At 52.1% G+C, this 59,506-nt stretch overlaps 3 protein-coding genes across 4 annotated transcripts in view; 2 read left to right on the plus strand and 1 right to left on the minus strand.

Annotated features, from left to right (window-relative positions):
* Nucleotides 1-290, plus strand: part of ARL2 (ARF like GTPase 2) — a gene marked incomplete at both ends in the record, with an annotated part of 5,687 nt that extends 5,397 nt beyond the window's left edge. For both annotated transcript variants that reach the window (XM_080710659.1, XM_080710660.1), the window contains one exon: nt 156-290. In XM_080710659.1, the coding sequence (XP_080566785.1) occupies nt 156-290 (135 nt within the window). The remainder of the gene's footprint in view (nt 1-155) is intronic.
* A 7,685-nt stretch (nt 291-7,975) lies between these two features.
* SNX15 (sorting nexin 15) lies at nt 7,976-21,303 on the plus strand (the record flags this gene model as incomplete). Its single annotated transcript, XM_080692290.1, has 8 exons — nt 7,976-8,074; nt 11,994-12,029; nt 12,172-12,292; nt 12,672-12,787; nt 12,860-13,007; nt 14,215-14,358; nt 19,699-19,944; nt 21,197-21,303. The coding sequence occupies 8 exons, from the start codon at nt 7,976-7,978 to the stop codon at nt 21,301-21,303; spliced, it is 1,017 nt and encodes a 338-aa protein (XP_080548416.1).
* A 3,914-nt stretch (nt 21,304-25,217) lies between these two features.
* LOC308260778 (aminopeptidase NAALADL1-like) lies at nt 25,218-35,019 on the minus strand (the record flags this gene model as incomplete). Its single annotated transcript, XM_080692303.1, has 18 exons — nt 25,218-25,404; nt 25,691-25,783; nt 25,863-25,950; nt 26,025-26,198; nt 26,276-26,357; nt 27,227-27,317; nt 27,402-27,493; nt 27,611-27,678; nt 27,766-27,829; nt 27,927-28,012; nt 29,303-29,422; nt 29,508-29,593; nt 30,500-30,604; nt 30,693-30,976; nt 33,535-33,657; nt 34,367-34,488; nt 34,568-34,740; nt 34,820-35,019. 18 exons carry the CDS (start codon nt 35,017-35,019, stop codon nt 25,218-25,220), a joined length of 2,238 nt encoding a protein of 745 aa, XP_080548429.1.
* Between the last annotated feature and the right edge of the window lie 24,487 nt (nt 35,020-59,506).

The following is a 59,506-nucleotide window of genomic DNA, read 5'->3' on the forward strand; positions in this document are numbered from 1 at the left end:
CAGGGGGTCACAAAGCTCATGGGAGTCCGGGGTGGCTGCCCAGGTGGGTGGGCCTTGGCAAGGGCTCTGAGGGAGCACAGGCCCCCGGGCCAGGAGAGGGACAGGCGGCAGGTGGCAGGCGGTGTCGCCGGCCCCAGCAGCACCTCCCGCCCCAGGCCCTGGAGCTGGACTCCATCCGCAGCCACCACTGGACCATCCAGGGCTGCAGCGCCGTCACCGGGGAGAACCTGCTGTCCGGCATCGACTGGCTCCTGGATGACATTTCCAGCCGCATCTTTACGGCCGACTGAACCACTCCGGGGTCCCCACCTCGCAGGCCAGGCTCCCGACCTCGGGTCACCGCCCTCGGGGGCAGAGCCAGCCCGCCGGACTAACACTTCCACCCCGTCACCTGCTGCTGCTACCATGCCCAGCGCTGTCTCCCAGGGCAGGGGGCCGCACTCGCTGTCCCCTGGGGCCTGAGCGGCCTGTGGCTGCCACACCCAGGAGGGCTGGGCAGGAGGCCCCGCTGCTACCCAGGCCCTGGGGGCCCACCGCCAGCTGTACAATAAAGCGCTCCTTGCCCATGTGCTGGTGCCGTTTGTGCTCACCTGCTTCAGAAACACCTGGGGTCCCCAGTCCAGCAGGGATGGGAGGGGGCGGGGGGCCAGTCGTGTGACGCGCTGCTGGAGCTCAGGACGGGGCTGCACCTGATGCCCTGCGGAAGAGCCCACCAGAGCTGGGCACGGTGGCACATGCCTGTAACCTTAGCACTTGAACCTGAGACAGGAGGATCGCAGGTTCGAGGGCAATCTCAACAACTTAGCAAAACTCAACAACCTAGCAAAACTGATTCAAAACAAAACCCATACAATATAGGAGGCTGATCGTCCTGTATCAGCCTCCCTGGTTCTGGGATTACAGGCGTAGGCCAGGCCCAGCAATTCCGGGGCACTGTGAAGTGGGTCATATTAGGACCTCAGTCTAAGCAACAACACTGACTTAGACCTTCGTGGTCTTGCCAGGGGCCTGCCAGCTGCTTGCTCTGCAGAGCCCGGGTTCCGTTCTAAGCCCTACTCTCCACTCCCAGTGCAGTTAAGGACATGATTAGGATCTCAGTACTTGGGAGGCTGAGACAGGAGGATTGCAGGTTCAAAGCCAGCCTCAGCAACCCAGGCCACCTGCAACTTAGTGAGACCCTGTTTTTAATCAAAAGGATAATAGGTCAGAGGTAGACTATCCCAGGGTTCCATCCCCAATACCACCAAAAAAATAAGAGCTAGATGTGGTGGTGCACATTTGTAATCCCAGTGCCTGGGAGGCTGAGCAGGAGGGTCACAGGTTTGTGGCCAGCCTCAGCAATCTGTGAGGCCCTCTGAAACTTAGACCCTGTTTCAAATAAAGAATAAAAAATGGGGTGAGGTTGGAGCTCAGAGATAGAATGCTCCTGGATCCAATTTCCAGTACCACAAAAATTGATAAATAATATGGCTGGGGTTTAGTTAAAACACACACACACACACACACACACACACACACACACACACACCCACAAAAACAACCATAACCAGGCGCGGTGGTGCACATTTGTAATCCCAGTACTTGGGAGGACCGCAGGTTCGCGGCCAGCCTCAACTATTTAGTGAAGCTCTCCACAACTTAGTGAGATCTATTTTAAAATAAAGAATACGCTGGCTAGCCGGGGGTGGTGGCACATGCTTGTAATCCCCATGTTTGGGAGGCAGAGACAGGAGAATCGCGCAGGTTCGAAGCCAGCTCCATGCGCTGGCTTAGGAGACCCTGTTTCAAAATAAAAAAATGTAAAAATAGGTCTGGAAGTGTAGCCCAGAGGTAGAAGGGCTTCCAGGAACCCCAGTACCACCAAATACCACCAAACACATACACACACACACACACACCCCACACACCCTGAGCTTGCTGGGTATGGTGGCGCACGCTTGTAATCCCCTTGCTTGGGAGGTGGAGACAGGAGGATCGCACAGGTTTGAAGCCAGACGTGCTGGCTTAAGAGACCCTGTTTCCAAATAAAAATATAAAATAGGTCTGGGAGTGTAGCCTGGAGGTAGAACCCCAGGAACCCCAGGACCACCAAAAAAATAAATAAGGCCGGGTGTGGTGATGCACGCTTGTAATCCCCGCGCTTGGGAGGCTGAGACAGGAGGACTGCGTAGGTTCGAAGCCAGCCTCAGCTACTTAGTGAGGCTCTCAGCAACTCAGTGAGACTCTGTTTCCAAATAAAATATAAAAATGGGTCTGGGAGTATAGCCTGGAGATAGAAAGTCTCTGGGTTCCACCCCCAGTACTACCCCCCAAAAATAAAATAAGGAATAAAAAATAGGGCTGGGGGTATAGGTTGGATTGAAGCCGCAGTAACGTGTGCGTGCACACACATTAAACACACACATATATGAACAGTCAGCACTGCAGTGTACAAAATTATGATACCCATCTCCTCTTCCCTTTGCAGGGTCTGCGTGCTCTCAACCCACAGCAGAGCCAAGCATGGGTGTACGTGCTTGTAATCCTAGTTCTTGAGAGGCTGAGACAGGATTGCAGGTTCGAAGTCAGCCTTAACAACTTAAGTGAGACCCTGTTTCCAAAGAATAAAACAGGTCTCGGGGGTATAGCCTGGAGGTAGAGGGTCTCTGAGCTCCAGTCCCAGTACCAAAAATAAGCCCTGCAGCAGGCCCACACACTGGCCCCAGGGCCAAACCCAGTTCTGCCAGGGGCTGGTGAATGCTGAGCAATTTGCCTAATCTGTCTGTGCCTTGGTTTCCCCATCTGAGGACAGATAATGGCATCTACCTCCTAGGGTCAGATTGATAATGAAATGGGTCAGCATCTCATGTCTCAAAAACACCGTCTACAGGCCCGGCGTGGTGGCGCATGCTAGTGATCCCCACGCTTGGGAGGCTGAGACAGGAGGATCGCACAGGTTCGAAGCCAGCCTCAGCTACTTAGTGAGGCTCTCAGCAACTTAGTGAGACCCTGTTTCCAATAAAATATAAAAATAGATCTGGGAGTATAGCCCAGAGGTAGAAAGCCTCTGGGTTCCACCCCAGTACCACCAAAAAAAAGGTTAATGGACAACCTCAGCTACTTAGTGAGGCCCTTTTGCAACTTAATGAGGCTTCCTTGTTTCAAAATAATGAATAAATCTAGGGCTGGGGGTATAGCTTGGAGGTAGAATGCCCCTGGGTACCCTCCCCAGTACCACAAAAATAATAAATAAATAAATAAATAAATAAATAAAATTTTAAAATAAAAATAAACGAATACGCTTGTAACCCCAGTACTTAGGAGGCTGAGGCAAGTGGATCCAGGTTCGCAGCCAGCCTCAGCTACTTAGCCAGGCCCTCTGCATCTTAGTGAGACCCTGTTTTCAAAATAAAGAATAAAAAATTGGGGCTGGGGTGTACCTCGGAGGTAGAATGCACCTGGGTTACATCCCCAGTACCGCAAAAAAAAAAAAAAAAAAAAAAGGAAAAGAAAAGAAAAGAAAAAGAAGTACCATTTATAATGGTACTCCACCACTGAGCTACATTTTTTTTTTTTTTTTTTTTGGTGGTACTGGGGTTCCTGGAAGCCCTTCTTCCTCTGGGCTACACTCCCAGACCTATTTTTTTAATATATATTTTTGAAACAGGGTCTCTTACGCCAGCACAGCTGGCTTCGAACCTGCGCGATCCTCCTGTCTCCGCCTCCCAAGCGTGGGGATTACAAGCGTGCGCCACCACGCCTGGCACACTGAGCTACATTTTACCCAGCTATGTATTTTTAAGTTTTTATTTTATTTATTTTATTATTTTTAAATTTTTTTATTTTTATTTTTTGGTGGTACTGGGGTTCCTGGAAGCCCTTCTACCTCCGGGCTACACTCCCAGACCTATTTTTACATTTTTATTTGGAAACAGGGTCTCCCAAGCCAGCGCGCATGGCTGGCTTCGAACCTGCGCGATCCTCCTGTCTCTGCCTCCCAAGCGTGGGGATTAACAAGCCGGCTAAATTTTTATTCTGAAAGAGGGTCTCACTAAGTTGTTAAGGTTGGCCTTGAACCTGTGATCCTTCTGCCTCAGTCTCCCAAGTACTTACAGATTACAGGAATGCGTCCAGTTTCTCCTCCTCCATCATCATCATCATCATCATCATCATCATCATCATCATCATCATCATTTTGCAGCACTGAGGATGGAACCCGGGGCATTCTACCTCCGAGCTACACCCCAGCCCTAGTTTTTATTCCTTATTTTGAAACAGGGTCTCACTAAGTTGCAGAGGGCCTCACCAAAATAGCTGAAGCTGTCCTGTTCAATGTTCCTGTCTCAGCCTCCCAAATGCTGGGATTACAAGCATGTACCACCGTACCCAGCTTATTTTTTGTTTTTGAAACAGGGTCTCACTAGGTAGCCTAGAGTCTTGCTAAACTGCTGAGGCTGGTCTCAAACCTGCAGTCCTGTCTTGGCCTCCCAAGTACTGGGATTACAGGCGTGCATCACCACTCCTGGATTCTTCATTTTTTATTTTATTTACTTTTTTTGGTGGGGTGTACCAGGGATTACAGGGGTATTACATCTCCAAGCTATACCTCTAGCCTATTTGTGTGTGTGTGTGTGTGTGTGTGTGTGTGTGTGTGTGTGTGTTACTGGGGATGGAACCCAGGGGCATTCTACCCCTGAGTTACACCTCCAGGCCTATTTTTTAATCCTCTATTTTGAAGCAGGGTCTCACTAAGTCCCAGAGGGTTTCACGAAGCTGAGGCTGGCCACGAACCTGCAGTCATGCCTGTCTCAGCCTCCCAAGTACTGGGATTACAAGTGTGCGTCGCCACCACCTGCTCACATTTAGCCTTGTAATTTTTTTTTTTTTTTTTTTTTTTTTTTTTTTTTTTTTGCGGTACTAGGGATGGAACCCAGGGCCATTCTACCTCCGAGCTATACTCCCTAGCCCTATTTTTATTTATTCTTTATTTTGAAACAGGGTCTCGCTGAGTTGCAGAGGACCTCACTAAGTAGCTGAGGCTGGCTGTGAACTATGTGTGATCCTCCTGTCTCGGCCTCCCTAATGCTGCTGGAATTATAACTTTTTTTTTTTTTTCAGTACTGGAAATGGAACACAGGGGCATTCTACCTCCAAGCTATACCCCCAGCCCTATTTTTTATTCTTTTTTCGAAACAGGTTCTCACTGAGTTGCAAAGGGCCTTACTAAGTAGCAACTGAGACTGGTGGCGAATCGCTATCCTCTGGTCTCAGCCTCCAGGATGCTGGGATTACAAGCGTGCACCACCCTGTCCAGAATTATAACTTTTAAAATTTTGAAAAAGTCTTGCTAAATTGCTGAGGTTGACCTTGAAGCCCTGATCCTCCTGACTCAGCCCCCCAGGTACGAGGATTATGACTGTGCTGGGCATCTGTGCTTCTTGCTGGAGCCTGGGGTCGGCACTCACACCCTGAGTTCCGGGAGGAGCCACTGTATGACCAGCGCTTATTTTGACTTCAGTGCCAGCTGCTGGAGCCATGTGACCACCTTGTCAGGTCTGACACCAGTTTGTCTCTGATGAGCCCACGAAGACAATAGTACCAATACCACCAACCCAGGAGCTGCCCCTTTCCAGAGCGCCACGGAGGGGGCTCCTCCGGCAAGGCCACCTGTGTAGGTGGCTTTCTGTCCTTTGAGCCAAGGTGTGGTGGCACTCCACTTATCAGCATCCCAACCTGAAGTGGACAGCAATGCTGCTGTGTCTGGCGGAGGCCAACTTTCCTGATGTAGGCACTGACTGCCTCACAGTTCCCTCCTACTTCTTTTCTGTACGGTGGCTCAGAGGAATCCATTGTTAAAACCAACCATTAAGCCGGGCGTGGTGGCGCACGCTTGTAATCCCCGCGCTTGGGAGGCTGACACAGGAGGATCGCACAGGTTCGAAGCCAGCCTCGGCTACTTAGTGAGGCTCTCAGCAACTTAGTGAGACCCTGTTTCTAAATAAAATATAAAATAGGTCTGGGAGTACAGCCTGGAGGTAGAAAGCCTCTAGGTTCCACCCCCAGTACCATCAAAAAATTTTTTTTTAAATTGAAAAAACATAAAACCAACCATTAGTTATGTCATAAACCCAGTGGGTATGATACTAGTTTTCAAATTCACCAACACCACAGCAAAAAGTCAGGACAGCCCAGTCAGCCTGAGATCTGAACTACAATCAGGCTGGGGATTTTTGTTTTCTTGGTACTGGGGATGGAACCCAGGGGTATTGTACCTCTGAACTACACCCCCAACATTATTTTTTAGTCTTTTTAGTTTTTTTTTTTTTTTTTTTTTTTTTTTTTGTGTGTGTGTGTGTGTGTGTGTGTGTGTGTGTGTGTGATACTGGGGGTGGAACTCAAGGGCTTTCTACATTCGGGCTATACCCCAGACTTATTTTTTTTTATATTTTATTTGGAAACAGGGTCTCACTAAGTTGCTGAGAGCCTCACTAAGTAGCTGAGGCTGGCTTTGAACCAGTGCAATCCTCCTGTCTCAGCCTCCCAAGCACGGGGAATACAAGTGTGTGCCACCACGCCCGGCTGGCTCTAGTCTTATTAGTTTTTGAAATAGGGTCTCACTGAGTTGTGAAGGGCATCGCTAAGTAGCTGAGGCTGTCCGCGAACTGTGATCCTTTGGTCTCCGCATCACGAATGCTTGGTTAACAAGTGTGTGCCGCCACATCCAGCTTTAATTAATTAATTAAAAATAAAAACAAATAGGGATAGTTGGTGTAGCTCAGAGGTAAAGGTAGAATGCCCGAGTTCAATCTCCAGTAATACTACTACTACTATTACCACTAGTAATAATAATAATAATAATAATAATAAATCCCCATTCTAGAGATGAGTAATAGAGGCTCAAACAGTTAATAGAAATGCAAACTGGGTGTGGTGGCCCACACTTGTAATCCCAGCCTTAGGGAGGCTGAGACAGGAAGATCAAGGTTTGCAGCCAGCCTCAGCTACTAAGTGAGGCCCTCTGCAACTCAGTGAGAGCCTGTTTACAAATAAAGAATAAAAACTAGGGCTGGAGGTGTAGTTCGTAAGTAGAATGCCCCTGGGTTTCATCCCCAGTAAGTACCACAGAGAGAGAGAGAGAGAGAGAGGGGGGGGGGGGAGAGTGTGTGCGCGCGCGCAGTGCAAACAGCTGGATGTGACTTGTGACTTCAGGGACCCGACACCATTCTGCTTCTCAACATTCTTTCCACTTCTCCCATACTTCCAAAACCACTAATTAATAAATCCTTCAAAGGGAGATAGGACAATAACTTGGTTATGAGTGGCACATACTAGACACAATAAAATTGGGTGGATGAACTGGGCATGGTGGCATCTGCCTGTAGCCCCAGCCACCAGAGAGGCTGAAAAAGACGGATCGCAGGTCAAGGACAGCCTCAGCAAGTAGTGAGCCTCACCAACCTAGCGAGACCCTGTTCCAAAATAAAATTAAAAAATAGGGCTGGGATGAAAGCTCAGCGGTAGAATTTCCTGGGTTCAATCTCCCTTACCACTAAATAATAAATAAATAAGGCTGCAATTGTAGCTCAATGTTAGAGGGCCCCTGGATTTTATTCCTAATACTAAAAAAAAAAAAAATCATATGCCGTATGTATTCTTTATCTATGTACAGGTGTAGTCAGGTGGATGGATGGAAGAGGGGGAGAAGTCGCTTGGAGGCCTATGAGGAGGGCTTCCTCTCCCATAGGACGGGCTTCAGTTCCTAGGAAGGATGAGACCAGAGGCCAGAACCTCCCCAACCAATCATCTTTGCTCTAGATGACCGAGGTGGCGCTTGGCCAACAGTGAACTTTTCCGACGCTCCCTGGGCGGCGCCCCAGGCCGAACACAGGCTGTCACACGCTACCAGCTCCCTGGGCCGCCAGAAGAAGGCGCAGGCCCGGCGAGGCGGCGGCGGGGCGGGTGGAGGCCGCGTCGGCTGGGCTCGAGCCCCACTGTCATGTCCCGCCAGGCGAAGGACGACTTCCTGCGGCGCTACACGGTCTCGGACCCCAGGACCCACCCCAAGGGCTACACGGAGTACAAAGTAACCGCGCAGGTGAGGTGGGGCCCAGCGGCGACCTTACCCTTTTAAGTCACTGGGCGGCCTGGCGTGGCCTTAAGGCCGGGCGCTGCGGGAAGCGCCTGTTTTGGACGACGAAAATGGGCTTCCCCTTTAAGGCGAGCGGGTGGGCGGCGCCTTCGCGGGCGGCTTCCGCGTGGGGGCGGGGCCGCGGGCGCCGGGTCCCGGTTAAAAGGGCGTGGACGGCGGCCCGACCCGCGCGTGTGCGCCACGCCCGACGCGGGGCCGCCGAGTCCGTCTGCCAGATTCCCTTGTGAACACCGGCTTAGCCCTAATGCCTGTTTTCCAATCTTTGGGGCGTTCCTTTATTGATGTTAAGACCGTTTCAAGAGTTTTTAATGATTTCTACTTTAAAATATAATATGGCTCTGTGGATTAAGAAACTCACACAGTTCGTCTTCATCGCAGGAACTCAACAGATAGAGGTTTAGGTGATGTTTGTAACAGTAATTTTCTGAGCACATTGTAGAGAGAATACATGAACAAATAAACAGTATAAAAGACTGTAGAATGATAGGCAAGAACTCCTAGCCACATTGGCCTCCAGGAGAGGAGCCAGGACCCTGGGGACAGGAGTTGGGGCAGGCTGTGTGTGTGTGTGTGTGTGTGTGTGTGTGTGTGTGAGAGAGAGAGAGAGAGAGAGAGAGAGAGAGAGAGAGACAGACAGACAGACAGACAGACAGACAGACACACTGGGGGCTGAACGCAGGGGCATGATACCACTGAGCTATACTCCCATTCCTTTGTATGATTTTGTTTTATTTATTTTGCGGTACTGGGGACAGAACCCAGGGGCATTCTACCTCCGAGCTACACTCCAGCCCTATTTTTTAATTTTTTTATCTTGAAACAGGGTCTCACTGAGTTGCAAGGGACCTCACTAAGTAGTGAGTAGAGTGTCTCCGCCCCCAAAGTACTGGGATTAAAAGCATGGACTACCATGGCTGTTACGGTTTGAAATGGTGGGGTTCTGTTTCTTATTCAACTAAGGCTGTTTGAATAGAAAAATTAACAGGCGGCTCAGTGCAGCTTTAACAAATCTTTATTACAAAATTAGTAGAAAATAGAGAAGAGAAAAAGCAGCATGCTGAGCCGCATGCTGGGGAGCCCGAAAATGGAACTCCGGCCCCTTTTGGGGACCTCAACCCTTAGACAGATTTTGTATTGGTATCTTTCTCATCAGCGTTACCAAGGCAATGGGCTAGTTCCTTAGCCAGGTGGTGCCTCTTTGTCTCCGGGCAGTGCACGTACTAAGTGCAAGGGTCAAGAATCTACCTGGCCCTCGGGTCTATTGTATTGGGCAGTATTGGTTGCTCATCAACTAGGGTGCTTTGAAGCCCCACACAAAGTTTACCTTTCCTATGCCCAAGCCAGATCCCAGAGGAGGTAAACTGAGGCACCGATTGCTTCTATTGTAGTTTTAGGGCTAATGGCTTCAGCTGACTCTAAGGCTTTTACTATAGGTTAATGATTAGAATGAAGGGCAAAGACAGAGAGGAACTCTGTATCGTAATCGCTGCAGCCCCCTCCCTGCCTGAGTGCCTGCACAGCACCTAAGCTCTGACTATATTTTACACTTTGGAAATTATCAAAGCAATTTTCCAATACTAGCACATTAATACATTTTGATGCCTCTTCCCAATACTGGCACAATGCCCAGCTAATTTTTTTTTTTCAGGTCTGAGGATGGAACCCAGGGGCATTCTACCTCTTAGCTACGCCCCCTGACCTATTTTTTATTCTTTAATTTGAAACAGGGTCTCACTAAGTTGCAGACGGCTTCACTAACTCACTAAATAGCTGAGGATGTCCGCAAACCGTGATCCTCCGGTCTCAGTCTCCAGAGTGCTGGGATTACAAGCATGAGCCACCACACTCGGCTTAAATTTTTTTTTTTTTTTTTTTTTTTTAGTTGAGACAACTTATGCAAGTGTGCCCAGATCTTCACTGTAAACTTGATCAAATTTCACATAAATCTGCCTGTGCATACTCCACCACGCAGCTCAAGGACGAGACAATCCTGCCAGCCCAGGTTTCTGGGCATCGTTCTAACCCTTAGTCACACTCCCCCAGGGGTCACCACTCTTGTGGCTTCTGTCACCACAGATTAGTTTTATCTGTTCTTGAACCTTGTATGAATGGAATTCTACAACAAGCACTCTTTTGTGTTTGACTTTTTAAACCCAATATATTTTTGGAATTTGCCCAGGGCTTCTCACATGCTAAGCAAACGCTCTACTGCATGCTATATCCCTAGCCCTTAAAATTTTTTTTTTTTTTTTTTACTTTGAGACAGGGTCTCACAAAGTTGCCCAGTCTGAACTTGAACTTTTTTTTTTTTTTTTTTTTGTGGTACTGTGAATGGAACCCAGGGGCATTCTACCTCCTAGCCACATCCTCAGACCTATTTTTTATATTTTACTTGGAAACAGGGTTTCACTAAGTTGCTGCGACCTCACTAATCTGCTGAGGCTGGCTTTGAACCTGCGATGCTCCTGTCTCAGTTTCCCAAGTATTGGAATTACAAGCCAGCCCTTTGTGTGTGTGTGTGTGTGTGTGTGTGTGTGTGTGTGTGTGTGTGTGTGTGTTACTGGACATGGAACCTAGGGGCATTCTACCTCTGAGCTGCACCCCCAGCCCTATGTTGAAATAGGGTCTCCCTGAGTTGCAAAGGGCCTCACTAAGTAGCTGAGGCTGTCTGCGAACCACGATCCTCCTGCCTCAGCCTCCAGAATGCTGAGATTACAAGCGTGTGCCACGATGCCTGGCTTGACCTCTAATTTTTAATCCTTCTACCTCAGCCTCCAAGTGGCTGGGGTTACTGGAGTGTGCCACAGCCCCCAGCACAACCTGATTTCTTTTTCTCCTAAGGAGATGTAGGGATTTGGCCCTTTGAAGGAAGTAGGAAGAACAGAGTGGAGGAGGCACCAGTGTGGGGTTTTAGGGACCATCCCACTTGACAGATGAAGATGTGAAGGTACACAGTAGAAACTGCTCAGAACAGCCGGGCGTGGTGGCGCACGCTTGTAATCCCAGGATTTGCGAGGCTGAGACCGGAGGATTGTGGTTTGTGGACAGCCTCAGGTACGTAGTGAGGCCCTCTGCAACTCAGGGAGACCTGTTTCAAAATAAAGAATTAAAAAAAAAATAAGGCTGCCGGGCGTGGTGGCGCACGCTTGTAATCCCCGCGCTTGGGAGGCAGAGACAGGAGGATCGGGCAGGTTCGAAGCAGGCCACGGGCGCTGGCTTAGGAGACCCTGTTTCCAAAATAAAAATGTAAAAATAGATCTGGGAGTGTAGCCTGGAGGTAGAAGGGCTTCCAGGAACCCCAGTACCACCAAAATAAATAAATAAATAAATAAATAAATAAATAAATAAATAAGGCTGGGTGTGTTGCTTGGAGGTAGAATGTTCCTGGGTTCTATCCCCAGTACTGGAATAAATATATAATAAAATAAAAATTGGGCAGGGGATAATAGCTCAGAGGTCAAATGCCTCTGGGTACCAAAGAAAGAAAGAAAAGAAAAGAAACTGCTGAAAAGTCGAGCCTGGTGGCTGGCACTTGTAATCCCAGCATTTGGGAGGCTAAGACCAGAGGATCGTGGTTCACGGACAGCCTCAGCTACTTAGGCCCTTTGCAACTTAGTGAGACCTGTTTCAAAATAAAGAATTTAAAATAGGGCTGGGGGTGTCGCTCGGAGGTCGAATGCCCCTGGGTTCCATCCCCAGTGCCACAAAAGAAAAGAAAAGTGCTCAGAGTTCCCGTGAGAGCCTTGAAGGCGGCCCCAGGATGCACAGGGCTCCATCCCTTTGAGGGGACTGAGAGGTCCCAGGGGCCTCCTCGGCTTTTCCAGCTGTCTCTAGCCTCATCTGGTTCTCGCCTTTTCTTTCTCAGTTCATCTCAAAGAAGGACCCAGAAGATGTGCAGGAGGTGAGAGTCCCAGGAGGGAGGGGCCCATTCCCCAAAGTCAGAAGTGGAGCCGGTGAGGGCCCCCGGCCCCGGCCCGCTGCGCCCTCTGCTCCACTCCCGCCCCGCCCGCCGGCCCAGATGGAGGCTCGACCTTCCCTCGCAGGTGGTGGTGTGGAAACGGTACAGCGATTTCCGCAAGCTGCACGGGGACCTGGCCTACACCCACCGCAACCTCTTCCGCCGCCTCGAGGAGTTCCCGGCCTTCCCCCGCGCCCAGGTGTTCGGTAAGGTCAGACCTGAGCCCTCGGGCCCCAGATGGAGAGCTGGGCAGAGGCACAACCCAGAGGAGTGGTGGGCGGGTGGGGGGCCTGATACCCGTGGGGAGCCGGGCAGACCCTCACGGATGGCCTCATTGCACAGGGGGAGCCAGCTGTGATGGTGTGCCTGGAGGCCTAGTCTGGGGAGACTGAGGCTCAGGGAAACACACACACACTAAAGAAGGGCCGGGGCGCAGCCAGGAGGTGAAGCCTTGCAGGAGGCCGGGTTCTAGCCCCAGCTGCAAACAAACAAGAGCGGGGAACCGGGAGGCCGATGGGAGGCCGCCCGCCGTGCTCGGGAGCCCTGGGTCACGCGGTCCTCCCGCCCGCCCGGCCCGGGCTCCAGGCCGCTTCGAGGCCTCGGTGATCGAGGAGCGGCGGAAGGGTGCGGAAGACCTGCTTCGCTTCACCGTGCACATCCCCGCGCTCAACAACAGCCCCCAGCTCAAGGAGTTCTTCCGGGTACGTGGCCCCCACGCCCAGCCCCCTGCCGCAGCCGCCCCCACCCCTGACCCCCGGGCCGCCCTCCCGCAGGGTGGGGAGGTGACCCGGCCGGCCGAGGTGTCCGGAGACCTGCGCGTCCTGCCGCCCCCTCTGATCCCCGCACCGCCCCTGGACCAGCCGCGGCCGCCCCAGCCGCTCCCCGCGGAAAGGAGGGGCCTGGAGGAGTCGGAGGTGCCAGGTACTTGTGAGTGCGGGGAGGGCGCACCCTGGGGCCCGGGTGGGAGGCCGGGCCCACGCCCTCCAGAGTGCCCTCCAGGGACAAACCTGGCCTTGTCCCGCTCGGCACTCACCTGCAGAGGGACTTTTCTTTTCCTTTTTTCCTTTTTCCTTTTTTTTTTTTTTTTTTTGCGGGTCTGGGGGTGGAATCCGGGGGCATTCGACCCCTGAGCTACATCTGCCCTATTTTTTATTCTTTACTTTGAAACAGGTCCTTGCAGAGTTGCAAAGGGCCTCACTAAGTAGCTGAGGCTGGCTGCGAACCGCGATCCTCCTGTCTCAGCCTCCCAAATGCTGGATTACAAGCATTCGCCACGACGCTGGCTTCTTTCTTTCTTTTTGTGTGTACTCGGGATTGAACCCAGGGACATTCTATCTCCAAGATGATATCCCCAAGCTGGGCGTGGTGGCCCACGCTTGTAATCCCAGCATTTGGGAGGCTGAGACAGGAGGATTTTGAAGGTTTGAAGCCAGCCTCAGCTCTTTAGAGAGGCCCTTTGCAACTCAGTGAGACCCTGTTTCAAAATAAAGAATAAAAAATAAAGCTGGGGTGTAGCTCGGAGGTAGAATGCCCCTGGGTTCCATCCCCATTACCGTAAAAAAAAAAAAAAAAAAAAAAAAGGAAAGAACAAAAGATATTCCCCAGCCCTTTTAAATTTTTTTCTTTGTTCTGAAACAGGGTCTTGTTAGATTGTTGAGTGTCTTACCATGTTTCCGAGGCTGGCCTCAAACCCTTGATCCTCCTGTTTCAGCCTCCCAAGGACTGGAATTACAGCTGTGCGCACCGCGCCTGCCTGCGCTTCACTTTATTTTTTGAAATGGGCATGATGCTGTTGATGAACTTGTCTGCGCCCATGGTTGCTGCAAGGATGTAGTCAGAAAGCATTTCCACCCTGAAAGCGGGGCAGTGGAAAGTACAGGCATTAATATCCTCAGTGGGCAAATGTGGCACCTGCCTATAATCCCAATACTTAGGAGGCTGAGACAGGAGGATCCCAGGTCCAAAGCCAGCCTCAGCAACTTAGCGAGGTCCTCAGCAACCTAATGAGCCCTTGTTTCACAATGAAAACTACTAAAATGACGAGGGTGCAGCTCAGAGGTAGAATGCCCCTGGGTTCAATCCCCCAGTGCCACCAAAAAACAAGAAACCCCCAATGGTCTGTCCTCAGCCGACCCACCGCCGTCCAGCCCCGCGCAGGAGGCCCTGGATCTTCTCTTCAACTGTGGCAGCGCGGAGGCGGCGTCTGGCTCGCCTGCCCGAGGCCCCCTCTCTGAGGCCGAGCTCGCGCTCTTCGATCCCTTCTCCAAGACAGGTCAGGAGCTCAGGAGGACTGAGCTGGGGCTGCAGCAGGAGGTCTTTAGGGGCAGAGAAGGAGGCAGGGCCTCTGGCCACCCTTGTGCGCCTGCCTGCGTAACCTGAGAGCGCTGCCCCCTTGCCAACACTGCCCTGCAGCCAAAAGGCAGCCTCCGTGAGCACTAGTAGCGGGTAGCAAGCGGGGCTGGGAGGCATTTTCTTGGCCCGCAGGAAAACTCCCAGGGCCTTGCCGCCCTGCTGCTAGGAACACAAGTGTGCACAGATGTGCCCTGGAGCCAGTGTCCTGACTGTGCTCACCTGTCCCCCAGGCTCAGAGCTGAGGTCGCTGGGTGCCCACGGGCTCCTCTGCGCTCTGCTCCCTGGCAGCACAGGGAGGGCTGTGGGCCCACTGGGAGGAGACCGTCTTGCCTGCTTCTTCACGGATCTCTCCAGTCCCTGCTTAGACGGGGCTGGAGAGAGGCTCCCTCCTTCCCTCTGGGAACAGGGCTGCTCCTGCACCCTCCTGTTGGAGGCCCCTTCATCTGAGGCTCCCTGATCTCTAGCCACCTCGTGTGAAAGCTACAGGAGTGAAGTCTGACTGCCTCTGGGACAGTCCTGGGGCTGGAACGAGCCTCTTTCCTGGAAGGGAAAAACGCCTTGAAAGGTTGAACTGGGGGTGTTTTGGTTTGGGGAGACCACAGAGGAGGCAAAGCACCCACTGAGGTAACAAATCTGCTTTAATCTGAAAGAACTTGGCAGGTTCGGGTTTCGGGGCGAGGTCAGCGGGTTGGGAAAGGGACCAACGAGCCCTCTGCCTGGAGAGTTGGGAGTAGTCTGGATTGGCCTGCTGAGTCACCCACGTGGCAGGCCAGAAATGATCTTGCTTTTAAGCCGGTATTTTGGGAGGTGGGACTAGCGTAGGAACACCGATTCTCTTGTGACATCTGTAGTCTTGCAGTCTCAAGCATGTCTCATGAAGTTTGGAGTCTCAAGGCACCTGGAATCTCATGATACCTCCACTTCCAGGATTCCGCCTCCTCTCCCAGCCGCGAGATCTGTGGGGGAATGGAGGGACCCAATTTACCATCCTGGCCTTTTGGTGATAATAGGCAGAGACCGAGTCTAAGCTGCTTCCTGCTGTCAGGGGGTTTTGTAGTGGGCCCTTTGGCCGGGAGAGGTCGGGTCCTCTGGAAGTGGGCAGGTGGGAGTATGGCTTCAGCGGGATTTGGAGTTTACCCAGGACAGCTTGGTAATGTGTGTTCGAGGAGACTTTAACATATGAGGAGCTATTAAAAGAAAGGGAAAAGCCAGGCGTGGTGGTGCACACTTATAACCCCAGCATTCGGGAGGCTGAGACCAGAGGATAATGGTTTACAGACAGGCTCAGCTACTTAGGCCCTCTGCAACTCATTGAGACCCTGTTTTAAAATAAAGAATAAAAATAGGGAAAGGGGTGTCACTTGGAGGTCAAATGCCTTTGGGTTCTATCCCCAGACACACACACACACACACGAAAGAAAGAAAAGGCAAATCGTGAGAGTGGGTCGTGGGAAAGACAAGAGCCCATCAGCTACTGGCCCTTGCCTGGAAGGGAAGGAGCCCAGCAGCTGATGGCCCTTGGAGCCCTTTGAGATATGAGGTAGATTGTCACTAGATTTATTAATATATAGTGGAATTTTTCTGAGAAAGACATATATCACCTTTTTAGCAGTTTTCTTTATTAGACCAGAATAATTAATAGCAGCATTTTCCTTGAGAGAGACACACGCCACTCTGGGTTTGGGTCAGTCTGGTCAAAAGAAAACGTGCTATTGGGTCAGAATCATCAGTAACGGATTTTAGAGAGTTTAATACTTCTGGCTGTCTGGCATCCACAGAGGGAGGAGCACCATACTATGCAAACAAGTGGACCTGCTAAAAAAAAGCATTAAAAAGAATTATGTCAAGAAAAATGAAGCTTAGTGGGCCCCAACACCGCACAAGAGAATTTGTCATGAGGCTTTTGTAGCGGAGCCCTTTTCAGCCGAGTAAGATGATGCCAGTTGGGGTCCCCCAGCATTTGGCTTCAGTAGGCGTGAGGATCACTGTAAAAGGCCCAGTCCACCAAGGTGAGCAATCTTGTCCTGTAAAGAGGGCCTGTAGTGCATGGGCAGGAAAGCTTGCTGTCAATCCCCTGTACCCAGATTGGAAAAGGAAAACTAGGACCTGAAAGGATGAAAGCACTGAGCAGGCAACCAAAAACGAGATTGGCTTACCCGCTACCTGGAGCGTTACCCTGGGCTGGCAAGGAGGTTGGAGATTGAGGAATCCAGAAGCCATCAGTCTTTGGCTAGGCTGAGTAGGGCCAGCAGTAGGGCCTCGTCTGAAAAGGTGGTCTCTCTGTATTGAGGCACCTGGGGCTCACCACTTTTCCGAGGGCATTCACTTTTCCAGTGTCCCTCCTGGCCACACGCCGGGCACAGTCTGGTTGGTGGACGCGGCAGAGGTCAGCTACAGACCCAGTAACCATTGAGTCCACATTTACAACAGGCATCCAGAGGTAGTTGTCATTGCTCTCTTCTACCCCTAGGTGGCGCTCGTTGCCCTGAGGGCTGAGCCTACTCTGCTGGCCACAGGGCAGCTACCAGGGTTCGGGCTTGCAACTCTGCCTTTTGACAAAGTCGGAGTGTATGTTCTACCTCCGCCTGCTCCTCTCTGGAATTAAAAACCTTAAATGTCATGTTCACCAAATCTCAGATAGGGGTTTGAGGACTGACCTCAGCTTTTTAAAATTTTCTCTGAATATCAGGGGCTGATTTCCCAATAAAATGAGTTGCCAGTACCACAGATCCTACCCTCAGTAGATGGATCTAAGAGGGTAAAAGCCTCCCGAGTTGGTTTTTTAAGGAAGGATGGTGGCGGGGGGAGTGGGTTAGAGTGGAAGTCTGGCCTGGAATAGGATGGAGGCTGCAGTGGTGAGGAGAGATCTTGTGGATCAGGGTCCTCAGAAAATGGGGCCCGTAACTCGGCTGGGTCAGACTCCGGCATCCGCGTGTCGCTAAAAAATGGCGGCTATGGCTGGGCGTGGTGGCGCACGCTTGTAATCCCTGCGCTTGGGAGGTGGAGACAGGAGGATTGCGCATGTTCGAAGCCAGCCGCGTTGGCTTAAGAGACCCTGTTTCCAAATTTAAAAAAAGTATAAAATAGGTCTGAGAGGAGTGTAGCCCGGAGATAGAAGGGCTTCCAGAAACCCCAGTAACAACCACCAAAAAAAGAAACAAAAAAAAAAGTGACTATGAGTCAACAAAATTACAGGCCTGTAACCCAGAAAGACCACCAGGTGGTGCCTGTGAGCTGCCATGTGGCGGCAAAGATGGCAACTCAACTGGCGGGAATCTCCGGCCTGCATGACTTGGGCAGTAGAGGGGGGATAGTGGGAAGGGAAAGCGCATACAAAGAAAAGCCTGCACATAGAGCACTTCCGACCATTTACTGAACCATTTACAAAAGTTACTGAGATCGGTCAAGATCTTATAATCTAGACTACCATACTCAGGCCACAACAACCCATTACCTAACTTGTAAATAGGCCAGACCTTTGTATAAAAAAGTAGCCACTCTGGACACAATTGCCCAGCCACACCCAGAGTTTGGAGATGAACAAGAACACAACCTAGTGGGGATGGAAATCTATTTTGCAGGATTGGCTCCCCATAACTGATTCGCGGGCAAGAACGAAAAACAGAAACAGGCATCCCCAGTAATCCTGCATAACGTCCGGAAATGGGGGTCGTGGTCTTCGAGAAGGATGTGTCCACTCTCGTTACACGACCGAAGGGCGACCTGGTCACCCCGGGGACAATGGACACCAAACATTTGGATTTTACCTGCAGTAGGACCAAGTTCAGGAGAGGCAAGCCAGAACCCGCTAAAGGGAAGGGGAGGAGGCTTACCAGAGTGAAGTGCTGCCAGCCAGTGCCGGCTGTGGCAGAAATATTGAGAAGCTGTGGAGCCGGGGGTGTGGTGTAGCCGGGGCGCACGGCAGAGGTGCCTGTTGTGGGTGGCACTGGTGGCTGGTACGTAGGTGGAATCAAAGGGCTGGCACGCGGAGCAGGCGCCAGCAGTGCCTGTGGGGGTGGTGGCCGCAGGGTGTGCCTGGATTGGGGCAGGTGGAACGGAGGAGCGGCAGTGGGTGGAGCTGCTCCTGCAAGCCAAGTCTGGAGTAAGACATGGGGAGGTGCCTGTGGCGGGCAGCACTAGTAGCTGGTGGCCAGGCAGCTGGTGGCACCTGTTGCTGCACGGAGCCTGCAAATGGCAGCAGGAACAGAGCCTGCAAACAGCGGTGGCAGAGCCGCGCCTGCAAGCAGAGGACCTGTGCGGGACCTTGCGGTAGAGCCGCTGGTGGATCAGAGTCCGGAGCTCAAAAAGAGAGAAAAAAGAAGAAAATGGAAAAAAACCCCAAAACTCCTCCCGGGGTTGGCACCAGTTGAAGGGTTGAACTGGGGGTGTTGGGTCTTGGGGAGACTGCGAAGGAGGCAAAGCACCACCAAGGTAACAAAAATCTACTTTACTCTGAAAGAACTCGGCACCTTCGGGATTTGGGGTGAGGTCAACGGGTCCGGGAAGGGAACGACGAGCCATCTGCCCGGAGATTTGCATGTAGTCTGGATTGGCCCGCTGAGTCACGTGGCAGAGCGGAAGTACCGATGTTTTATAGACATGCCGATTCTCTCGTGAAGTCTGTAGTCTCCGGACCTCTGGAGTACGTCTTGAGATGTTTAGAGTCTCGAGGCACCTGGATTCTTGCATATGTACACTACTGGCTTCCAGGGTTCTGCCTCCTGTCTCCGCTACAGGGAAGGGAGGGACCTGACCTGTCACGCCTGTTATCTGCTATGTTCACATTTGTGGTCTGCAGCTGAAATCCCAAGACCTCAGAAAAGCTTGCAGGGTTTGAGGTTGTGTCTCAGTGATGAAGTATTGGCCTAGACTGAGCGCTTCAGCCGAGCTTGTGGCGCACACTTGTAATCCCAACATTCGGGAGGCTGAGATAGGAAGACCACAGTTTGCAGACAGCCTCAGCAACTACTTAGTGAGGCCCTTTCCAACTCAGTGAGTCCCTGGTTCAAAATAAAGAATAAAAACTGAGCTGGGAGTGGAGCTCAGAAGTAGAATGTCTCTGGGTTATATCTCCAATACTGAGAGAAAAAAAAAAAGAAGGATGTGCAGGGCACTAGCTTCCATCCCCAGCAGCATGTGTACATGTGCGTGTGCTTTAGACCAACCCTTGCACAGGGCTTACACCTGTAGCCCAGTACTTGGGAGACTGAGGCAGGAGGACCGCAGGTTCAGGGCTTGAGTGTTCCTTTTCTGATTGCAGAAGGCTCAGGCCCCAGCCCCAACCACACAGGTGAGCTGGCAGCCATGGACGTAGAGGCCACAAAGCCAGACTGGGAGCCAGGAGGGCCAGAGGAAGAGGACGGCGAGGGCGGCCCCCGCCCGGCCTATCTGTGCCAGGCTACGGAGCTCATCACCCAGGCCCTGCGGGACGAGAAGGCAGGTGCCTACCCTGCCGCACTCCAGGGCTACCGAGACGGCGTGCGCATCCTGCTGCAGGGAGTACCCAGTGAGTAGGGACCGGAGCGCCAGGGGCAGGCCTGGGGTCTTCCTGAAGCAGCGAGGAAGGGCAGAAACAATTAGCCAGGCACAGTGGCGTGTGTCTATCACCCCAGTGCTTGGGAGGCTGAGACAGGAGGATCATCGGGTCAAGGCCAGCCTCAGCAACTTAATAAGACCGTTTTAAAATGAAAAGTAGCCAGGTGTGATGGTGCATGCCTTTGCCCTTAATTTCAGTGCTTGGGAGGTTAAGACAGGAGGATCTTGGGTTTGAGGACAGCCTCAGTAATTTATAAGACCCTGTTTTAAGATTTTTTTAAAAAAAAGGTAAAAAGAGCTGGGGTGTAGGTCAGAGGTAGACTGCCCCTGCATTCAATCCCCAGTACCAAAACAAAGCAAAAAACAAGGCTGGAGGCAGGCATGGTGCAAATGCTTATAATCCAGTACTTGAGAAGCTGAGACAGGAGGATGGCAGGTTTGAGGCCAGTCTCAGCAATTTAGCTCCTCCATGGCCCCCAATAACTTAGACTCTATTTCCAAATAATAAAAGGCTGGAGTGTAGCTGGGAAGTAAACTGGTCCACGCTCAATCTCCAGTGACACACACAGACATACACACACATACACGCACACCAAAGGCTGGGCATGACTGTACATGCCTGTAGTCCCAACACTTGGGAGACTGAGACAGGAGGATCACAGGTTTGAAGCCAGCCTCAGCTACTTAGCAAGACTCAGCAATTTAGTGAGACCCTTTTTCAAAATAAAAAGGGCTAAAGGTAAAGCTCAGAGGAATGCCCCTGGGTTCGATCCTCAGTACCAAAAGACTAACACTAAAATAAAACCAAGCAATTAAAGGATCTGAAGCCCTGTTCTTCACTGACCAGCCATATAACTTTGAACAGTTTTCTGGTACTGTAGATTTAACTTGGGAATTCTACTGCCGAGATACACCCTTGGCCCTATTTCTACTCTTTATTTTGAAACAGGGTCTCACCCAGTTGCAGAGGGCCTCACTAAGTAGCTGAGACTGTCTGTGAACCATGATCCTCCTGCCTCAGCCTCCCCAGTACTGGGATTACAAGTATGCACCACCACGTTTTTGTTTTTTTAACAGATTAAAATAAATCTATTATGTCTTCAGTTTTCTTATTTGCAAAATGGGGAGAAGAGACACTGGGTCCCCAAGGACAGGCTGTGGTACCTGTGAACTGGAAGGGGATGGGCCAGGGAGCTCAGCTGAGCCCAAGTCTGTCTCCACAGGTGACCCGGCCCCTGCCCGCCGGGAGGGGGTGAAGAAGAAGGCGTCCGAGTACCTGAAGCGGGCAGAGGAGATCCTCCGCCTGCACGTGGACCTGTCGCCATCCTGAGCAGCAGCCGGCCCTTGCCAGGGCCCAGCTCCAACACTGCCAGCCTGCTCCTTCCCAGCCCAGCCCTCCTCCTGGTCTTGTCCCCCCAGGGGCCACCTCTGTTTGTAACTGGACCAAGAATGAGGAATAAGGACCTCTCCCTCCTGCCTGCCTGCCTCCTTGGGTGCAGTGCTCACTCTGACCCTGCCTGTCTCTGCCTTGCTGTGTCCGCAGCAGCTCCGGTTGCTCACCCACTCGTTTACCACCTGGAAAAGGGTCTGTGCACTGCGTCCTACAGCCTCCGCTAGCCCACCTCCTGTGTGTGTGTGTGTGTGTGTGTGTGTGTGTGTGTGTGTGTGTGTGTTACTGCTGTGAATGGAACCCAGGGGCATTCTACCCCTGCTCTACATCCTCAGCCCTGTTTTATTCTTTTATTTGAAACAGGGCCTCGCTAAGTCTCAAAGGGCCTCACCAAGTTCCTGAGGCTGTCCCCCAACCTGTGGCTATCCTCATCACTTTCTTTTTAATGTTTGAAAAAAAAAAAAGAATAAGATTCCGTGATGGCTTAAAATTTATTTGAAGTTTAAGCATCTGTGAATAAAATTTTTGTGAAAACAACCAAGCTCAACCATTATTTATGGCTGTGTTCATACTGCAGCAGAGTTAAGTGGTTGTGACCTATAAATCCTCCCAAATTCTTTTTCTTTTTCTTTTCATTATTTTGGAGGGTGGGATAGGGAGACGGATTGGAGATTTAACCCAGGGCCTCAAGCTTACCAGGTCACCACTACACCCCTGAGCTACGTCCTCAGCTGTTTTTTTTTTTTTTTTTTTTGGTAGTGGTACTGGGGTTGAATACGACTGGGGTTGAACCCAGGGACATCTACCTCTGAGTTACTGTCCTCGAACCTGCAATCCTCCTGTTTCAACCTTCCAAGTACTGGGATTACAAACATGCACCACCATGCCTGGCTAGTGCTTGGGACTGAGCCTAGAACCTCTAAGCTACAGTTTCAGCCCCCAGTCCTATTTTTTATTCTTTATTTGGAAACAGGGTCTCACTAAGTTGCAGAGGGCTTCGCTAAGTAGCTAAGACCCTTTGCATTTCCTCTACAACTTAATGAGACCCTGTTGCAAAATAAAGTATAAGCCAGGTGTGGTGATGCACGCTTGTAATCCCAGCATTAGGGCTGGGGTAGAGCTCAGAGGTAAAATGCCCCTGGGTTCCATCCCAAGTACTGCAAATATATATATATATATATATATATATATATATATATATATATATATATTTGGGTCGGGTGTAGAGCTCATATGTAAAATGTCCCTGGCTTCACTCTTCAGTAACACAAGAAAAAAAAAATAGGGCTGAAACTGTAGCTTAGAGGTAGAAAACCTCTGGGTTCTAGGCTCAGTCCCGAGCACTAGCCAGGCATGGTGATGCATGTTTGTAATCCCAGTACTTGGAAGGCTGAAACAGGAGGATTGCAGGTTCGAGGGCAGTCTCAGCAAGTAGTGAGACTCTCATCAACCTAGCAAAACCCTGTTTCAACATTAAAAAGAAAAAATAGGGCTCAGAGATAGAATGCCTTTGGGTATAATCCACAGTACCCCCCCCACACACACACAAAAGAAAGTCCTCAGCAACAGAATTTTGTTGTTTTTTGCAATAGTCTTGCTAAATTCTCCAGGCTAGCCTTGAACTTGAGATACTTCTGCCACAGCGTCTGGAGTACTTGGGGTTACAGTTTACAATCAATGCATAGGACTAGAAGCCGGGCATTGTGGCACACACTTGTAATCCCAGTACTTGGGAGGCTGAGACAGTAGGATCCCAGGTTTGCTGCCAGCCTCAGAACTTGTAAGGCCCTCCACAACTCAGACCCTGTTTCAAAATAAAGAATAAAATAGAGCCAGGCATGGTGGCACATGCTAGTAATCCCAGCATTTGGGAGGCTGAGACAGGAGGATCTAGGTTCATGGACAGCCACAGCTACTTAGTGAGGCCCTTTGCAACTCAGTGAGAACTTGTTTCAAAATAAAGAATAAAAAAAATAGGGCTGGGGGTGTAGCTCGGAGGTAGAATGCCCCTGGGTTCAATCCCCAGTACCACAAAAATAAGTAAATTTGCTGAGCCGGGTGTGATGGTGCATGCCTGTAATGTCAGTATTTGGGAGGCTGAGGCAGGAGGATCGTAGGTTTTGAGGCTATAGTCTGTCAATTTAGCGAGACCATGTTTTCAAATAAAAAAATTAATAGGGCTGGGAGCCGGACTTGGTGGTGTATGCCTGTAATCCCAGCGTTCTGGAGACTGAGACAGGAGGATCGCACAGGTTAGTAGAAGCCAGCCTCAGCTACTTAGTGAGGCTCTCAGCAACTTAGTGAGACTTTGTTTCCAAATAAAGTATATTAAAGAAAAAGGTCTGGAAGTGTATATCGGAGATAGAAAAGCACCTGGGTTCCAACCCAGTACCACAAAAATAAATAAAGAATAAAAACTAGGTGTCCCTTGGTGTAGAATGCCCCTGGGTTCTATCTCTAGTATGTGTGTGTATATGTGTGTGTGTGTGTGTGTGTGTGTGTGTGTGTGTAAACACACACTAAGACTGAGAGCGTGGCCCAGAGGTACACTGTCTCCGCATTCAATCCCTAGCACGCACTCACAAGTTTGCTGACCCCTGGTGTTGGAGGACATCTCTAAAGACAACAGTGGAGAGCCCGGCGTGGTGGCGCACACTTGTAATTCCAGCATTCGGGAAGCTGAGACCGGAGGATCGCGGTTCGCGGCCAGCCTCAGCTACTTAGTGGGGCCAAGATGCCAGTCGTGGCGATTTCACGGAAGGGAAACAGAATCTCCTTGAAGAAAATGGCCTTCCCTAATCTGCGGAGGGTGATGCACTTCTGTAATCCCAGTACTTGGGAGGCAGAGCTAGGAGGATTGCAGGCCTGAGGACAGCCTCAGCAAGTAGTGAGACTCTCAACAATCTAGGGAGACATTGTTTTGAAATAAAAATAAAATAGGGCTGGGTGTGGTGGTGCACACTTGTAATCCCAGCATCTGGGAGACAGACCAAGGATCCCAGTTCACAGACCACCTCAGCTACTTAGTGAGGCCCTTTGCAATTCAATGAGACCCTGTTTCAAAATAAAAAGAATTAAAAATAGGGCTGAGGTGTAGCTCAGGTGGAATGCCCCTGGGTTCCATCCCCAGTACCACAAAAAAGTAAAATAGGGCCAGAGGCACAGCTCAGAGGTAGACCCTGGCCTCAATCCCCAGTACCACTAAATAAATAAAAGGGCGGAGGATATAGCTCAGAGTAGATCACCTCTGTTTAATCCCCAGTTCAGGGGAAAAAAGTTTTCTCAGGTGGACGGGATAGTTTGGCATGGACGGCCCCAAACTGTGGGTGCAAAGCAGCTAGGACACTAAGAAAACCAAGTCACAAAACATGGATTTGTTCAGCCTCTACTACGAAGTAAATAGTTTATCTAGGGTAGTCATTAAATATTCCAGGCCCCCGTGCCCACATGTAAGCGCCTTCCACTCCCTGCCTGTTGTGAGGGCCCAAACAGGAGGAGCTGAACATACTCTGCTACCTCGCTGAGCTGGGTCCGGAAAGGGTCTGCGCACAGATTTTACTTGGGAGTGGAGGAAGGTGTCAGGAGGGGAAGGTCCAAAGGGGCGGGGCAGAGATGAGCCTGGTGGAGGGCTAGAGGGTGGGAACAGAGATGGGGGGCCACGGGAATGGAGGGGAGCTGGTGCTGATGGCACAGGACCAGGCCTCAACCTGCTTCCCGCCCCTGCAAGCTGCCTCTGGTGGGAACCCCCTCTTCAGCAGCCAGAGAGAGTCTCATGGTGGTACCCATTCCTGGCCACAGGAAGATGGTGGGGGTGGGGTTAGGGCAAAGGGAGGGCCAGGGAAGACAGGCTGGGGTCAGAGGTCAGCCACAGGCTTCAGGGTGGCTGCAGCGCCCTCCAGGGCCGCCACCAGGATGCTTAGCTGCCTCCGCACCTCTGCCCAAGCTTCAGATCCAGGCTTTGTGCGCCAGGCCCCAACGCAGGCGTTAGCAAGGCTGGGGAATGAGGCCGAATTGACGAGGTGTGGTACCCAGAGCACGTGGCTGAGAAGAAATGGGGTGGGATGAGTTCACTGCAGGCTCAGCCTGGAGTTCCATCAGCCGCTGTATAGAGCTAGGCAAGAAGCCCCCTCCACCCGCCTGAAAGCCGGCAGTCCTGGCACGAAGATCTGTGGATTCGGATCCCAGCCGTGAAATTCCCCCTCCCTGTGCCCTCAGTCCCCAGCTGGGCCGTGCTCTAAAGCAGCAAAGCTACCCGCCTCCTTCCTCGGGCAGGGGCCATTGCCAGCCCCATAACAGGCACCTGCCAGGCGCTTTGGGACAGGCTCACCTGTAGTAGAGGTTCTGTGGGAAGGCTCGCGGGTTCAGGAAGGCCCTCTCCAGGAGCATCAGCTGGTCATTGATCATCCGGACCTGCAGGGGGCTGGAGGGGCAGCACCCACCTGTCACCCAGCTGCCCTACCCCTGGGAGTGCCCCGCACCTGCCCGCTGCCCAAGCTCACTCAGGGCTGCCCGTCTGCAGCGCTAATATCTGATTGTCCAAAGATGCTACTGCACTGTCAAACTTCTCTGCCGCCGCCATTAGAGGCTCTGTGGGGAACACAGCGGCTTAGCAGGGGCTGTGGGGCTCCCATGTCTCCGACTCCGTGTCAGGGTGTGCCTACCCAGGCTGATTTTGTGGTGTTTCAACACGGTCCCCAGTTCCTTCTGGGAAGCCTCCAGATACAGGAAGATCCTCTCGCTGTAGTCACTGACGTTGAAGGGCAGGAAGAGGCTGTCGCTGAGCCGGAGTAGCACGTTCCCTATGGTTCGAGCCACGGCTTGGTGGCTGCTGAAGCCTGCAGGGAGACAAGGCCAGGCTCGGCCTTTGGCCTGTCCTCTGGTCAGTCCCGGGATGCCCCTGCTCCCTCCTTACCCGGGTCTACAAATCTGTCCACGTAATCAAAGGTGTCAAAGGCTGTGTGGTAGGCGGGGTAGATCAAGGCTTTGGTCTCCGTCTGGGGAACAAGCACAGCAGTGACAGGCTTGGGATGGGAAGTGGAAGGTGTGCTGGCAGCGAGCTACGGTGTGGGGCTTGTTTCTGCTGACTTCTGGAACTCCACTTTGCAGAGGAGGACACTGAGGCTCAGATTAACTGCCAGATTTCACATGGTTAGTAAGAGGCAGCTGGGTTGGCTGCCAAATTCCAGTTTCGCACGGAGAAGAGAAACCTGGGGCTTTGGAGTCAAATAAGAGGCTGGAATCTGAACTCTGCCACCTAATGTGGTGTGGCCACGAGGTGGGGGAAGGGCTTTATGGAGAACAGGGAGACTGGCTGGGCTGCACCCACACACCAGTGCTGAGTCCTCCTCATTCCAGAACACAGAACGTTAATACTGAGGTAAGTCCCACACACATACTTTTTGTGTGTGTGGTAGTGGGGTGGAACCCAGGGGCTTTCTACTTCCGGGCTACACTCCCAGATCTATTTTATATTTTATTTGTAAACAGGCTCTCACTAAGTAGCTGAGGCTGGCTTTGAACCTGAGCGATCCTCCTGTCTCAGCCTCCCAAGGGCTGGATTACAAGCGTGTGCCACCATGCCCGGCTCCACACACACACTTTTTTGAGATCCTAATTCTTCCTACCATCAATGTCATCCCTACAACTTATTGGCAGTGGGTTTTTTCCCTCTTGCATAACGCATAACATAACGGTGCATCTTGCCATCAGTAGCGTCTGACATCGACAGTAACAGATGAAGGTAACATGTTCAGAGGTGAAGATGCTCGCAGGTAGCTGACTAGCCAGGGAATGAGCCTGGTCCCGCCCACAGAATTAGTGCAGTCAGAGGGACGGAATCTGAGGGAAGGAGGCGCCTACTCACCCGGTCGTGGACATAGGTGATGTCCATGGAGGAGATGCCCAGGTAGTGAATGAAGGGGGCATAGTCGCTGCTGTCTGCCAGAATACCCAGTCTGCGGAGGAGCGGGTGGGGGCAGGTTGTCGGACGCCTGAGGCCCTTCTGTGCCCCCCCCCCCAAGTCTGGGCCCCTTGCTTACTTGGGGATCGGGCCATGTAACCAGCTGAAGCCCTGGAAGTGCTGAACCCAGACATCAAAGATACTGAGGCCGCTGCCATCTGGTGCTAGGATCTGTCCCAGAGGGGAGCTTAATTTCAGAAAGGGCCTCTTCAGACTACTTGGCCGGCCCGCCCCGCCCCGCCCACCAGGGAAGGCCACGCCCATGTCACGGCGCCACGCCCCCTTCACCTCTTTGGTTGCAGCAAAGATAACGCTTTGGATAGGGGGCGTCCCCAGCACCCTAAGGCTAGCATTGGCTGTGGGAGGAGCAGAGAAAGAGTCCTGGAGCCCAGGTCCTTCCTCTTCCCGCTCACCCGCGCCAGCCCCGCAACCCAGGCCCGCACCATACACCGAGAAGTCCACGTTGATGTAGGCCACCGTGCGTTCCTGCATCTTGCTGAAGAACTCCTGGGGACCAGAGGTGCGGGGTGGCCTCAGCCCGGCGCTGCCCCGCCCCAGCCCTCTCCACCCCGCACGCACCCCGCAACCCGCGGGGCTCACTTGCCTCTGTGAACTCCGTGGAGCCAATGAGCCCGAACTCCTCTGCCCCCCAGCTGCCAAACAGGATGGATCTGCGGGGCCGCCAGGTGCCTGGGGAGGGGTCGCACAGGGTTGGAGGGCAGCGCCCGCTCCCCAGGCTGGGGGCCTGGCGAGCCCAGAGCCAGGAAGGCGCCCCGCAGCCGGGCCTCCCCGTGCATTCTCCCGGCGCCTTCCTCCACGGCCCCCACACCAGGCCCCTGGTCAGGGGTCCCCTCTGCTGGAAAGGCCGCGCCCCTCCTCCTGGGCATGCTCTGGGGAGACCTCAGCCCTGCAGCACACCTCCCAGCCCAGGTGACAAGACTGCGAATCCGGAAGGTTCCTTTGTGCGGGGTCAACGGGGGATGGGACCCAGGGGCTCTACCTCAGAGCTACTCCCCAGCCCTCTTTATTGTTTACTTTAAAATAGGGCCTCACAGCTGGTCGTGGTGGTGCACGCTTGTGATCCCCGCGCGTGGGAGGCTAAGACAGGATCGCACAGGTTCGAAGCCAGCCTCAGCTACTGAGTGAGGCTCTCAGCAACTTAGTGAGACCCTGTTTAAAATAAAATATAAAATAGGTCTGGGAGTATAGCCCGAAAGTAGAAAAGCCCCTGGCTTCCACCCCCATTACCACAAAAATAAAGAAATAAAATAGGGCCTAAGTTGCTGAGGTTGACCTCCAACCCGTGACCCTCCTGCCTCAGCCTCCCAAGTGCTGGGATTATAAGCATGTTCTACTACACCCAAGTCCTTTTTATTTTTTAAATTTTATTTATTTATTTTTGCAGTACTTGGGATAGAACTCAGAGGCATTCTACCTCGAAGCTACACCCCCAGCGTTGATTTTTATTCTTTATTTTGAAACAGGATCTCACTGAGTTGCAAAGGGCATCAGTACGTAGTAGCTAGGGCTGTTACCAAACCACGATCCTCCTGTCTCAGCCTCCCAACTGCTGGGATTACAAGCTTGTGCCACCATTCCTGGCTCCTTTATTTATTTATTTATTTATTTATTTAATTTATTTTGTGCTGGGCTTGATCTTAGGGGCAGACTACCTTCAGGCTACATCCTTAGCCCTATTTTATCTTTTATTTGGAAACAGTGTCGAACTCAGGTGCATAGAGCATTGCTTAATTGCTAAAGCTGGCTTGGAAATTGCAAACCTCCTGTCTGCTGTTCCCAAGTACTGGGACATGGGACTACAAGCATATGCTATCACGCCCGGCAGGACACTGTGTGTGTGTGTGTGTGTGTGTGTGTGTGTGTGTGTGTGTGTTGCCAGAGGTCAGGGCTAGTGTCCTGTGCACCTCTGCTCTGCAGCGAACGCAGGGCAGAGCGCAGCCGGGCAGGCAGGGGCCTCACCCTTCTTCAGCAGGGTCCCCAGGACGCGGGTGAGCTCCAGGAGGACGGCGGTGCCGCTGCTGGGGTCCACGGCTCCATGCACCCAGCTGTCCCGGTGGTTCCCCAACAGCACGTAGCGGTCTGGAAGGAGCAGCTTTTAGAGAAGCAGAGGAGAGGGGCGGCAGGCGGGCCCAGGCGGGCGGCGCCTGAGCCCCGGGGTCCTCACCAGGCTCCACGGCGCCGCGGATGATCCCCAGGACGTTGGAGGAGTTCCTCAGTTCCAGGCGGTTGTGGATGCTCAGCTTCACCTGGCTGGGGAGGTGACAGGGAGGCAGGAATCATGGCCCTGTCTACTGCCCTCCACCCAATGCGGAGAAACTGAGGCCCAGAGAGGGAGGGGACATGGCTCAGGAGGACCCAGAGAGGCAGCCAGGCTGGAGGCCGGCCCTCCAGTCGGAGCCCACCTTGGCATTCGTTCCAACGTTCAGTCGTTCAGAATGCACCTGCTGGGCACTTTGTCTATGCCTGGTACATTAAAAGGCTCTGCACAGGGCGCCGGGCCCTGTGGGGCTTATCTCTCCTGCGTGAGACGGGCCATGGGAGGGGAGAGAGCAGGAGGCCTGGGCCAGGCACGTGCTACAGGTGGGGAGGTGCCACCTGCCCAGGCTCGGCAGGTTCAGAGAGAGGGGCTGAGCTGTGGAGTTGGCGGAAGGGGCAGGGGAACCCCTGGGTAGCCTGAGGGTCACTCTCCAAAGACAAGCAGATGTTGGGATGGGGAGAGGTCAGTAAGGGGGAGGAAGGGGAAAGGCAGGCCCTGAGGTGGGCAGAGGGAAACCCAGGTGAGAGGAGGAGACAGAACAAGAAAAAGAAAAAAGAAAAAGGAGCAGGGCCTGGAGGCGCACGCCTGTAATCCCTGTACTTGGGAGGCTGAGACAGGAGGATCACAAGTTCAAGGGCAGCCTCAACAAGTAGTGAGACTTTTACCAACCTAGTGAGATCCTGTTTCCAACTAAAAATAAAATAGGGCTGGGTCTATAGCTCTGAGGTAGAATGCCCTGGGTTCAATCTCCAGTACCAAAGTAAAAATAAATAAAATAAAACCGGGCTGGGAGTATAGGTCAGATGTAGAATGCCCCAGAGTTCAAAACCCAGTATCACAAAAAAGGAGGAGGAAGAGGAGGAGAACAAAACAAGGAGAGGTAGGAGGTCCCACCTTACCTGCCCGCTGAGAATGCCCCATCATCCCGGAAGCCCGGCCCCAGCCTATACTTGCAGCCCAGAGCTCCCTGCCAGGATTTTTCAGCCACGGCTCCATCGAGGTTGCTGGGGAGGAGAGAGGCCTCAGAGTGACCCTGGCGTGGGCCTGGCACTTGCAGGCCATGGGGCAGCAGGGACCAGCGCGCATGCTCACCAGAGTAGGTCTCTGGCATCCTGGAAGCTAATGGGCTGTACAGGAATTGGGGGAAATCCCGAGACATTGTTCTGGTCCAGGCGGAAGGAAGAGTGGTGGGCCGGAATGTAGGGAGTCAGGGGGTCCCCAAAATTCTTGAAGAAATGGTTCCGCTCCACGCCCGAGGGAGGCAAGCGCCAGGAGTTTGGGTAGGTCTGGTTGGGCAAGGTCTGCCCATCGTTGAGGTCTTCGGGGTCTGTGAACAACAGCACCCCTACCACCCCATGCCTGGCTGCTATCGCCACCTGCGGGAGGCAGAGGAGGCTGCGTGTCAGGTGGGAGGGGAGCAGGCTCATCTTCCTCCTCCACCATGGAAGGTAGGATTGCTTCTATCTTCCCACCGGCAAGACGACGCTTACACAAGACTTTGTGATGGTTTTACAGACAACGGCAAAGAGTGTTGGACCCAGTGAGCCCAGTGTTTAGCAGGTGGAGGGTTTGAGTGAGTGGAGCTATCCTGCGATGAAATACTATGCAGCTGCATAAAAGCACATGGCATTCTGAACAACCATGTTCAGAGCAGCATTAATCTTAATAGCCGTCAGGAGGACACAACTCACATCTATCGAGGGATGAATGGGTAAATGAAACGTGGTAGAAAAGATGTATTGAAAAATCATTCCAACTTAAGAAGAAACAAGCACAAGTAGCACAGTCCTGTACTTCCAGCTATTTGGGCGCCAGAGGCAGGAGGATCCCAAGTTTGAGGCCCATGTGGGCAAGCTGGTGAGACCTTGTCTTAGAATAAAATCTAAAATGACTGGCAGTCGGGTCTGGTGGCTCATGCTTGTAGTTTTAGTACTTGGGAGGCTGAGACCGGAGGACAGCCTCTGCAAGTAGTAAGACTCTCATCAGCCTAGTGAGACCCTGTTTCCAAATAAGAAATACAATCATTCTGGGGGCATAGCTCAGAGGTAGAATGCCTCTGGGTTCAATTCTCAGTACAAGAATGGTGAGAAGGGATTGCAGGGTTGAGGCCAGCCTCAGCAATTTAGCAAGACCCTATTACAAAATAAAAAATAAAAAGACAGGAGTTTAGTTCAGAAGTACAAACCTGTAATCAGTTCCCAGTATAGAAGGGAGGAAGGGAGGGAGGGAGGGAGGGAGGAAGGAAAGTAGGGAGGGAGGGAGGGAGGGAGGGGCCTGGAATGGGGCTCATAAGCAGAGCACATGCCTAAGCACCGTGAGGCCCAGGTTCCATTCCCAATACCCATGAAAAAAAGAGAAATGGCTGGGTGGGATTCAACGAGGGGGATTTAGCCAGCCTTGGTGGGCATGCTTGTAATCCCAGTACTTGGGAGACTGAGAGAAGTGGATTGTTCAGTTTCGAAGCCAGCCTCAACTACTTTATGAGGCTCTCAGCAACTTAGTGAGACCCTGTTTCCAAATAACATATAAAAAATAGGTCTGAGAGTATAGCCCAGAGGCAGAAAGCCTCTGGGTTCCACCCCCAGTACCACCAAAAAAAAAAAAAAAAAGATTTAAGTTGAATATTCAGAACTACTCCATAGAATTTAGACTCCCAGAATTTCAAAACTGAAAACGTAGCTGGCTGTGGTGGCACATGCTTTTAATCCCAGTACTGGGAAGCTGAGACAGGAGGCTTGCTGGTTCTCAGCCAGCCTCAGCCTCTTAGTGAGGCCCTCCACAACTTAGTGAGACCCTCTTTAAAAATAAAAGAATAAAAAAATGGATCTAGGGATGTAGCTCAGTGGTATAATACCCTTGGGTTCAATCCTCAGTATCACAAATAAAGAAAAGAAAAGGAAAGAAAGGAAGAAAGAAGGAAGGAAGGAGGAGCCGTGCTCCAGCATCTCATGCAGATCTTCTGAAAGCTCGGTCAGGGACCCGCAAAGGCGTAGACCCCCCATGAAGTACGTCTAGCATTCCTTTCTTCAAAAAATTATTTTAGGATTATTTGGATCAATATGTATAATTGGAATTTTATGTATAAGTATTATAACTAAAACTGATGGGCAGCGGCTTGTGAGACTCAGGCAGCAAAGAGCTTTTACCCCAAGGATAAATTTTGGGCCAATGATTAAGTTCAAACTGACCTTAGTTTGAGCCAATATATAAGATTAAGTTCAAGCTGGCCTTGTCATGAGACAAAGCACGCTTTCCATGATTATTTAAATGTCTGGCACCCTGCCCTGAAGTCTGTAAAAAAACTTTTCCTGTCCTTGAAGTTCTTGCTTGCATGACTATAAAGATTCTAACAAATCCTGAAAAAAAAGAAGAAAGTAGTAAGAGAGGAGTAAGAAAGACGTAAAAGAGTCGTAAGAAAAGAAGTAAGAAAGTAATAAGAAAAGTAAGAGAGAAGCTGGAGAAGCTTCCATGAGACTAAAGCTGAGAAGCTGCCGTCTGGTCTTGTGTGTCAGAGTCTTCTCTCTCAAGACCTCGGCTCTCCTCTCACCAACACAGGAACCTCGACTCTTGCTAAGGCTGGACCCTGGCAGAGCCAGGCATGGTGGCACACACTTGTAAACCCGTGCTTGGGAGGCTGAGACAGGAGGATCGCACAAGTTCGAAGCCAGCCTCAGCTACTTAGTGAAGCTCAGCAACTTAGTGAGACCCTGTTTCCAAATAAAATATAAAATAGGGCTGGGAGTATAGCCCAGAGGTAGAAAAGAAACAGAAATTATATTTTCAAAAAAGAAAATGTTCCCCTCCCTCCCTTTGCTTCTGTGAGGCCCCAGCAGGACTACCTCTCGCCTGTCTGCTCCCGGCCTGGAGTGGCCGCCACTCAAGACAGCTGTCCACAGCTGGCCCTGCCCAGCCAGGCCCCGGTGGTGTCACTCACCTTGTCCACGTACTTTATATGCCCGTAGCGAGTCAGGGCGATGGTACCAACAAAGTTGATGCCCTGTATCTGTAGTTTTCTGAAGTCTTGGTCTGTGCCACGGTTGGCATAGATGAGGAGGCCCTAATCCCAAGAGGAGGTGATGTTTAGAGCTGGGCTCAGCCACGGGCACAGGGGGAAGGCAAGAAGCCCTGTGCATGTGTGTGTGCGTGTGTGCGTGTGTGTGTGCGCGCGGGATTGTGTGGATGGAACCCAGGGGCATTCTACCTCTGAGCTACACCTATTTTTTATACATTATTTGAAACAGGGTCTCACTGAGTTGCAGAGGGCCTCATTAATTAGCTGAAGCTTTTCCCAAACTATAACCCTCCTGTCTCAGCCTCCTAAATGCTGGGATTACAAACATGCCCCACCATGCCCAGATTTATTCTTTATTTTAAAACAGGGTCTCACTAAGTTGATGAGGCTGGCCTTAAACCTGTGATCCTTCTGTCTCAGCCTCCCAGGTACTGGGATTACAGGTGTGCCCCACCACCATAGCTGGGAGAAGGCTTTAGATTCTGTCTGCCCCCTCACCTAGAAATGTCAGCACCCCACAGACAGACCCCAGATTCTCTCCATGTCTGAATGTATTGTAACAGCCAGGCCACTAGTGTTTGTTAGAAGACTAAGCAATGGGGAAAAGAACAGCCATGGTGTGTGGAGGGGAGTACGTTCAGGATACTTGAACTTGAAACATCTTTCCTCCATTGCCCCTGGGCAGTGCGGGAGAAGCCTGGTGGGATCCAGAGGAAGCTAGGCCATGTCAGTTGGGGGAGTGTCCCAGGCCCACCTGTGGGGTGCCAGGGGGCGAATACGCGGCATAGGGCTGCACCACGTCTGGGCCTGCCTGCTCCCCGGTCAAGTTCTCCTCTCCCGGGCGGTAGGTCTGGAGGATGTCACCGGTGGAGCTCACTGTGGGGGACAGAGTCAGGGCTGGCCGGCCGCACCAGCCCAGCGCAGGCTTCCTGCCCGCCCACCCGCAGGACCTCACCGATCTGCACGAGGTTGGGCTGCTCCTGGCTGGGGAAGGAGAGCAGCACCTCGTACTCGAAGATCTCGGCCGAGTCCAGCCCTGACTCTGGGTCCCTCCAGCGGTTCAGCAGCAGCTCCACCAGGGCCTCATCCCGGGGGCTGGTCGCCACGTGTGGCTCCTGGGACAGTGTTCTGCAGGGTGGGCAGAGGGAGGGAAGGGGTCAAGCAGGGGCGCCGGGCCAGGAGGAGGAATATGCAGGCCGTCTCTCACCGAAGGTTCTCCCGCATCTTGTCAGCTTCCAGCTGCTCCATGACAGTCTCAAGGATCTTCAGGTCCAGGTCCTGGGAGACTGAGGTGCTTGAGGCCAATGGCTTAGCCCTTTTGGGGATGGCAAAGTGGCCCAGGATGATCCCCAGACCCAAGAGGACAGCAGCCCCCACACCTAGTTTTGCCACCACCTCCCACCCCATCCTGTGGACTCCTGGGTTCTCGGTACAAATGCCTACGGCCTCCTATTAGCTGGGTGTCAGCCCGGCTAACCACTACACCATGGGTATTGCTCCGTTTTGCCCCCAGCTGACCACAGTGAAGGCCTGGAATTGTCACGAAGACCACATTCTGCATTGTTTACCCGGAGGAATCTGAGGACTCCAGGACAACTGGGCCCAAAACAGAAAGGTCTCCTCTAGGCTCTCCTTATCACACACACCAAGCCAGGTCAGACCCTGTCCTTGCTGGACACTAGCTGAGTGAGCTCAGGCAGTACAACCAGCTTCTCCAAGTCCGTTTTCTCAGCTATAAAACAGGAATGATAGGACCCACTTCACAAAAGTATTGTGCTGTCTTCATTAAACAAGATCAAATCTGTAGAAATACCTCGCCCAGTGTGGTGTATAGGGGAGCTCCGTAGATGTCAGCCACTCCTCTCTCCTGTCCCTGCCCCTGTCCCTAAGACACAGGGCCTAGAGCTAAAGACGGGGCCAGGAAGAATCCTCTGTATCTACCCTGAAGACGTCCCAGCTTCTAGACAGAGCTGAGGCTTTGGCAAGAGAGTCGGTTCCAGAGGGTGTAACAGCCAGTCCATTTTTCCTTGGCAAGGGCATTTCCTCCTCCACCTACTAGCCCTGTGGGGAGCCCATCCACCCAGCCTCAGTCCATCCTTCCATTTATCCATCCCTCCATCTAGTCACTTATCCATTTACCCACCTCTTCATCCCCATCCATCCACCCTCCATACTACCCATCCCTCCCCCTATCCATCAGTACACCATAGAATCATGTATGCATCCACTCGCTCTATATCGATGAATCCATCCACCCATCCATCTCTTCACCCACTTATCTTCCATCACTCATAAACCGATCACTCATACTCCCATTCATCTTTCCTTCTAACTATCTCTACAACTATGCATCCATCCATCCACCCACCCACACATCTACTCAACCTCCCATCCATCCAATCATCCACTCATCTTTCCATCCACCCATCCACCACCATACACCCATCCATTCAACCTCCCATCCATGCAACCATCTACCCATTCATCCACACATCCACTCACCCTTTATTCATCCACACATCCACTCACCCTCTCTTCCATCCACACATCCACTAACCCTCTCATGCATCCATACATCGTCTCACTCTATCATCCAACCACACATCCACTCACCCTCTCATCCAACCACACATCCACTCATCTTTTCATCCATCCATCCACCCACACATCCACTCACCCTCTCATCCATTCACACACCAACTCACCCTCTCATCCATTCACACACCAACTCACCCTCTCATCCATCCACACATCGTCTCACCCTATTATCCAACCACACATCCACTCACCCTCTCATCCATCCACACATCCACTCATCCTCTCATCCAACCACACATCCACTCATCTTTTCATCCATCTATCCAACCACACATCCACTCACCCTCTCATCCATTCGCACACCAACTCACTCTCTCATCCATCCACGCATCCACTCACCCTCTCATCAAACCACACCACTCACCCTCTCATCCATCCACACATCACTCACCCTCTCATTCAACCACACGTCCACTCACCCTCCCATCCATCCACACATCCACTCATCTTTTCATCCACCCATCTATCAACACATCCACTCACCCTCTCATCCATCCACACATCTACTCATCTTTCCATCCAACCATTCACCCATCCATCCATACAACCATTCACCCTCTCATCCATCCACACATCCACTCATCTTTTCATCCACCCATCTATCAACACATCCACTCACCCTCCCATCCATCCACACATCCACTTACCCTCTCATCCATTCCACACATCCACTCACCCTCTCATCCATTCACATATCCACTCACTCTCTCATCCATCCACACATCCACTCATCTTTCCATCCATCCATTCACATATCTCATCATTCCACCCAACCATCCACCCATCCATCCACACATCCACTCACCCTCTCATCCATCCACACATCCACTCATCTTTCCTTCCATTCATCCAACCACACTTCCACTCACCCTCTCATCCATCTATACATCCAGTCACAGTCTCATCCAATCACACATTCACTCACCCTCTCATCCATCCAGACATCCACTCATCTTTCCATCCATCCATCCACTTAACCATCCATCCATCCATCCATCCATCCATCCATCCATCCATCCATCCACCCATCCACTCACCCTCTCATCTATCCACACATCCACTCACCCTCCCATCCATTCTAGCCATGCACATGCATTCCTCCTTCTAACTCTCCATATAACCATCCATATGTCCATCTATCCACCCACTCATCATTTCATCCCCCATACACTCACCATCCCACCCATCCCACTTCAACCCATCCCTATATCCTTCAATCCATCCACTGACCTCCCACCCATTCATCCACCCATCCACGCATCCACTCAACCTCCCATCTATCCATCCATCCATCCATCCATCCATCCATCCATCCACCCATCCATCCACCCATCCATTCACAATCCACTCACCCTCCCACCCATTTAGTCATGCACACACCTTCCCATGCATTCCTCCTTCTAACTCTCCATACAACCATCCATACGTCCATCTAGCCACCCACTCATCATTCCATCCCCCTTACACTCACCATCCCACCCATCCCCCCAACTCATCCCTGCATCCTTCAATCCATCCACACATCCACACATCGAATCACCCATCTTTGCATCCACTCACCATCCCATCCAGCCCTCCTCCACCTATCCATCTCTAATGTCCTTTACTCATAAACCATCCACCCACCCCTCCATTTATCACACTCATCCATCCATCTCCTTACCCACTCACCCTCAAACCATCCACCCATCTATCAGCCATCCACTCAAACTCCCATTCATCCTCTCCACTCATCCATTCACCATCCCAACAATCCCTCCTCAGATCCATCTACCCATGTGCCTACACATCCACTCACCCTCCTCAGCATCCCACCTCTCACCTGTCCTCCATCTCTCCACCTGTTCACTCACCCTTCCACTCACCTGCCCAGCCAGCACCCACCCACTATCCTACACATCCCTTCTTCTGTCTTTCCATACATTTATCCATACATCTCCTCATCCACTCACCCTCCACACACCCTCCTTCTAGCCATTTGTACATGCATCCGCCCATCCATCCTTTCTTTTATCCATCCATATATACACCTACCCATACACTCACTCTCCTGTCCAGGCCTCCATTCATATGCCCACCCACCCGCCCACTCACCTTCCCATGCATCTCTCCTATCCATCCAAACATGCACCAACCATGCACTCGCCTTCCCACCCACCCACCCACCCTTCCATCTGCCCACCCACCCACCCACTCACCCACCCAAGGATTTGCCTTTTTTTGGTATTGGGGATTGAATCTAGAGGCATTTTATCGCCAAGTACACCCCCAGCCCGACTTTATATCTTATTTGGAAACAGGATCTCACTAGGTTGCTGAGAGCCTCGCTAAATTGCTGGGGCTGGCTTTGAACCAGTGATCTTCCCAAGTACTGGGATTACAAGTATGCGCCACCACAACCAGCTTCTATTCACCTTCTAATCCATTCCTCCCTCCCTCCATACATTTGTTGATCAATTCCTTCACTTGCACATATGAGCCTTGTTCATCCATCTCTGTGCTAGGTCCACAGGCCTGGAGAAGCAAACTCCAGGCAGGCTGGATGATTAATAGTGTCCAGGATATAACCTGGCTGTCCAGGTGGCTGAGAGCACTGACACATCCTGCACGGAGGTGGCCAAAAGCTGGCCACTGGCCCATGGTGCAGAGGGACCTTGCCCTACAGTGCCTGGGAGATGCTGAGGCCAGGTGGGTGCTAGAAACCGTGCTGGCCTACACTGCTGGCCAATGTGGCCACTGCACAGGCCTCCCCCCCAGCACTGCGCAGACCTGGTGAGGGAGGGTTTCGGCTCTGCCCTGCTGCCGCACCCCCACCAGGCCACTTTAGTGAGGCTCCAGCAACTTAGTGAGACCCTGTTTCCAAATAAAATACAAAATAGGTCTGGGAGTGTAGTCCAGAGGTAGAAAGCCTCTGGGTTCCACCCCCAGTACCACCATAAATAAATAAATAAATAAATAAATAAATAAATAAATACTGATTCTAGAAATTTGCAAAAGGCCAAGAGAACTGGAGCCTGAAGTGCCAGATGATCCACAGCTGTCTTCTCTTGGAAAAACAGGTTCATCTTTCTCTGAATGTTCTGGGCTGTTTTATAAAGATGAAACCTTGGGAAAAGATTTTAATGACATGAGCAAGGATATTGATCTAATGTTGTCTACATATGCAAAGATTTTATTTTATTTGGAACTGGGGGTGGAACCCATGGGCTTTCTACCTCCAGGATACTCTCCCAGACATTTGTTATCTTTATTTGGAAACAGGGTCTCACTAAATAGCTGAGGCTGGCTTCGAACCTGTGCGATCCTCCTGTCTCAGCCTCCCAAGCGCTGGGATGACAAGAGTGTGCTACCACGCCCAGCTACATATGCAAAGGTTTTAAGCAAGAGAGCGGCAGGAGATACATCTTACATTGATTAGACAGATGGATTCTTCAAAGAAGAAAATACTATTGAATATTTTCAAATTCAAAAAAGAGAGCTCTGGAGACAGAGGTTTACAGTGATTGCAAACACACTGCACAGATAAAGTGTGTACATAAAATAAGCTGAGAATTTAAATTTTTATTGCTGCAATGAAAAAATGACATTTATGCTCTCCAAGATCTCTACTTATAAAAAAAAAAAAAAAAAAAAAAAAAAAAAAAAAAAAAGTCTGTCTTAAAGAAAGGGACTAGCCCGGCAGGGCAGCGCACACTTGTAATCCCAGCATTCTGGAGGCTGAGACTGGAGGATCGTGGTTCACAGCCAGCCTCAGCTACTTAGTGATCCTCTCCATAACTTAGTGAGACTCTTTCAAAATAAAGAATAAAAAATAGGGCAAGGAGTGTAGCTCAGAGGTAGAATGCCCTTGGGTTCCATCCCTAGATCCGCCAAAAAAAAAAAAAAAAAAGGGACTCTGAATTTTTTTTAGATTTAGGAGGGGCTTTAAGCAGAATGGTAATATGAAGGAGTAACTTTTCTTTTGAGAGTCAAATATTGGCACATTTTAAAATGTAAATTATTAGCTGAGCATGGTGACGCACCCTTGTAATCCCTGCATTTGGGAGGCTGAGACAGGAGGATCCCGGTTAACCGCCGGCCTTAGCTACTTAGTGAAGCCCTTTGCAACTTAGTGAGACCCTGTTTTTAAATAAAGAATAAAGAATCGGACTGGGGGTATAGCTTGGAGGTAGAATGCCCCTGGGTTCCATCCCTAGCACCAAAAAAGTTTTTAATTAAAAAAATAAAATGTAAATTATTTAAATATCCATGAATTGAAACCGGGCCTGGTAGCAAACGCTGTCTTTGTAATCTCAGCATTCGGGAGACAGAGACAGAGGATCGCAGACAACTTCAGCTACTTAGCAAGGTCCTTAGCAACTCAGTGAGATCCTGTTTCAAAAAAATAAAACGATGCCGGGCGCGGTGGCACACGCTTGTAATCCCCGCACTTCAGAGGTGGAGACAGGAGGACCGCGCAGGTAGCCGCACTGGTTTAAGAGACTCTGTTTCCAAAAAAAAAAAAAATAGGTCTGGGAGTGTAGCCCGGAGGTAGAAGGGCTTCCAGGAACCCCAGTACCACCGAGAGAGAGAGAGAGAGAGAGAGAGAGAGAGAGAGAGAGAGAGAGAGAGAGAGAGAGAGAGAGATCCTGTTTGTTTAAATAAAAAGACTAAAAATATATACATGATTCTTTTCTTTCTTTTTTTCCCTCGAATGTCATATCCTTTAAACTTCTAAAATTGGATTCATTTATATATTTTACAATATGTACTTTTTTTGTGTGGGTCTGGGGATGGAACCCAGGGGCATTCGACCTCCAAGCTACAACCCCGGACCTAATTTTCTTTCTCTCTCTCTCTCTCTCTCTCTCTCTCTCTCTCTCTCTCTCTCTCTCTCTCTCTCTCTCCTTTCTTTCTTTTTTTCTGGTACTGGGATGGAACCCAGGGGCTTTTCTACCTCTGGGCTATACTCCCAGACCTATTTTATACTTTATTTGGAAACAGGGTCTCACTAAGTTGCTGAGAGCCTCACTAAGTAGCTGAGGCTGGCTTCGAACCTGCTATCTCAGCCTTCCAAGTGCTGAGATTACAATCGTATGTCACCATGCCCAGCTTTATTCTTTATTTTGGAACAGGATCTCACTGAGTTGCAGAGGGCCTCACTAAGTGCTGAGGCTGTCCACAAACCGCGGTCCTCCTTTCTCAGCCTCCTGAATGCTGGGATTACAAGTGTGCGCCACCACGCCCAGCCTCAATATGTACTTTTTAATTTTATAACTTTTGTTTAAATGGCACATAATTTTGGAGATAGTTTTAAAATATTTTATGGGTATTATAAGAGAACATTAAAGGTAATCTGTAATTTCTCAATATCTAATGCAAGGTGACTGTGCTAGTGTTGTTAAATATTGCCATTTGATTATTTTATTTATCAATAATCAATAATATAACAATATATAAATTGTATATTATATTTAATATATAATAATATTAATCATATATAACTTTTAGTTATATATGACTAATACAAACTTGGGTCAAAATTATTTTTTGTAGTGCAAATAGTAAAATAAAACCCAGAAATTACCAACTAGGAAAAAAAAAAAAAGAGAAAAGGAGAGGTGGGTAATACCTGTAATCCCAGTACTTGGGAGGCTAAGACAGGAGAATCACAGGTTCAAGACCAGCTTCAGCAACTTAGTAAGACTCTCAGCAACCAATCAAGACCCAATTTCAAAACAGAATATTAAAAAAAAGAGTTGCGCCGGGCGTGGTGGCGCACGCTTATAATCCCCGCGCTTGGGAGGCAGAGACAGGAGGATCGCGCAGGTTCGAAGCCAGCTGCGCGCGCTGGCTTAGGAGACCCTGTTTCCAAATAAAAATGTAAAAATAGGTCTGGGAGTGTAGCCCGGAGGTAGAAGGGCTTCCAGGAACCCCAGTACCACCAAAAAAAAAAAAAAAAAAAGAGTTGGGAACCGCCAGGCGTGGTGGCGCAGGCTTGTAATCCCAGCATTCGGGAGGCTGAGACCAGAGAATCGCGGTTCGCAGACAGCCTCAGCTACTTAGTGAGGTCCTCTGCAACTCAGTGAAACACGGTTTCAAAATAAAGAATAAAAAATCAGGGCAGGGGTTGTAGCTTGGAAGTCGAATGCCCCTGGGTTCCATCCCCAGACCCGGCAAAAAAAAAAAAAAGAGCTGGGAGTGTAGTTTGGAAGTAGAATGTCTGTCTGTCTGTCTGTCTGTCTGTCTGTCTGTCTGATACACACACAGCTGGAAGAGTCAGGTTAGAGTAAGATTGATAGGCCTGGTGGAGTGATAGGCTGGGTGTGGTGCAGTATACTTGTAATCCCAGTACTTGGAAGGCAAGACCAGTCTCAGCTTCGTAGTGAGGCCCTCTGCCACCTAGTGAGACCCTGTTTCAAAGTAAAGAATAAGGGGAGGGGCAAGATGACAATAACCGCGGTCGCCCAATAGGACATGCGTTCCTCGGAGATGCCCTGGACACCAGATCTTGGGTTAATATCTGACTGGGACTTAAGGAGACATGTCCAGCCGTGACTTCCTATCTAGAATACAGGAGAGAGGGTAGATAATGTTGGAATTGGAAGCATGATGACAATGAGGCGCCCATTTTGCAAGAAAAGTGATTTTTGGAAGAACGTCCCAGAAGAGATTAGAGAAAAGACCACTTCAGCTGTACATGCTGGGAACTCTTAGCAACATACCATGTAAGAATAATGATCCAGGTGTGTTGGAGGGAACCCAGCAGTGCCGGGCAGGAAGCCCAGCCACGTATCCTGGGGAACTCAGTGCGCCTGAGCACTGCGCTCCGCTATGCTGCGCTGGGGGCCGTGGTATGCTTGAACAGTAGATCCGGCTCTACGCAGTGAGGCTGTGGGCCTCCACTCTTGGAGGGGAGATAAAATTCATTGCTGCTGGGTGCTCGATTTCACAACCTCTTAAAAACACACACACCATCTTCTTTTATTAAAAAAAAATATTGGTAAAAGGTCAAGATGGCAGCGGCGGCAGCCAGTATTCAGGAGATGCAGACAAATCCTATCCAATCCACCTGGAACTTTTGGAAAAAAATCTCTGCAAAGGGGGACTGCTTCTGCTGCACATGCTTAGGAATTCTGGACATCATACCATGTAAGGAAGGTGTTCAGGGGAGAACCAGGAGAATGGTGGTGGCGGCAGGAGCAGTGGTGAACAGTAGTTGGGAGAGGAAGAAATCTGATCTAATCCACGTTGAACTTTTGAAGAAATCGGCCCAGAGGTAGGCTGCTATCGCCAAGCATGCTCAGGAATTCTGGACAATATGCTGTGTGGGAAAGTTGTTTGGGAGAGAACTGAGACGGCAGCAGCAGCCAGTAGTTGGGAGAGGCAGAGACCCAAGCCAATCCACCTTGAACTTTTGAAGAAATCTCCCCAAAGGTAGGATGCTACTGCTGCACATGCTCAGGAATTCCGGACAACATGCTGTTTGGGAAAACTGTTTGGTAGAGAACTGAGATGGTAGCAGAGGTGGCAGTGGTGGCGGCGGCGGCGGTGGCAGCAGCAGTGGCAGCAGCAAGTATTTGGGAGAGGCAGAGATCCGATCCAATCCACCTTAAACTTTTGAAGAAATCTCCCCAAAGGTACACTGCTACTCCGGCACATGCTAGGGAATTCTGGAAAACATACTGTGTGGGAAAGGTGTGCAGGAGAAAACCGAGATGGTGGTGGTGGTGGTGGAGGCAGCAGTGGTGACCAGTGTTTGGAGGGACAGACAGATCCAGTCCAATACACCTTGAACTTTTGAGGAAATCTCCCCAAAGTAGACTGCTCCTACCCCACATGCTCGTGAAATCTGGACAACATGCTAAGTGGTAAAAGTGTTTGGGGCATATCAGAGGGAGCCCCACAGAGCCAGGTGGGGCCGCCATGCTGCGTGTTCTGGGAGACATCAGGCCTCATGGCCACCGCGCTCCTCTGTGCAGTGTGGAGACCAGGGTGCATGTGGAGCAGCAGAGCCTGCTCTCTGTAGTGAAGCTGTGGACCTCTGCCTTCAGAGGGGAGACAAAATTCATTGCCACCAGGTATTCGGGCTCCCAGATTTTGCAACGGACATGTACTGCTTTCTCATATTTAAAAAATGGAAGGAAAAAGAAAACGATAGATGACTTGCTCCAGTGACAGAAACCAGAGCCCGTTGCACAGCGAGGCTGGTGCTGGGGTCTCTGAGGCCAGGATCGGAGCCTTCGATGCAGCGAGGCTGATATTGGGGACAACAAGGCCAGAATAGGAGCCTGCCTTAAGGCAAGGCCGGTGCTGGGGCCTCCAAGGCCGGGATCAAAGCCTGCGATGTGGTGAGGCTGGTGCTGGGGCCAAAGAGGCTGGTATTAGAGCCTGCCATGCAACAAGACCCGGTGCTGAGGCCATAGAGGCTGGGATAAGTGCCTGCCAAGAGGCAAGGCCAGTGTGGGGGCTTGGGAGGACGGGATGGGAGCCTGCTGTGTGGTGAGGCTGGGATCTGAGCCTGCTGGGAGGTGAGGCCAGTGCCAGGGCCAGAGAGGCCAGAATCAGAGCCTGCCAGGCAGTGAGGCTGGTGCTGGGTCCTGCGAGGCCGGGATCAGAGCCTGCTGAGTGGTGAGGCTGTTGCCGGGGCCAGTGAGGCCAGGATCGGAGCCTGCCATGAGCCAAGGCTGGTGCTGAGGCATCTGAGGCCGGGATTGGAGCCTGCGATGCGGTGAGGCCGGTGCTGGGGCCTTAGAGGCCAGGATCAGAGCCTGCCATGAGGCAAGGCTGGTGTCGGGGCTTGGGAGGCCAGGATCAGAGCCTTCTGGGCAGTAAGGCCAGTGCCGGGGCCTGCGAGGCTGAGATGGAGCCTATTATGAAGCAAGGCTGGTGCTGGGGCATCCGAGCCGGGATCAGAGCATGCTATGTGGCAAGGCCAGTGCCGGGGCCAGCAAGGCCGAGAAAGGTTCCTGCCTTGTGGCAAGGCTGGTGTTGGGGCCTGCCAGGCTGCCATTGGAGCCTAATGGGCAGCAGGCTGATGCCCGAGACAGAAGGCCAGGATAGGAGCCTTCCAGGCTAGGATCAGAGCCTGCCATGAGGTGAGGCTGGGGCTGGGGACTTAGAGGCCAGAACCAGAGCCTGCCATGAGGCAAGGCCAATCTCGGGGCTTGTGAGGCCAGGATCAGAGCCTGCCACGAGATGAGGCTGGTGCCATGTCCAGCTAGGCCAGGATTGGAGCCTGCCATGAGGCAAGGCTGGTACTGGGGCCTTAGCAGCCAGGAACAGAGCCTGTGGTGAGGTGAAGCCAGTGCTGGGCCAGCTAGGCCAGGATCAGATCCTACCTTGTGGGGAGGCCAGTGCCAGGGACAGCGAGGTCAGGATATGAGCCTCCTGTAAGGCAAGGCCAGTGCCAGGGCCTCCGCGGTCGGGATCAGAACCTGCCAGGTGGTGAGGCCGGTGCCAGGGCCAGCAAGACCAGGAACGGAGCCTGCCATGAGGCAAGGCTGGTTCTGGAGCCTTAGAGGCCAGGATCAGAGCCTGCAGTTAGTCAAGGCCGGTGCTGGGGCCTTAGAGGCCAGGATCAGATCCTGCCTTGTGGGGAGGCCAGTGCTGGGGACAGCGAGGCCGGGATAGGAGCCTGCCATAAGGCAAAGCTGGTGCTGGGGCCTCTGAGGATGGAATTGGAACCTGCCCTGTGATGAAGCCCCTGCTAGGGTCAGCAAGGCTGGGATTAGAGCATGCCGGGTGGTGAGGCTAGTGCCAGGGCCAGCGAGGCCAAGATTGGATCCTTCCCTGTGGGGAGGCCAGTGCTGGGGACAGCGAGGTCAGGATAGGAGCCCGCTGTAAGGCAAGGCTGGTGCTGGGCCTCTGAAGCCGGTATCAGAGCCTGCTGAGCGATGAGGTCGTTGCCGGGGTCAGCAAGGCTGGGATTGGAGCCTGCTGGACAGTGAGGCTGGTGCTGGAGCCTGCGAAGTTAGGATCAGAGCCTGCCATGAGGCGAGGCCAGCGTCGGGGCTTGCGAAGCCAGTTAGAATTAGAGCCTGCCTCAAGGTGAGGCCGGTGCCGTGGCCAGCTAGGCCAGGATTGGAGCCTGCCTTAAGGCGAGGCTGGTGCTGGGGCCAGCGAGGCCAAGATCGGATCCTTCCCTGTGGGGAGGCCGGGGCTGGGGACAGTGAGGTCAGGATAGGAGTCTGCCATAAGGCAAGGCTGATGCTGGGCCTCTGAAGCCGGTATCAGAGCCTGCTGAGCGATGAGGCCGTTGCCGGGGTCAGCAAGGCTGGGATTGGAGCCTGCTGGGCAGTGAGGCTGGTGCTGGGGCCTGCGAAGTTAGGATCAGAGCCTACCATGAGGCAAGGCCAGTGTCAGGGCTTGAGAGGCCGGTATTAGAGCCTGCCTCAAGGTGAGGCCAGTGCCGTGGCCAGCTAGGCCAGGATTGGAGCCTGCCTTGAGGCAAGGCCGGTACTGGGGACAGCGAGGCCGAGATATGAGCCTGCTGTGCAGTGAGGCCGGTGCCAGGGCCAGCGAGGCCAGAAACAGAGCCTGCCATGAAGCAAGGCTGGTACTGGGGCCTAAGAGGTCAAAATTAGAGCCTGCCATTAGGCAAGGCTGGTGTTGGGGTTTACGAGGCCAGGATCGGTGCCTGCCGGGTGGTGAGGCCCATGCCGGGGCCAGTGAGGCCAGGAAAGGAGCCTGCCATGAGGCAAGGTCGGTAGTGGGGCCTTAGAGGCCAGGATCAGAGTCTGCCATTAGGCGAGGCTGGTGTCAGGACTTGGAAGGCCAGGATTGGAGCCTGCCAGGTGGTAAGGCCGCTCAGGAGCCAGTGGGGCCAGGATCAGAGCCTGTTATGCGATGAGGCTGGTGCAGGGGACTTAGAGGCCAGGATCCGAGCCTGCGGTGAGGCGAGGCCAGTGCCAGGGCCTGCGAGGCCAGGATTGGAGCCTGCCTTGCAGTGAGGCCAGGGCCAGGGCCAGCGAGGCTGGGATCTGAGCTTGCCATGTGACGAGGCCGGTACAGGGGCCTTAGAGGCCAGGATCAGAACCTGCTGTGGAGCAAGGCCAGTGTCAAGGCATGCAAGGCCAGAATCAGAGCCTGCCAGAGGGGAGACTGGTGCCGGGACCTGCAAGGCTGGGATGGAAGCCTCTTATGAGGCAAGGCTGGTACTGGGGCTTCTGAGGCTGGAATCGGAGCCTGCCATGAAAAAAAGTCGGTGCTGGGGCCAGCAAGGCCAATATTGGAGCCTGCCATGAGGCAAGGCCAGTGCTGGGGCCTCTGAAGGTAGGATCAGAGCCTGCCATGAGGCAAAGCCAGTGCTGGGGCCTCCAAGGGTAGGATCAGAGCCTGCAGTAAGGCAAGGCCAGTGCTGGGGCCTACGAGGCCAGAATCATAGCCTGCCGTGAGGTGAGGCTAGTGTTGGGGCTTGCGAGGCCAGGATCAGAGCCTGCCATTCAACAAGGGCGGTGCCGGGGCTTGCATGGCCGGGATTGGAGCCTGCCGTGTGATGAGGCTGGTGCTGGGGCCTGAAAGGCTGGGATTGGAGCCTGCCATGTGGTGAGGCTGGTGCTAGGGCCTGCGAGGCCGGGATTGGAGCCTGCCATGTGGCGAGGCTGGTGACAGGGCCTTAGAGGTCAGGATCAGAGCCTGATATGAGGCGAGGTCCGTGCTGGGGCCAGTGAGGCCAAGATCGAAGCCTGCCGGGTGATGAGGCCGGTGCTGGGGACAGCAAGGCCAGGATCAGATCCTTCCTTGTGGGGAGGCTGGTGCTGGGGACAGTGAGGCCATGATAGGAGCCTTCTATAAGGCAAGGCTGGTGCTGGGGCCTCTGGGGTTGTAATCAGAGCCTGCCCTGTGGTGAGGCCCATGCTAGGGCCAGAGAGGCCAGGATTGGAGCCTGCCAGGCAGTGAAGCTAGTGCCGGGACCAGTGAAGCCTAATGTGACGCAAGGCCAGTGTTGGGGCATGTGAGGCCGGGATTGGAGCCTGCTGTGCTGTGAGGCCAGTGCTGGGGCCTTAGAGGCCAGGATCAGGGTCTTCCGGGTGATGAAGCCAGTGCCAGGGCCAGCGAACCTGGGATCAGAGCCTGCTATGCAACGAGGCAGTGCTGGGGCCTTAGAGGCCAGGATCAGAGCCTGCCATGTGGCATGGCTGGTGTCGGGGCCAGCGAGGCTGGGATCAGAGCCTGCTATGTGGCGAGGCCAGTGCTGGGGTCTTAGAGGCCAGAATCAGAGCCTGCCGTGAGGCGAGATTGGTGTCAAGGCTTGAGAGGCCAGGATCAGAGCCTGCCATGAGGCAAGGCCGGTGCTGGGGCCTTAGCGGCCAGGATCAGAGCCTGCCATGCCATGAGGCCAGTGTCAAGGCTTGCGAGCCTGGGATCCAAGCCTGCCGGGGGTGAGGCCAGTGCCAGGGTCAGCGAGGCTGGGATGGGAGCCTGTCATGGGGCCTGTGAGGCCAGGATCATAGCCTGCTGTATGGTGAGGCCAGTGCCAGGGCCAGAGAGGCCGGGATTGGAGCCTGCCATGCGATGAAGCCGGTGCTGGAGCCTTAGAGGCCCAGATCAGAGCCTATGGTGTGGCAAGGCCAGTGTCAGGGCATTGAGGCTGGGATCGGTGACTGCAATGAGGCAAGACTGGTGTTGGGGCCTCCGAGGTCGGAATTGGAGCCTGCCATGTGGCAAGGCCAGTGCCAGGGCCAGCGAGGCCAGAATCGGATTTTGCCTTATGGTGAGGCCCGTGCCGGGGACAGAAAGGCTGGGATAGTAGCCTGCCATAAGGCAAGGCCGGTGCTGGGGCCTCTGCAACCAGGATCAGAGCCTGCTATGCTGTGAGGCCAGTGCTGGGGTAAGCAAAGCCAGGATCTGAGCCTGCCATGCAACAAGGCTGGTGCTGGGGCTTGCAAAGCTGTGATCGGAGCCTGCCATGTCGCGAGGCCAGTGCTGGGGCCTTAGAGGCCAGAATCAGAGCCTGCCATGAGGTGAGGCCAGTATCAGGGCTTGCAAGGCCAGGATAGGAGCCTGCCATGAGGCAAGGCTGCTGTCGATGCTTGCAAGGCTGGGATTGGAGCCTGCCATGTGATGAGGCCGGTGCTGGGGTCTTAGTGACCAGGATCGGAGCCTGCCATGACACGAGGCCAGTATAAGGGCTCGTGAGGCCAGGATGGGAGACTGTCATAGGGTAAGGCCTGTGACAGGGCCTGTGAGGCTGGGATTGGAGCCTGCCATGGGAGGAGGCCAGTGCTGAGGCCTTAGAGGCCAGGATCAGAGCCTGCGGTGTGGCAAGTTTCAGGGCAGCGAGGCTGGGATCGGAGCCTACCATGAGGCAAGGACAGTGCTGGGGCCTCTCAGGCTGGGATTGGAGCCTGCTGTGTTGTGAGGCCAGTTCTGAGGCCTTAGATGCCAGGATCAGAGCCTGCTGTGAGGCAAGGCCAGTGTCAGGGCTTGCAAGGCCAGGATAGGAGCCTGCCATGACGCAAGGCCAGTGTCAATGCTTGCAAGGCTGGGATTGGAGCCTGCAATGTGACAAGGCCAGTGCTGGGGCCTTACTGGCCAGGATCAGAGCCTGACATGACACGAGGCCAGTATCAGGGCTTGCGAGGACAGGAGCTGAGCCTGCTGGGCAGTGAGGCCAGTGCCAGGGCCAGCAAGGCTGGGATGGGAGCCTGTCATGGGGTAAGGCCTGTGACAAGGGCTGTGAGGTGGGATTGGAGCCTGCAATGTGATGAGGCTGGTGCTGGGGCCTTAGAGGCCAGAATCAGAGCCTGCGGTGTGGCAAGGCCAGTGTCAGGGCATCGAGGCTGGGATCAGAGCCTGTCATGAGGCAAGACCGGAGCTTGGGCCTCCGAGGCTGGGATCAAGCCTGCCTTGTGGTAAGGCCGGTGCCGAGGCCTCCCAGGCTAGGATTGGAGCCTGCCAGACAGCGAGGCTGATGCCAGGGTCAGCGAGGCAAGGATCGGAGCCTGCTGTAAGGCAAGGCCAGTTCTGGGGCCTACAAGGCTAGAATGGTAGCCTGTCATGAGGTGAGGCCAGTGTCGGGGATTGTGAGGCCGGGATCAGAGCCTGCCGGGAGATGGGGCTGGTGCTGGGACCTGTGAGGTTGGGATTGGAGCCTGTCATGTGACAAGGCTGGTGCTGGGGCCTTAGAGGCCACAATCAGAGCCTGCTGTGAGGTGATGCCAGTGTTGGGGCCAGTGAGGTTGGAATATGAGCCTGCTGTGTGGTAGGCCAGTACCGGGGCCTCCAAGGCTGGGATCAGAGCCTGCCGAAAGGCAAGGCCGGTGCTGGGGTCTCTGAGGCCGAGAACGGAGCCAGCTGAGCAATGAGGCCATTGTCAGGGCCTCCGAAGATAGGATCAGAGCCTGCTGTGCAGTGAGGCTGGTGCTGGGAACAGTGAGGCCAGGATCAGAGCCTGCCATGTGGTGAGGCCGGTGCTGGGGCCTTAGAGGCCAGGATCAGAGTCTGCTGAGAGGCAAGGCCGGTGTCAGGGCTTTCAAGGTCAGGGTTGGAGCCTGCCAGGAGGTGAAGCCATTGCTGGGTCCTCTGAGGCTGGGATTGGAGCCTGCCATGTGGCAAGGCCGGGAACAGCAAGGCAAGGATTAGATCCTGCCTTGTGGAGTGGCCAGTGCTGGGGACAGCAAGGCCAGGATCAGAGCCTGCCATATGGTGAGGCCAATGCTGGGGCCTTGGAAGCCAGGATCAGAGCCTGCCATGAGGCAAGGCCAGTGCCAAGGCCTCCAAGGCTGGGATCAGAGCCTGCCATGTGGCAGGGCTAGTGCCGGGGCCAGCAAGGCAAGGATCGGATACTGCCTGTGGAGAGTCCAGTGCCAGATACAGTGAGCCCAGAATAGGAGCCTGCTATAAAGCAAGGCTGGTACTGGAGCCTCCAAGGCCAGGATTGGAGCCTGCCATGAGGTGAGGCCGGTGCTGGGTCCAGTGAGGCCAGGATCGGAGCCTGCGGTGCAAGAGGCTGGTGTTGGGGCCAGGGAGGCTGGTGCCGGGGCCAGCGAGGTTGGGATCAGAGTCTGCCGGGCAGTGAGGCTGGTGCCAGGGCCTGCGAAGCTGGGATCAAAGCCTGCCATGGGGCGAGGCTGGTGCTGGGCCTTAGAGGTCAGGATCAGAGCCTGCCATGAGGCGAGGCTGGTGTCGGGCTTGCAAGGCTGGGATTGAAGCTTGCCAAGTGGTGAGGCTGGTGCCGGGGCCAGCGAGGCCAGACTAAGGCAAGGCCAGTTCTGGGGCCTCCGAAGAACAGGATAGGAGCCTGCCGTGTGGCAAGGCTGGTACAAGAGCCTTCGAAGCCAGGATAGGAGACTGCCATTCGGCGAAGCTGGTGCCGGGGCCAACGAGGATGGGATTGGATCCTGCAGGTGATGCGAGGTTGTTGCCAGCGCCTTAGAGGCTGGGATCTGAGCCTGACAGGTGGCAAGGCTGTTCCCGAGGCAAACAAGGCCAGGATTAGAGCCTGCCCTGCAGCGAGGTCATTGCTGGGGTTTCCAAAGCCTGGATAGGAGCCTGCCTTGCAGTGAGGCCATTGCCCGGGCCTCCGAGGCCAGGATAGGAAAATGCTGGGTGGCAAGGCTGGTGCCAAGGCCGACAAGGCCAGGATTAAATCCTGCCATGAAGTGAGTCCAGTTTTGGGCCAGTGAGGTTGGGATTGGGGCCTGGGTAAAATGGCTGCCAGTTGAATAGCGCAGTTATCGGGTCTGTCCACCAGGCACCCGGCAGACTCTGAGGCCGGGTCACATGGCATGCGCCCCCACGGTCTGACCGGGTGGGCGGGGAGGGCCAGAGTCCAGGGCCGGGCTAAAGCAGAGGCCCGCAAGAGCTGGGAAGAGCAGGATGCCTGCGCAGGAGAATGGCAGTGTTTTCTCAGGTGGCTCCGATGCTGAGTCCGGCGTCCAGAAGAGCGGGCAGCCGAGGTGGGGAGCCAAGGCACAAGGAGCCGCCATAAGTTAAAATGGCAGGATTTGGGTTCCGGGTGCGGGAGTCGTGGAAAGAAACTGCAGTCATGGGAAAGGGTCCTAAATCCAGGCAGAAAGAAACAGGTGGGAGAGAGTCCCCAGTCCAGACCAAAGCTGGACAGGTGGTCGTGAGTCCAGGCAGGAGTCCCAAAGTACGATATGGGCACACGTAGCCCGCAGGGAGCTGAGGTGAAGGGATCCGGTAAGGCACCCAGGCGCCTGTCCGGATCGGCTGAAAGCCGGACCTAGGTTGAGTGGCACTGCTGGATGGGGACCAGAAAGGGTTCCTCCATGGCCGGGCGGCGGCAGGAGGTTCATTTGGGGCCCGGCGCGGTGGTTTTTCTGGGCTGGCAGTGGTGGTCCCTCCGGGCCACTGTCTGCAGCAGCGGGTAGCAGTGACTCCGGGGCCGCTGTCCTGTCCAAAGGCCGCAGATACGGAAGTGAATTCAGCTGCACAGATCAAAGGATAAGAGTCCGACACGGATTCGGCACATTTAGCCCAGATGTAAAGTCTGGGCTAAAGTGGAGTGCAGTGTAAAACACAAGAGAAGTCCAGTATGTGTGGTATCAGCTTTAATGGTACGGTTCTCCCAGGGATGGGGCTGGGCAGCCCTGGAGATCCTCGAGACCTGCAGGCCCAAACGAGGCTAGAAGGGGAAGGCCCTTCTTTTGAAGTATGCATCCTGGGGGGTGGGATTTACTCGTGGAAATGCACTATTCTCACGAGGTACTGCTTGCGAGGTAGACTCTTTCTGCATCCAGGGCTCTGCCCCCTGCTTGCACAGAGGTCACGTGGGGAAAGGGACCCCGACTTATCAGTTATGTGACTTATGGGGGGAGTAATGGAGGTTGAACCCAGAGTCTTTCTACCTTCAAACAACACCCCCCAGCCCTATTTTATGTTTTTATTTTGAAACAAGGTCTCCCGCTGAGCATAATGGCACCACTTGTAATCCTAGAACTTGGGAGGCTGAGACAGGAGGATCACATCATGGACAGCCTTAGCTACTTAGGCCCTTTGCAACTCAGTGAAACCCAGTTTCAAAATAAAGAGTATAAAATAGGGCTGGGGGGTATAGCTCAGGGTTGAATGCCCCAGGGTCCTATTCCCAATACTGCAAAAAAAGAGAGGGAGGAGGGAGGAAATCTCACTAAATTACTAAGACTGGCCTTTAACCTGCAGTCCGTACGTCTCAGCCTCATAGTATTGGGATTATAAATGTGCACCTGGCTGTTAATTCCTTTCAGTGTGTGGCAGGCACGCTTTGTGTGTGTGGTACGTGCATGCTTGTAATCCCAACATTCAGGAGGCTGAGATGGGATGATCGCTGTTCCCAGATATTCTCAAATACAATTTAGCGAGGCCCTTTCCAACTCAGTGAGTTTCTGTTTCAAAATAAAGAATAAACATGAGCTGGAAGTGGAGCTCGGACGTAGAATTCCCGGGTTATATCCCCAATACTGGAAAAAAAAAAAAAAAAGGATGTGCAGGGCACTAGGTTCCATCCCCAGTGGCGTGTGCACATGTGCATGTGCTCCAGAGCAGCCCTCGCACTAGGCGGGCACAGTAGCTTACACTTGTAGCCCAATACTTGGGAGACTGAGGCAGGAGGACCACAGGTTCAAGGGCTTGAGTGTTCCTTTTCTGATTGCAGAAGGCTCAGGCCCCAGCCCCAACCACACAGGTGAGCTGGCAGCCATGGACGTAGAGGCCACAAAGCCAGACCAGGAGCCCTGGGAGCCAGGAGGGCCAGAGGAGGAGGACAGTGAGGGCAGCCCCCGCCCGGCCTATCTGTGCCAGGCTACGGAGCTCATCACCCAGGCCCTGCGGGACGAGAAGGCAGGTGCCTACCCTGCCGCACTCCAGGGCTACCGAGACGGCGTGCGCATCCTGCTGCAGGGAGTACCCAGTGCGTAGGGACCGGAGCGCCAGGGGCAGGCCTGGGGTCTTCCTGAAGCAGCGAGGAAGGGCAGAAACAATTAGCCAGGCACAGTGGCGTGTGTCTATCACCCCAGTGCTTGGGAGGCTGAGACAGGAGGATCACAGGGTCAAAGCCAGCCTCAGAAACTTAATAAGACCATTTCAAAATGAAAAGTAGCCAGGTGTGATGGTGCATGCCTTTGCCCTTAATTTCAGTACTTGGGAGGTTAAGACAGGAGGATCTTGGGTTTGAGGATAGCCTCAGTAATTTAGCAAGACCCTGTTTCAATATTTAAAAAAAGGTAAAAAGAGCTGGGGTGTAGGTCAGAGGTAAACTGCCCCTGCATTCAATCCCCAGTACCAAAACAAAGCAAAAAACAAGGCTGGAGGCAGGCATGGTGGCACATGCTTATAATCCAGTACTTGAGAAGCTGAGACAGGAGGATGGCAGGTTTGAGGCCAGTCTCAGCAATTTAGCTCCTCCATGGCCCCCAATAACTTAGACTCTGTTTCCAAATAATAAAAGGCTGGAGTGTAGCTGGGAAGTAAACTGGTCCACGCTCAATCTCCAGTAACACACACAGACATACACACACATACACGCACACCAAAGGCTGGGCATGACTGTACATGCCTGTAGTCCCAACACTTGGGAGACTGAGACAGGAGGATCACAGGTTTGAAGCCAGCCTCAGCTACTTAGCAAGACTCAGCAATTTAGTGAGACCCTTTTTCAAAATAAAAAGGGCTAAAGGTAAAGCTCAGAGGAATGCCCCTGGGTTCGATCCTCAGTACCAAAAGACTAACACTAAAATAAAACCAAGCAATTAAAGGATCTGAAGCCCTGTTCTTCACTGACCAGCCATATAACTTTGAACAATTTTCTGGTACTGTAGATTTAACTTGGGGAATTCTACTGCCGAGATACACCCTTGGCCCTATTTCTACTCTTTATTTTGAAACAGGGTCTCACCCAGTTGCAGAGGGCCTCACTAAGTAGCTGAGGCTGTCTGTGAACCATGATCCTCCTGCCTCAGCCTCCCCAGTACTGGGATTACAAGCGTGCGCCACCACGTTTTTTTTAACAGATTAAAATAAATCTATTATGTCTTCAGTTTTCTCTTTGCAAAATGGGGAGAAGAGACACTGGGTCCCCAAGGACAGGCTGTGGTACCTGTGAACTGGAAGGGGCTGGGCCGGGGAGCTCAGCTGAGCCCAAGTCTGTCTCCACAGGTGACCCGGCCCCTGCCCGCCGGGAGGGGGTGAAGAAGAAGGCGTCCGAATACCTGAAGCGGGCAGAGGAGATCCTCCGCCTGCACGTGGACCTGTCGCCATCCTGAGCAGCAGCCGGCCCTTGCCAGGGCCCAGCTCCAACACTGCCAGCCTGCTCCTTCCCAGCCCAGCCCTCCTCCTGGTCTTGTCCCCCCAGGGGCCACCTCTGTTTGTAACTGGACCAAGAATGAGGAATAAGGACCTCTCCCTCCTGCCTGCCTGCCTCCTTGGGTGCAGTGCTCACTCTGACCCTGCCTGTCTCTGCCTTGCTTTTCCTCAGCAGCTCCGGTTGCTCACCCACTCGTTTACCACCTGGAAAAGGGTCTGTGCACTGCGTCCTACAGCCTCCGCTGTAGGACATGAATTTTCTGTAGGAATGAATTTTCTGATTTCAAACCATATAAAGCTACAATAATTGAAACAGTGTAGTACTGTTACAAAGGCAGATATATAAACCATTGGATTTAAATAAAAGCCTAGAGATAAATTCTTCCATATATTGTCAAGTTTTTTTGTTTTTTTGTTTTTTTTTTTTTTTTTGGTGGTGGTACTGGGGTTCCTGGAAGCCCTTCTACCTCCGGGCTACACTCCCAGACCTATTTTTACATTTTTATTTGGAAACAGGGTCTCCTAAGCCAGCGCATGCGGCTGGCTTCAAACCTGCGCGATCCTCCTGTCTCTGCCTCCCAAGCGCGGGGAATACAAGCGTGCGCCACCACGCCCGGCGTCAAGTTATTTTTGACAAGGTTTTCACGAACATTTGGTGGAGGAAATAATAATCTTTTAACTAAATATTGTTGAAAAATAATAATTACATGAAAAGAATAAAATTGGACCCTTACCTAATACCATATACAAATATTAACTCAGATAAAAGACCTAAATATAAATCTTAAGACTATAAACTTTTAGAAGAAAATCTGGGTCATAAAACCTCACAACATTGAAATTGGCAGTGATTTCTTGGATATGATTTCAATGGCACAGGCAACAGAAGGGCAAACTCCCTAAAAATTAAAAAAATTGTATATCCAAAGACAATGTAAACAGAGTTAAAAGTTACTAGAGTGGGATAAAATATTTCCAAATGCTATATATGAAGGTATATTAATATTCCAAATAGAAATCCTAAAAATTAGCAACAATAAAAGCAAACAATACAATTTAGAGATAGGTAAAAGACTAACATAAATAATGAATCTCCACAGATAACTAATCTTAGTTGTCTGTTGGATGGAAAATCTTGTTTCTCTGGTTCTGGTGTGTGTTACCTATTTCTTCTTTGTAGTTAATCTCTTTGAGTATTTTCTCTAGCGCTGGTTTTGAAGACATAAATTCCTTCAGTTTCTGTTTGTCATGGAAGTTTCTTATTTCCCCATCTAATTTGATAGAAAGTTTTGCTGGGTAGGAAATTTTTGGCTGGAAGTTGTTTTCTTTCAGAGTTTGGAATATGTTACTCCAAGCCCTCCTGGCTCTCACGACTTGGTTTGGGAAGTCTGGAGTGATTCTAATTGGTTTGCCTCTGAATGTCACTTGGCCCTTTGTTTTTGTTGCCTTTAAGATTCTCTGCTTGGCTTCCACATTGGTCATTTTGACAATTATATGGCGTGGGGATCCTCTTCTCCGATCCTGTCTAAAGGGGGTTCTATAAGTTTCCTGGGCCTATGTATCGACCTCTTGCTCTATGTTTGGAAAATTTTCTGCTATTACTTCCTTGAAGAGATTGTTGATCCCTTTGGTTTCACCTTCTTTTCCCTCCTCTATTCCAATTATTCTTAGGTTAGCTCTCTTAAAACGGGCCCATATCTTCAATGTCAGATTCCTGCTGTCAGATTTTTTTTTCTAAATTAGAAACTATGCGTTCATTTTTGGAGTCATCATCTTCTAAGAGTGAGATGCTATTCTCCATGTGGTCTAATCGGTTGTTTGTACTTTGAATTGAGGCATTTACTTCATTAATTGCATCCTTTATCTCTTTTTGGCTCTCTCTGAATTCTTTTTGAAACACCTCTATTATTTCTATAGTTATTTTCCTGATTTGATCTTCTAGAAATCTCTGAATTTCTGTTTTATCAGGTTCTGATGTTGTGGGGTTGTGGGCATTCATCGCTCCATTGTTATTCCTCTTTCCCATGATTTAGGAAGTTTGTGGCTTCTCTGGGTTCTTCCCTTGGGTCACTACGACTTCACTAAAGGTGCTCTGGATCTCGAGTCTGTGGTATCTCAGTCCCCACTACTCCTTTACTAGGTTGTATCACAGAGTCTCAGACCCAGGGAGTCAATCGAGGCTGCTTTAGACTATGGGGGTGCCAGGTTGGGCGTTCTCCTATGGTGTGATATCTCTGCCATGGCTACTCCCCCACTAGATCAAGACCCTGGGAGTGTAGTACTGGGATTTCTCCTCTAGGGGCCGCAATTTGACTCACTGTTGTTGAGTGCACTGATGGAGCTGTAGTAGACTCGATGAATTCGCTGCTGCTGCAGGTGGCAATATGGCGCTGCTGCTATGCCCTCGGCCGTGAGGCTGGCGTATTTCTTCTCTGGTTTTGAGCTCCGCTTTGAGTCCCTGCAGGGTGTGCTGAGCCCAGCCACTGGGAGCTTTAGATGCTTCCTGTGCTGAAAAATCTGCCAAATTCCGCCCAGCTGATCCGCAGCGGCTCACCTTGGCTCGCTGTCCGCCACTCCTCTCTGGAGCCTGGTGGGCTGTTGAGTGCGTTGGTCTGGAGCTGTCCGGTGAATTCGCCGCTGACGCCGGCAGTAAGGCGCTGCTGCCGCGTCCTCGGGTGTGAGGCCGGCGTATCTCCTCTGTGGCTCTGAGCTCCGTTCTGAGTTCCCCTCCTCTCTGCGGCCTGGTGCTGCAAGGGAAGATGGCACCCACTCCGGCCACAGTACTGCGGTCTGGTTTCTTTCTGGTATCTCGTTTTTCCAGCCCTCTTTTTCTTTGTCCCTTGTAATTACATTTTTTGTTTCTCTGCTGATGGTGTTTTCTGGCTATGAAAGGCACTGATTTTGTGGTAATAGAGATTGGTTGTTAGCGGGGCTTATGAGCCCCGCTTTTCTGCTTCACTATCTTCCTGGAAGTCTCTCATCACATTCTTTTTAATGGTTGAAAAAAAAAGAATAAGATTCTGTGATGGATTAAAAATTATTTGAAATTTAAGTGTCTATGAATAAAATTTTTGTGAAAACAACCAAGCTCAACCATTATTTATGGCTGTGTTCATACTGCAGCAGAGTTAAGTAGTTGTGACCTATAAATCTCCCCAAATTCTTTTTCTTTTTCTTTTCATTATTTTGGAGGGTGGGACAGGGAGAGAGATTTGGAGATTTAACCCAGGGCCTCAAGCTTGCCAGGTCACCACTACACCCCTGAGCTACGTCCTCAGCCTTTTTTTTTTTTTTTTTGGCGGTGGTCTGGGGTTGAATCCAAGGACATCTACCTCTGAGCTACACCCCCAGTCCTATTTTTTATTCTTTATTTTTAAACAGGGCCTCACTAAGTTGCAGAGGGCCTTGCTAAGAAGCTAAGACCCTCTGCAGGTCTTCTGCAAATTAATAAGATCCTATTTCAAAATGAAGTATAAGCCAGGTGTGGTGATGCATGCTTGTAATCCCAGCATTAGGGCTGGGGTATAGCTCAGAGGTTAAATGCCCCTGGTAAAATGCTCACATTTACCTCTGAAAAAAAAAGTATAAAAAATTGGGGTTGGGTATAGAGCTCATATATAAAATGCCCCTAGCTTCACTCTTCAGTATCACAAGAAAAAAAAATAGGGCTAAGAATGTAGCTTAGAGATGGAACACCCCTGGGTTCAGTCCTGAGCACCAGCCAGACATGGTGGTGCATGTTTGTAATCCCAGTACTCGGAAGGTTGAAACAGAAGGATTGCAGGTTCAAGGACAGTCTCAGCAAGTAGTGAGACTCTCATTAACCTAGCAAGACCCTCTTTCAAAATTAAAAAAATAAAATAGGGCTCAGAGATAGAATGCCCTTGGGTATAACCCCTAGTACTCCCCCACACAAAAGAAAGTCCTCAGCAACAGAATTTTGTTGTTGTTGTTTGCAAAAGAGTCTTGCTAAATTCTCCAGGCTGGCATTGAACTTGAGATACTTCTGCACAGCATCTGGAGTACTTGGGGTTACCGTTGTGAAGGACAGCACCCCGCTCAAACATTTTCT

Source organism: Muscardinus avellanarius (assembly GCF_963383645.1).
Source record: "Muscardinus avellanarius genome assembly, chromosome: 1".
NCBI classification, from domain to species: Eukaryota; Metazoa; Chordata; class Mammalia; order Rodentia; family Gliridae; genus Muscardinus; species Muscardinus avellanarius.